This window comes from Malus domestica, chromosome 01 (assembly GCF_042453785.1).
Source record: "Malus domestica chromosome 01, GDT2T_hap1".
In the NCBI taxonomy this organism is placed as follows: Eukaryota; Viridiplantae; Streptophyta; class Magnoliopsida; order Rosales; family Rosaceae; genus Malus; species Malus domestica.
The window spans coordinates 17,613,592-17,683,128 of record NC_091661.1 but is presented as its reverse complement, the minus strand read 5'-3'; the positions used below and the strand labels follow the sequence as shown (position 1 = coordinate 17,683,128).

The 69,537-nt window shown below is 39.7% G+C and overlaps 7 protein-coding genes across 8 annotated transcripts; 5 read left to right on the top strand and 2 right to left on the bottom strand.

Moving 5' to 3' along the window:
- Positions 1–6,174: 6,174 nt before the first annotated feature.
- LOC103408321 (C-terminal binding protein AN-like) lies at positions 6,175–14,315 on the top strand. Its single transcript, XM_008347238.4, has 9 exons — positions 6,175–7,181; positions 8,171–8,391; positions 9,799–10,399; positions 11,167–11,335; positions 11,433–11,563; positions 12,264–13,055; positions 13,180–13,227; positions 13,360–13,473; positions 13,889–14,315. The coding sequence occupies exons 1-9, from the start codon at positions 6,501–6,503 to the stop codon at positions 13,958–13,960; spliced, it is 2,829 nt and encodes a 942-aa protein (XP_008345460.1). The 5' UTR covers positions 6,175–6,500; the 3' UTR covers positions 13,961–14,315.
- Positions 14,316–17,844: 3,529 nt separating this feature from the next.
- Positions 17,845–22,923, top strand: LOC103417618 (protein REVEILLE 3). Its single transcript, XM_008355789.4, has 9 exons — positions 17,845–18,398; positions 19,421–19,478; positions 20,126–20,249; positions 20,333–20,509; positions 20,632–20,760; positions 21,342–21,451; positions 21,606–21,665; positions 22,338–22,454; positions 22,532–22,923. The coding sequence occupies exons 1-8, from the start codon at positions 18,106–18,108 to the stop codon at positions 22,443–22,445; spliced, it is 1,059 nt and encodes a 352-aa protein (XP_008354011.2). The 5' UTR covers positions 17,845–18,105; the 3' UTR covers positions 22,446–22,454; positions 22,532–22,923.
- A 598-nt stretch (positions 22,924–23,521) lies between these two features.
- On the bottom strand, positions 23,522–30,746 carry LOC103408445 (uncharacterized). Its single transcript, XM_008347326.4, has 10 exons — positions 29,672–30,746; positions 29,443–29,541; positions 29,074–29,273; positions 28,061–28,254; positions 27,735–27,840; positions 27,303–27,607; positions 26,515–26,937; positions 25,946–26,027; positions 24,200–25,831; positions 23,522–23,852 (listed from the first exon to the last, which is right to left on the bottom strand). The coding sequence occupies exons 1-10, from the start codon at positions 29,737–29,739 to the stop codon at positions 23,689–23,691; spliced, it is 3,273 nt and encodes a 1,090-aa protein (XP_008345548.2). The 5' UTR covers positions 29,740–30,746; the 3' UTR covers positions 23,522–23,688.
- Positions 30,747–32,910: 2,164 nt separating this feature from the next.
- On the bottom strand, positions 32,911–33,635 carry LOC139198123 (uncharacterized). Its single transcript, XM_070826401.1, has 2 exons — positions 33,522–33,635; positions 32,911–33,378 (listed from the first exon to the last, which is right to left on the bottom strand). The coding sequence occupies exons 1-2, from the start codon at positions 33,633–33,635 to the stop codon at positions 32,911–32,913; spliced, it is 582 nt and encodes a 193-aa protein (XP_070682502.1).
- A 10,115-nt stretch (positions 33,636–43,750) lies between these two features.
- Positions 43,751–46,303, top strand: LOC103408635 (large ribosomal subunit protein uL5c). Its single transcript, XM_008347502.4, has 3 exons — positions 43,751–44,213; positions 44,783–44,983; positions 45,850–46,303. Exons 1-3 carry the CDS (start codon positions 43,965–43,967, stop codon positions 46,180–46,182), a joined length of 783 nt encoding a protein of 260 aa, XP_008345724.3. The 5' UTR covers positions 43,751–43,964; the 3' UTR covers positions 46,183–46,303.
- Positions 46,304–55,264: 8,961 nt separating this feature from the next.
- Positions 55,265–59,081, top strand: LOC103408918 (sphingoid long-chain bases kinase 2, mitochondrial-like). Of its 2 annotated transcripts, none has more exons than XM_008347823.4 (12): positions 55,265–55,632; positions 55,722–55,798; positions 56,340–56,393; positions 56,493–56,552; positions 56,872–56,949; positions 57,116–57,162; positions 57,256–57,296; positions 57,423–57,507; positions 57,605–57,719; positions 57,822–57,944; positions 58,065–58,165; positions 58,409–59,081. In XM_008347823.4, the coding sequence occupies exons 1-12, from the start codon at positions 55,434–55,436 to the stop codon at positions 58,536–58,538; spliced, it is 1,110 nt and encodes a 369-aa protein (XP_008346045.2). In that variant the 5' UTR covers positions 55,265–55,433; the 3' UTR covers positions 58,539–59,081. The 2 variants fall into 2 exon arrangements, with proteins under 2 accessions (XP_008346045.2, XP_008345985.2); XM_008347763.4 differs by having other exon boundaries at positions 58,062–58,165.
- Positions 59,082–59,265: 184 nt separating this feature from the next.
- On the top strand, positions 59,266–61,125 carry LOC103408736 (uncharacterized). Its single transcript, XM_008347593.4, has 5 exons — positions 59,266–59,750; positions 59,874–60,028; positions 60,225–60,291; positions 60,528–60,579; positions 60,661–61,125. Exons 1-5 carry the CDS (start codon positions 59,384–59,386, stop codon positions 60,752–60,754), a joined length of 735 nt encoding a protein of 244 aa, XP_008345815.2. The 5' UTR covers positions 59,266–59,383; the 3' UTR covers positions 60,755–61,125.
- Positions 61,126–69,537: the final 8,412 nt, after the last annotated feature.

Sequence of the window (69,537 nt, the reverse complement as noted above, 5' to 3'; positions counted from 1 at the left end):
CAAACAAATACCATTTCTTTTTTATCGTCCGATAACATCCCACTGACCAGGTTCATTGGTTGACCAGGTTGCATACAGAGCATAATATCAGAAAATTTATAAATCTTTCTGGGTTAGGAGAATCATTAGAGGGTTGGAAAGTCGGCTATTACCACTCCATTGTCTTATTTTCCCACACACCTTTTAATCAAAATATTAATCACATAATTATCCTTTTAGCAAAAGACTTTTAAATCCACATTTGTAAATTTGTTATAACTTTAATTAAATAAACTAAAAGAGAATAAAGAAAAACTAAAACTAACAAAAGTAAAAATAAATCTATCATCCTCCCAAATCATCCACGATGGACCAACGACTAGTTGAATATCAGAGTGCGCAACGAACAAGACTACAAACTAATAGAAATATTATTAGACAAACGAGAATGCCGGAATGGCTACAGAACCCTAAAAGGCTACATTGTGACTAACTTATTATCTCTGAATAACAAAATTCTCTATTTATAATAAACTAACCCTAGTCCCTAATAAGTAAGGAAACGAAAACATAATTCTAATGGGCTAAGCCCAAATCTAAACACTAAATAAATAACGATTTTCCAACACCCCCGTCAAACTCATGGCGGTACACGTCATGAGTTTGCCAACAAGCAGATGCGGATGCAAGCTTCGTTAGGCGGACAAGACAAAACAAGCTCTGTTAGGCAGACACGACAAGGCAAGTTCCGTTAGGTTGACACGACAAGGCAAGCACCATTAGGCGGACAAGACAAGGCAAGCGGACGAGCAACCAAGCGAGCAAACGAACAATCCATTCCAGCAATCAACAAATTCTAGAGGATCAGGCTAGAGACAGGTTATGGGGATGAAACTGATCTAGTACTGCTGCAAGAGTGGTCCAGGCAGGCCTAGATGCGGTGATGCAGCGGTGAGGTTATGGCAGATTCAACTTTTTTTTTCTTTTTCAAATAACAGAACCCTAACTAAAACAAAACTGATAGTCTGATACTGAACAAACAAACAAATCGATATCAACCCCAAAACAGATTAATTCCTGAAAGATTTAACCTGCTCTGATACCAAGTTGAATATCAGAGTGCGGAACAAACAAGACTACAAACTAATAGAAATATTATTAGACAAACGATAATGCCGAAACGGCTACAGAACCCTAAGAGACTACATTGTGACTAACTTATTATCTCTTAATAACAAAGTTCTCTATTTATAATAAAATAACCCTGTTCTCTAATAAGTAAGGAAACGAAAACCTAATTCTAATGGGCTAAGCCCAAATCTAAACACTAAATAAATAACTATTTTCCAACATGACTATCAAATCCCCAATCATCCATTACCGTCGCCAGCAACAAACACCACCCCACTCTCCCTTTCAATTATGGTACTACCACCTCCATCCTCTCCTCCTTTTCCTCATAAATCAACAACGACAACAACCCAGATTTTAAAATCAAAGAATACCCAATTCCAGTTGGAATAAATCGATTTGGAGCAGATTTGCTTTTGTATTGGAAAACTCCCCCTATGCTTTTGTCTTTCCTTTCCCCTTGGTTTCTCTCTCTTTCCAAAGGAGATGCCGCCAAGCAGGTGTCAAAGGTTTTGGTTTTTGATGGGGGTGGGAGGAGTTTCTAGTGCGGCTAGGGTAGTGGCAATTAAGGAAGCATGAAGTTTTTTTTTTCTTAAAAAAAATCGTGTTAATATTATTGTTTAAAAAATTAGACATTAGAGGTTATTTTAGGAATAATGGTGGGTGAAGAAATAATATTTTAATTTTTCTTAATTTTTATGGTGGGTGTAAAAATAGGATAATGGGGTGGGTCTATCATCACTCCTTAAAAAAGGCAGATCAAAATGGGCGATTCGTCAAAAAGACGAAAACAGCCTTGTGGAATCGCTCGAATATGTCATCCTCTTCGCTGATGAAGCAGAGGAGAACTAAATCCGTCAACATATTGGACCAAAAGGGCCAGGCAGTTCTGTTAACGATCAAAACAGGGAAATCAACCTTTGATGGGTGTGTGTTAACGCTCATCAATAGTAAAGTTAACTTAGAGAATATAATATGAATTAATTGTAGAATAAACTGATGTGTAACTATATATTCATCTATGTACCCACTTGTTGTCTACGGTTACATGGCTCCATCATATTGAGATTTGATTTGAGTATTGTTCATTTAAATGTGGAAAATAATTCCTATTTTTGAGGATTAATTGATGATTGAGTTGAATTTTTTGGACGAAAATATTGGTAAGTAATGATCCACATGCATTATTAACTTGATGACCGGTTTCACGCTTTTTTCTTATTTGTTTTAATTAGGAACAGTAACATTGGCATGAAAGCCAAAAAAATGCACCGAATAAAAATCGTTGGTTGGGGTGGCTAGACGTTGGACCAAATAATCTCATTATTACTGAATGACTACTTATATTGGCAGGTAAAAAGATGAAAATAAGAAGAAAAATGTTAAAGAAGATCATTTTTAGACTATATTTTGTGAATTACGTGATTTGGCAATTGATGGTTGAACTTTGTTTTTTTAAAGATTTTAAAAATGAATTCAATCATTAATTATCATATCATATGGTCTACAAAATATAGTTTAAAAATGATCTCTCTAGCATCACCTAAAGAAAAATCATAAGAAGGAAATAGATATTGGCTAAATTATGGCAGTTTACATATTATAATTTTACTTTTAAACATTAATTTGTGGATAGGATTGTCTTTATTATTTTTTTTTTTGTCAAACAATAAATTTTGTTAGATTAGATATCAGATTAGTCATTGACGGGATTTGAATGCCGTCATGCAAAAGCTCAACACCTTTCCACCACCATGGTAAAGGGTCACTTACGGGGTTGTTTTAACATGTACATTTGTTAGATTGTTATTTCTTTTTCTTCTCGTGTCCTTCCAACTATTCTTTACGCTTAACGATCATTACGGGGTGATCAATCATTGGGGACAAATTTCAAGTCTGTCTTCCATACAACATGTACTGGGTTCAATTTATAACGCTGGTGAATCACATGATGGTAGCCAAGAGCATACTGAAATGACTCTGTAAATCCTTCCGGTCCCCAAAAGGATGATTACAGTGACGAAACCACTACGTAGTCCTCTTTTATTTATATATAAAAAATTAAAAAAAAAAAACTATTCTTTTAACTTTAAGATTAAATAAAAGAGAGGATGATCGGAAAAAACACAATAATTAAGTCTATACATAGTAAATGTGAGTGAAATCGCTTACCTTTCTCTATGCATGTTATTTATATTTTTTACAAAAGAGGACAGATGTGTCACTCAAGTTGTAGGAGTGCAAATAATATTCCTTATGCTGTATTGACTCAAAATCAGAGTCCAGTGTGAGACTGTATGTCTTTATTTATTTTTATCAATGTGTGAGGTTGTATGTTGCTTGCATGTATAATGGAAGGATTTTGTAGTGACGGTGTTATTTCTAATAACCGCACTTGTCCGAAATATTTCTCAATTAATTATATACATATGATATGAGAACAAAACTTGGCTGCTGCTGAAAATTCAGCTGCCATTCCTTCTTTCACCCAATAAGATTTGAACACGAGTTCAAATCTAATTGGATAAAAACAGGAATTGCTGTTGAATTTTCAGTAGCCAAGTATTGTTCATGATATGAGGAGAAATGATAATCAAACACACATTGAAAAAAAAATATTAATTAAACACATGACCTCAAATGCATAAATCATGCGTGAATATTCTTATTCACCAGAATCACGAGTTCGAGTCACGAACTTAATGTTTGCATACATGTTGGTTAAGGCCTGAATCAAAATGAGAGTGAAGTATTAGGTTCAATCTAATCTATTGCTTACATCAAGGAATTGCCTTAAGGAGAGGCCTGGCAGGTCATGTTTGTCGTGTTCATGTCTACCAGTTATTTTAACACATCGTGTTGTGTCAAATTCGTTATCATAACGGATTCTTTAATATGTGACTGATAACAACATGATTCGTCAACGAGTTGTATCGTTTCGTATAGAGTTAATGGGTCATGCAAGACATTACCATGCCTAATATCTAGATCTGGCAAACGATATCTTATTGGATGACTTAATAACGACCTGATTCGTTAATGGATCGTGTCGTTTCATGTCAAGTTAACGGGTCAAGCAAGAAATTACCATACCTAATACATAGATCTGGTAAACGATATATTTTCGAGTTCTTAATAGGTAACTCAATAATTACCCGACTCATTAACATGTTAACTCGAAACCTGTTATTTTGATTTTGTTTCGTGTCAAATTAACAAGTAGTGCAAAAAATTGTTAGACCTATTTAAGAGGGCACAATAGGTAGCTAGATTCGGTAGCCGTAATCATATATAATTCGAAGGCCATTTGTGGTCACAAATTTAAAGGGAAAATTATTGCAAACATTAAGAGCCATGGATGCGACTTCACTCATTCTTTGTGTGCTATCATTTCGGTATTTTCATCTTTTCTGCGAGTTTTGATTAGGTGACATTGATAGTACGAATCTTTTGCTTTCTAATCCATCATGTAAGTTTGAAAATTGTAGACTAGGTTGAGCAGCCGCCCGCCTCCTTTGCATGGCTACGTACGTGGAACGAAAGATGAGGTCCACGATCGGATAACTTTGCAAGGCTCCAAATATTTTCACAAATATATGAGATGGGATTTAATTAAATTCCTCCACTTATCTACTTTTGATCCCTAAAAAGTTTGTAGCTAAGATTAAAAGTATTTACTGCTGCATTAGAAGTTTGGAGTTTGATTTAATTTCTTTTATTTTTTTTCCATTATCGCTTGGATAAAGAAAAAAACTAACTTTCATTGAGTGGTATTTGATTGAAAGCAAATCTCACGTTTGATTTTGTTGTGAGTTCAACAGTCAGTTGATGTGAAATGAACCATTTTTGTGAATAACTTTGTTGTGAGCGAACTTTGTTGTCTTCCATGTAATTTTCTTTTATCTCAAGTGAAAAATTGAAAGCTAAAATACAAAATGGTACCATATAAGGAAATAAGAGAAATAAATAAGTAAACCATAAATGAAAAGTGATGGTGATACTTACCACCTTATTGATTACTGTTAAATGAGTTTAATTCGATCTATCTACTACACTAATTTTAAACTTTATAGTAATTTAACGATAACTAAAAGGGTGATGAGAAAAAATGTACTTGAAATAAATGGGCTCTTCCTTCTCGGAGTTTGCCCACTGTTTTTATTTGTTGGGCTATTCCTTGTTTAGTTCCGCTTTCATGGGCTCTTCCTTCAATTCTTTGATTCCTTATTTATTAAGGGTAGCGTTTTAAACACACCATTTCTCACCTCATACACATTTTTCTTGTTTCGTAGCCATTAAATTGAAGAATTAAAATAAAATCAACGATCAGGATTAACAGGATGTGTTCACAAAGTAAAAAAAAGGAATCGCTATCCATTTGTTAAATGCTGTGTGCAACATACACTTACCTTGATTTATGAATGGATGTGGAGTGGGCATATAGGTTGGCAAGGAAGAAAAACTCATTGGTAGCATGGTTAGGCCACATGTGGGCTTCGTTCTACATGAATTCATACAAACATAGTCCAATGGGCCAGGCTGAAGGGGTAAAAGGTACCTCAAGACTGTTTGGTAGGTTGGATCGGATCGGATTGGATATGTCCACTTAAATTAAACAGTGATTACCACCACTTTTAAGTATGGTTAAGTTCATCGTAAACGAGATAAGGAATTGTGGCTGGGTACCAAAGCCAAACCAAAGAGTATCCAACACCACCGTCATCACTTGGACTTAATGCGTAGTTTTGGTTTGAGTCAGTTTGTAACCATCGATCGACACTGATTTCTCCCTCGAATAAGAAAACTATTTGTCACAATCGTCTGCCAATACAATTAAAACCGCAACATTAACTTGCGAATAAGAGAATTATTTTCCCATAACCATACCCAATTACCCATTTACGCATGGTGGTTCAGTTCAGGAAAAAAAACATAAACGACAAAGGTTGTTCATTTGTCTTCTAGCGCAAAACGACGCGTGTCGATCACAGTTGACTCCGTCTGCATGCACCCATCTTTAAACTGACGAGACAAAATATCTCCAACCAGGCACCTCACACCAACAAAAGTCCAAATCCTACCTTCATTTTTCCCACTCACCCAAAAATCCCAAAAAAAAAACACTGTCTCTCTCTCCTGGCTCTGTTTGTAAATTTCCTCCCTATTCAGAAAACCCTGTTTTCCGCAACGACCCTCTTCGTGTTCGCAGCCTCTACCCGAAACGTGGATCACCAGAGAGCTCTGGTCTTCCAATCTCTGAAAAAATAAATCACCGTAAAAAAATATTTAATTGAAAAAAAGGGGAGAAGTCGCTTCTGTGTATTTTGATTTTTCGAAAACCCTAGTTTTCCGCTTCCAGTTCTTCAATTTCGATTGTGAATTTGGGTTTTATGGGGCAGCATGACAAAAATTCGATCCAAATTCTAAACGGGCCGTCGTTGGCCCACTCCGCCTGGTTCGAAATCCGGTTGTTTTACGTCCGGGTTGCGCCCTGCGTGATTGGGAGCGTTCCCGACCACCTCACGCTCCGCCACCTCCGACGCGAGATTGGGGTATCGCTTGAAATCAACGGGACCCGGGTTCCCGCGTCGGACTCGGCCTCGCTCACGCTCCGCCGAGATCGGGTCGATAAGGAGTCGTCGGAGGTGACGTACGTCAGCACCGATAGCGTGAGGGTCACCGGTGGGGTTGAATTTGAGGTGTACGAGAACAATGACATGGTTCTGTGTGGGTCGCTGGAGCGGATGGAGGGTGTTTGGCTCAATGGAAATGCGGGGGGATTGGAGAACGATTCGAGAACCGGGTGGAGTGTGGATTGCTACATGGCCGCCTCGATCAATTCGGGTTCTTCCGCCTTTTTCCGGCCAAAACTCGGCGTCTCTGCACCGTCAATAGAGGTATATATCGCCGGGTGTTGCTCCGGGGTGCCCGTGATATTGACGAAAACCATACAGGTTAGTCCGAGGCGGAAGGGCCCGAGGCATGCAACGCTCGATGCCATTCCGGAGGATGAGGAGGTTGGGAAGGAGCACACCAAGGGCTGTAATGGGACGATTCGCCGGAAAGTTCAGGTATTGAAATGTTGCCATTGATTTTGTTGTTGAAAGTTTTGTTCTTCATTTGGTTTGTATTGAATATGGTATCGATAATTGTTGGTAGCTAGCTTGTGAATTTGTGAGAATTTTGGTGGTGTCGGTGGTAGAGAATTTGGATTTCTGATGAATTTATTTAGGTGGGAATAATTTATGTCAATGGATGCACAGTAGTCTGTGGCCTTCTAGCATAAATGGCTATTGTAGAAACATCAGTACGAGTCATTTAAACTACGCTTTTGATTGAAATACAGTATCTTGAGGCTCTTCAGAATGCTCCACGAGCCACTGTTCATTTGAACATATATATGTTAATTGAGGGAATGTTGCTGTTAAGTGGGATGATAGTATAATCCACTCTTCCGACAGGGGACTGAAACTTGGTAGGTAGTTGCTATGATCATGTTTTTAATTTATTGCACCCAAGTTTTGATCCAGTATTCGTCAAACCTGTGGGTTCATATCTCATACAAAATTTATAGCACTTAGAAAATAATCCATTTTGTGGTTTTCTAATGAACGGAGAAGGGGTTGCTTTAAGTTTTTTCCCCCTGGATTTGGTTGTTGAGGGCTATGTTAGTATGGAAATGTTTATTTTTCCCTTTAGTTTTTTCACTCTTCCGAAGGGGTTGCTTTAAGTTGAGCAAACTAAATGAAGGGCTCTGTAAGGTCAGTGACATACTAGCGAACAATTTAGGTTCCTTTGCTTTTACTTTTTGGTGCACATATAGACGCGAAACATATAGCTCACTGGGGCTTGAGGTATATATATGTTTTTTTTTCGTTGGTTTTTTTTTTTTCTTTTGAAATTTTGATTACTAAGCTTTTATTTGATACTTAAGTCTTCCCGTTTGTAATATCATTTTGGGTTGGATTACCCCCATTACTTCTGTACTGGAGGAAAGAAGCATATTTATCATCTGTAGTTTAAACTGACTTGGGAGTCCTTGATTGGCGGCTGTATGCAGATCACAGACTCTGAAATTGATGAGTATGAGGCAGAAGGGAAAATCGGACATCATTTCTACTCTGATGAAATGTACACCGGTGAAGACGGCCAACTTACATGGTTTAATGCTGGTGTTAGAGTTGGTGTTGGAATTGGCCTTGGGATGTGCCTTGGGATAGGGATTGGTGTTGGATTGCTCATGCGTTCGTATCAAGCGACTACCAGTAATTTCAGGAGGAGGTTTTTCTGAAGTGGATAATTGGAAACTTTTATGGGGAAGTCAAGGGAAAAGGAATAACGAAATAATAAAAAATTGTGAGGAAGTGAAAACGGCATAAATCGGTAACATAAATCTGTTGAGCATGAGTTTTTGAAGTTGGGTTGGAAGTTTTGTACAGTTTTTCTGTTTAATAGTTTTATGTTCAGATAAAAGCGCTTACAAAGGATGCCAAACTTGTTCATTTCACTCCAAAGGTTGGTTGGACACCATTGAAATGTTGTTTCAATGAAACATAGACACAGGTGCCAATGTGGATAACCCGGCTCAGCCTTCCGAGGCAGGAAAATATAATAAGCTTTGAAGATCTGATGGAGCTGTAGGTAATAGCAAGTACTTGTTCAGCGGCCAGCACAAGCTTGTATGAGGTTCGACTTTGCCTTCGTGGAAAATGTATGTATTTGGCTATGTTTTTTTCATATCTTGTAGAAAATTTTGCAGTCCTTGGAGTCTGTTGGGAAAGTTCATATCGTGGATGTTTGTTTTTGTAGATAGTGTACCGTTGCATTACTTGCATCGACATTTGATGTTTTTTTCTTCTCTCTCAGTCTCACACTCAGTTTAATAAAATTCGATGCGAGCGAGCAGTGTGCGTGCGGTTGATGAATAATTGTATTGTTTCTTCTTGCCATGTAGGTAGCGGATGCGCATATGTTGTTATTAGATTTTGGTCGTACATGAGTTATATGTTATTCGTGAGACTTCCTGAATACAACCGATGTATGAAACGCCTCTTTCACAAGGCGTTGTATACAACCGATGTACACAAGTGTTGTAGATAAAGATTTTGAGACATGTCAAATGCATATCATTCGAATGGGAAATTGTGCTACAGTTAGTCGCCAAACATCCACACTCGATATTAGTTGTTTTTTTCATTTTAGAAAAATGTTATTAACAAGATTTTTGGCACGCAAAGAGAGTGCAGGATAATTATTGTGGAGCGTTAATAACAACTTTCCTTCTTAAAATAGCTGATGATAAACAAAATAAATGTAGGAAAAAGTAAACCAAATTAGTCAAAGCCATAGGGGTATATTTTTATGGTGCTGCTGACCGTGGTACGTCAAAGATGCTAGATCCTCTTCCTAATTAAAGGGAACAAAAAAATACAAAACAAAAACTGGGGACATGAAGGTAATTATGTAAAATGAGAGGGGCAATGTGGTGAGTTGACAGAGCGGCAGAGCCGAAGAGGACTAGCTAGCTAGAGCCTAGAGGCGCGCACTGGATCTCATCAGCATGGACACTTGAAGCTCTCAACTCTCCGGCAAATCAATGGGAGCTCTCGCTCACCTTAACCCCCAGAAATGCCCAAAATTACAAGCGTAAAACCCTAACCCATCGCCGCCACAAACCATGAGCGCAAGCACCGGTCACAGATCCCCTGCAACAATGCCCCGCCGTAACAGCCCTGCGGCTTCACCCTCATCGCTCCCCTTGGTCGTCACTCTCAATTGCATCGATGACTTCGGCATGGAGCAGGACTCCTTGTCCGGCGTCGCCGCTGTCGAGCACGTGCCGCTTAGTCGCCTCGCCGAAGGCAAGATCGAGTCGGCCTCCGCCGTGCTCCTCCAGTCCCTCGCGTACCTCCCACGGGCCGCCCAGCGCCGCCTCCGCCCCTACCAGCTCATCCTCTGCCTGGGCTCCTCCGACCGCGCAGTCGATTCGGCCTTGGCCGCCGACCTCGGGATCCGGCTTGTCCACGTGGACGTATCCCGTGCCGAGGAAATTGCCGATACGGTTATGGCGCTCTTCCTCGGGTTGCTCCGCCGGACGCATATGCTCTCCCGCCACACGCTCTCCGCTTCGGGATGGCTCGGCTCGATCCAGCCGCTGTGCCGTGGGATGAGACGGTGTCGAGGCTTGGTTTTGGGGATTATCGGCAGATCTGCGTCGGCTAGGTCTCTGGCTACAAGGAGCTTGGCCTTCAAAATGAACGTTCTCTATTTCGATGTTCAAGACGTAGAGGTACCGATTCGATCATATTTAGTTCTCCGAAACTCATATTCAGCTAAATTGTACTAAAAGATCTGATGTTTAGTAGCTCGAAATGTGCATCATTTTGAAGTTAGTGAATTCATTTTTAAGTTCTAGCATTTGAGTAGCTGAAAGATTTGACCTTTAAATGTGCTTTTTATTGTTCATTTTGATATTGTTGAGACAATGCACTTTTTTTATGTTTACCGTAGCTTGTTATGATGGAAATGTGGTAAAGTTTGTGTTTTCGGTCCTAATCTATGTTCGGAGCCTAAAATGTAGTCTAGTTTATTATGAATCTGATAGCGGGAATAAAGAGAGTAGATTCAATTCATTTTGATGTTTGAAGTTAAGTTGTGGTTCGTTAATATTTTCTTTTGGGATTGGATATGGGTAGGTTTTATTGAAGCAGAATGCATTACTTGTCGAGAAATTGTGGACTTTCAGTTTTTTATATATCTAATTATCTATTGGGGTGGTAGGCACACGTTGATGTTTTAGTTGCGAAGTACTGCTTACAAGTATCCTAATGCTTATTTGAATTCTGAAAACTATTGTTTTTAGTTTCTTCAAATACTTTGCACTTGAAACTTCTTTTGGAAATAAACTTGTTTTTGCCACTTCTATTGATGGAAATTGACTCAATATTGCCATTGCATACTTTCTAGTTTGGAACTGCCTTTTGCGTCTCATATTTGATTCTTCTGGTTCTATTTATTGTGTGCTGTATGAACGTTTTGCATGGTACAATATCTCAGGTGAACGGAAAAGTGAGCATTTCTCCTGTAAGCTTTCCTTCTGCTGCGAGAAGAATGGATACACTTAATGATTTACTGGCTGCAAGTGACCTCATTTCATTGCACTGTGCTCTGACAAATGAAACAGTTCAGATTCTAAATGCTGAATGCTTACAGCATGTAAAGCCTGGTACATTAATCTTCATCTTGGTGCCTGTTTAAGGAAATTTTGGGATTCCTTGTATTTTATATTAGCATGGAATGATTTTATAAGTGTTGTTGTGTAGGAGCATTTCTGGTCAACACAGGGAGCTGTCAACTATTGGACGATTGTTCTGTGAAACAGCTTTTGATTGACGGAACCTTAGCTGGGTGTGCTTTAGATGGCGCTGAAGGGCCACAATGGATGGAAGCATGGGTATGCTAATTCTTTGTGGGCTATCGACTTGTTAACATAGGCTGTGTGACTGTGTCAATTTCTGGCAAATACTTGTGCTTGAGTGCTGCAGCATGCTTTGCAATATGCCCAGTTAGTCTAGTCCCCTTTTTGCTTCATTTCAGGACTTGTCTCCTGCTTTCTTGCTGTATTAATAGGTTTGGACTTGCTCATAAATAGCTTGGGAGCTTTAAACGATGTGTAGATCATTTTTTTCTTTCTTTTTTGGCAAACTGTATTCACTAATATGCAAAGTATGTGTTTTCATTCTAGCCTTGTACTATACCCATCTTCTCATTGACTCCCCCCTTGCCTAATTCAATTTTTTTTTCTTCATTTCTTATCAGTCTTACATCCTTAATATCTGAATTATTGGATGTAGATTGTGCTCTTTGGAGTAAAAAAATGCATCTGCATTGTTAACATTAATTATCTTTGTACTATCACATGGCTCTATAACCTTTGGTATGAAACCCCATGGTGTTTATGGTCCTGTTTACATGTGGTAATATAACTTACAGGCATGAAAGGCAGAAGGGAATGTAAATTTTACCTGCTTATGGATGATTGTATATTCTTAGTATTTTTCTCTTTATTTCTACCCACATATGAATGATGCACATCTGGAGCATTTAAATTTGATATACCAGGTTGATGCTAAGATATCATGGGTTTACTTCAGGTGAAGGAGATGCCCAACGTGTTGATACTTCCACACAGTGCAGATTATAGTGAAGAAGTATGGTTGGAGATAAGGGAGAAAGCTATCTCCATATTGCAGACATTCTTTTTTGACGGGATTGTTCCAAAAGATTCTGTCTCTGAAGAGGAGAATGAAAGTGAGTTAGGTGATGAAAATGAAGAGTCGGATAAGCTGGACAGAGAAAATAACTTGCAGCTATCCGTTATTGAGCAACCAACTGAAGTCATTCATGCAAGCCCGGAACGCTCTCAGAATAAAGAAGCTATTCAATCCAAGGAGTCTCCTAGCCAGCACCAAAGTTCAGGTTTATCTCAAAGTGCCACTCGACCTGATGGAAGACGAGTCAGATCAGGTAAGAAAGCCAAAAAGAGGCACGCACACCAAAAATCCCGGCAAAAGTCAGATGATCCTTCACGAGAAAAAGAAAGTACCTCGCAGCGGGAAGAAGATACAGCTATGAGTGGAACTGATCAAGCGTTAAGTTCCAGTTCTCGGTTTGCCTCCCCAGAGGACTCAAGAAGTAGGAAAACTCAAATAGAATCAATGCAAGAATTGCCTTCCCACCATCTTCAAAAATCTATTAAGAGGCTCAGTGGAAAGCCTGGTGAGCTGTTGAAGGATGGGTATGTTGTCGCTTTGTATGCAAGAGATCGTCCCGCCCTCCATGTCTCAAGGCAAAGAGTTAAAGGTGGCGGTTGGCTCCTAGATACCATGTCAAATGTAACAAAAAGAGATCCTGCAGCTCAGTTTCTCATTGTTATCAGAAGCAAGGTTAGTATGCAAGAACTTATTTCTTCTCTTGGACCTAAATTGTAGTCTATTATTCAATCTATGCTGGCTGCTGTGTTAATTATAATCTGGTTAGCTGATATGAAATTATCGGTACCTTATACAGGACACAATTGGTTTGCGATCCTTTGCTGCTGGTGGAAAGTTATTGCAGGTAATATTACTTTATCAATTGTCACTCTTGGAAGTCTAAATTTGGACGAGATTAAAAATTGATCTCAAAAGCTGACTATCTGACTATTTAAGTGCTTGGGGATTAAAATCAAGTTCTACCTTAACATTGCAGATAAATAGAAAAATGGAATTTGTATTTGCCAGTCACAGTTTCGATGTCTGGGAGAGTTGGATGTTGGAAGGTACTCTGGAGGAATGTAGGCTGGTTAACTGTAGAAATCCTTTGGTAAGTTCCTTTACTTTATGTAGTTGCATCTGCCTTCTTGTATTTTAAACTGAAAATTTGACTCTAGTGGACCGTGCAATGGTAGTTCAATAACCATAGGTGATTTAAGTTGCCTTGAACGAACATACCCCCTACCCCCGAGAAGAATTTAAGATAAAAACTCTCCTGTGTAAATCCGTGGTCTGCCGAGTCTACTAATTTGAATGATTATGTGCTTGCTTTATAATTTTTAAGGGTTATACATCAACGGCTGAGCAGGAAACAATATTATAAAAAGTTGCCTCTCCTTTCCCAGATGTAATTCTCAGCCGATATAGTCCTAGAAGTGCTAAATTGTGAATTTCATAAACTGTAAATATTGTTGCCAATTTAATCCTTCTCACCGTTCGAATGTCTGGTTGATACAAAACTGTAGGCTGTTTTGGATGTAAGCATCGAGATTCTGGCCACCATAGGGGAAGACGGGGTTACACGTTGGCTTGATTAGACTGCGACGAGAAAGAATACTAAGAATCCTAACATTTTTATTCTTATTTTTTCCTCTTTCTGAGGTTTGTATCATTTTAAAACAGCTTGAGAGTTGTAAAGCGTTCTTTTTGTTATTATTTTTTGTTCTTCTACACTTCTCTTTTTCGGGTTTTCCGTCGCATAATGTTATCATCTGGTAGAGGATTTGTGTTGTGGGTTATTCAGCCTCCAGATATTAGGTGCGTGTATTGTGTAATGTACAAGTGATATCCTTTGGTTTGTTCCAATGGATGGCGGTTGTATAACTCATCCATCGAGGAAGTTTCATTCGGAGTGTTATTTTACGAGTGATGAAGCTTATTGTTTCTCTATCATTCGGAGTGTTATTTTTATTCTGTTTGAATATGTGCTTGAATTCATTCGGGACGCGAGCAAAACTCGTATTTTGATCATGGATTAGAAATTTAAAGAGAAATTTCTGTTGTCCTTTCAGTCGACGAAAACCAATCAAACTTTGAGTACAGAGGGAGGAACTCATTGCTCTAGCGAGCTTAGGTTCGCGGTTCTATGTTACCAAACTCGAATTAAACACAAGTAATCCGTAATGTTGTTGTTACTGAATTTGGCTACCCAAATTGGTGGGGAGAAATGCAAACAACAGAATTTAAATGGATTTGCTTGCAAATATGGTAATCAATTGCCAACCACTAAACCACATTGCTTTTCCTTAATTAGTGTGGTTAACATTTGATTTGATAATTAAGTCATTAAACTAATCGGGTTTGCTGGTTTAGTACGGATTCTTGGACTTTAGTTTGCCAAAAGGAGTGGCAACGTCTTGATTAACATTTCTGTCAAGACAGTGCTAGAAAGAAACTCTAGAGCTTCCCCTCCATATCTTTTTCTTTTTCTTTTGGAGAATATTATATATTATATTTGAGGGGCACACATGTCATCATCTCAGCCCTAGCCGTTTGGTAATTTTAGGATCCGGATCCCCTCTTGATCATTAAAAACTGAGTCTACTAAGCAGATGATCGTGGTCGTTAAAATTTGATCCAACAGCTACAAATAAAAAGTCATCTAAAAGTTATAATAATTGTAACCGTTGAATTAAATTTCAACGATCACAATCGTCTGCTCACTTTTTCAAGGTCAGTAAGGGATCCGATTCGTATTTAGGAAGGAGAAGAGATCCTGTAGCGTTATGTGTAAATTTTCTTTTAAAATTCTTTGTTAACATGACACTGCATTCGTGACATGGAAATTCGACTCTACAAAAAGTGTGATGTTGCTCACGTCACTCCCCAAAGAAAAATACGAAAAACAAAGAAGGGGGATTTGGCCATGCCCCCTAAACTATGACCAATTACATCGTCCCGTGTAGCTCAAAAACCTGGGGAATTTTTCAAAGCGACAGCATTGGCACTTGCCACGTGCCAGTGCCGCTCCCCGCAAGCCCAGCACATAGTTTGATACCATATCCTTGTGTCGCCACGTGTGCGGTCATACCCAAGTAGCCAAGTAGGTAATATTTTTAAGGGTGTGTGGGGGTGTGCTATCCACACACCCCATTTTACTTTTCACACACCCCTTGATAATTTTTATCCGTTAATCTTCTTCAATTCATCCGATCTGACGCCCGAAAATTAAAAATGTGTGTGAGAAGTAAAATACGGTGTGTGGATATCACACCCCAATTTTTAATGTCCCTTACATCAACAAATACAATATTCATATGGCCTAATCGGATAAATGGTCCCCGTGGTCATAAGGTATTCGAATGATAGTCCTTGTGGTAAAAAAATTCGGATTTAAACCCAGTGGTCATAGTCTGTTAGGATTTAAACTCATGTGGTCTAAGTCTGTTAGGATTTATGCCCTTCTGTCATTCCTCCATTAGGTTTAGGTTGGCAAAATCGGATAAATGGTCCCCGTGGTCATAAGGTATTCGGAAGATAGTCTATGTGGTAAAAAAAAAATTCGGATTTAAACCCCTGTGGTCTAAGTTTGTTAGGATTTATGCTCGAAACTAGAGGTTTTGTCATTTCTCCGCTAAGCTTACAGGTGGAACTAATAAATCACATAATTCATTAAAATTCAAGATCTAATAAATCAAATAATTCAAAATGCCTTTATAAAATTAACGAGTTTTTGACTCCCGAATGTCCAACCGATTAATTAATTCTTTATACATATTCTATTTTTCTTTGACAAATAAGATAGTAATCGTTGGCGTTTTCCCAGAATTTTACGTAAACCTCTCTGAGATAAATAGTTTTTTTTGTGTAATTGTAAATGTGAAGTAAGTCTTCGTATCCTATTGGTGAAACTAACTATTTGAAATTCAATAGATCCTCTATTTTCGTCTTTTTCTTCTTGTGAAATAACTAAAATGAATGAATTTTTTTACCATAAATTGAAATCTTCTCTCCCCCCTCCATTTTTATTGTAAGATATTTTTTATTGATAGATACTCAGAGAAACTCTGCGCCACCTGTAAGCTTAACGAAAGAATGACATAACCTCTAATTTCAGGCATAAATCCTAATAGACTTAGACCACAAAGGTTTAAATCCGATTTTTTTCTACCACAGGGTTATCTTCCGAATTCCTTATGACCACGGGGACTATTTATCCGATTTGGCTAACCTAAACCTAATGGAGAAATGACATAAGGGCATAAATCCTAACAGACTTAGACCACATGGGTTTAAATCCTAACAGACTGTGACCACAGGGATTTAAATCCGAATTTTTTTTACCACAATGGCTATCATCCGAATACCTTATGACTACGGGAACCATTTATCCGATTAGGCCTATTCATATTCATATATATCATAACTCATTATTTTGGACAGAGATCATCTTCTAATCTCTCCCACCAAAGTCACTTAATTAAGTAATCCGGATCCTTAAAATTTGATTTACTGATTAAAATTATTATAATTTTTAAAGGGAACCCCTATTTTTAGCCGTTGGATCAAATTTCAAATGTCCAAATCACTTGGTTAGGTGGCTTTGGTAGGAGAAATTAGGAGAGGATCTCTTTCCTATTATTTTTTATCAAACAATAAATTTGTTAAATTAAATATTAAATTAAAGACTCGATCGAGTTTTAATTCATGCCGTAGTGTAAGGAACTACTTTTCTCAATAATTGTGATAGAGGACCAATTGTTATCATAACTCATTATTTCAATGGAGTTGTGTTTTTTTTTTCCAAATTTGAAGGTAGTGATTTTAGTACTTTGGTTTTATATTTTTTTATGTTAATTACTCAAAATTACTAAAAGAATGAAAAGTGCGCAAAAAAATTAATAAGAAAATTAATATCATTTAAAAAATAATTTTATTATAACACTTATATTAATAAAAAAAATATTTTACTTTATATTTAAAACAAACTTAAGAACGTTAATTGATAAATACTATTTATTTTTTAATATTTACATTTACAAACATAGAATAATTACACTTTTATTTATAAAAAAAATACGAGCGAAGGTTTTAAAGCGCGGTGTTCACTTCAACTTTGCTAAATCCATATTTGCTTAATCTTTTAGTTTTTAGTAAGTTATTGAGATAAAAAATCTCGAGGTGTATCTTACAAAAAGGGATGTGATATTCACACATCCCTTTTTACTTCTCGCACCTTATTAATTTTCAATCGTCGGATCTGATGAATTGAAAAAAATCAAATGACAAAAATTAATAAAAAGTGTGAGAGGAGTAACACACTCCTAAGGGTCGTACCCAGTGCACAAGGGCTCCCGCTTTACGCAGGGTCTGGGAGAGGTGAATGTCGACTAGCCTTAACCCCATTTATGGAGAGGCTGTTCCCAACACTCCTACAAAAATATTAAGTTCATACGTAAAGCGTTTGCTGAGAGATTAATAAGTGTATAAATAGAGGTATAAATATAGGAGCAAAATGGCCCAAAGGCGGCTACATTTCTAGGCCCCACCTCATTTCCTACCAAAAGCTAAAAACCCAAATCAAAGGGCAAAGCAAAGCAAAGCAAACCAACAAAAATCACCAGAAAATTCAAAGAAAATTTTCAATTTTCTGTGGTTTTTTTACAAACTTGATAGCTTTCAGTACTTGTATTTGATAATTTGAGCTTTCAGCTTTTAGCTTTTAGCTTTTAGCTTATAGCTTATGCTGTCTCTGAATCCAAACCCAGCTCAAGGTTTCTACTTATTTGATCCCATGAATACCAATATGGGCCTTCCGGGTCTCAATCCTATGCCGCCGCCGACAACTGGTGCTGCTTCAGCTACGGCGGCGACCAGTACGACTGCTGCCTGCACGTCTTCGTCCGCGCCTGCAAACGCCGCGTCGATGTCGGCGGATGATCAGAGCAAGAAAATCCGGAAACCGTATACGATTACCAAGTCGAGAGAGAGCTGGACGGAGCAGGAGCACGACAAGTTTCTCGAAGCTCTTCAGCTGTAAGGAGTTCAATTTTGTGTTATTAGTATTGTTTCTTTGGTTTCTGTTTGGTTGCTGGGAAAATTGGGGACAGGGTGTGGAAAATAGATGAAAGGGCTGCTTCTTTTTTAATTGTTTTTAAAATAAGAATTAATGGAAAAGCGTTGCTTTCAGTTTGCATAAACGAAGATTTGGAATTGAGATGGTGATTTTTGTTCTGTGATGGATTATTGCATTTCCTATTAACCAAGTAGAGAATTGGAGCTTATTGAAGGTCCTTCGGTTTACGGATTTTTCTACCAGTAATTTTAGATAATTTGATGGATTTTATTAGTGAATTTGTGCCAATTAGATTAATTTTACGAAGTTGGAGCTAAATTTTGTCCCAAGGATGAGCCTTTTCGGGCTTGTGTTAGTGGACATGATAACCGGCGTTCGAGTGTAAGCAAATGAGACTTTGTATTTTCAAAGAGTGTTGTTTTGGACACTAGGATGTATTCAAAATACAAATCTCGCCCAAGTTGATCCAGTTGTTTGGATTAGTTCATCCAAATGGTGGAATATTTATGTTATGCAAGTTGATAATCTCTGAATTTGATGATTTCTAAATCCCAATTTGGGATTTACTATTAGATTTTGTTCTCAATATCAAAATTTTGTTAATAGGTTTTTTTAGGTACTCATTACATAGTTTGGTATCCAATAAAAATATGATAAAGGAGAGGTATCAGGTTGTACTAATATAGGACAGACGTTTGTAATTTTTAATTCTTTTTTTCCTTCAGATTTGTTGAGTAGAAGGCCTTGCTTTAGTAGTTTTGATTGGAATGTCTTGATAAGCTGTTTTATCTATTTAGTTTCTCTTCTTTTCATGGTCAAGATGTATTAATGTTTCTTGAGACTACGTGAGGTATCTGGTATTTTTAACTCAATATATATGTTTGTGTTAGTGTATGTAGATGTAAGCCTTGCAGTTTTAATTCACATGAGTTGTTCCTCCACGTTTAAGCATTCTTATGTTTGTTCACTTGGGTTAACTCAGGTTTGATCGTGACTGGAAGAAGATTGAAGCATTTATTGGCTCAAAAACGGTTATCCAGGTGACTGCTTATCATAGTCAAATTTATCATGTATTTGCAGATAGCAAAAAACAAAAATGTAGGATGAATATAATATGCTTAATATTTTATTTTTTTGCTTTAATATTTATATAATTACTTGGAGAGTGATGTTAGATGGTTTTGGTTGTCTTTAAGTACATGGTGAAGGAATTGTAACTTGTAAGTAATTTCTTGTGGGTACTTAGAAGGATCTCTAACATTTTTGTAGGTTCTGTAAATTTCTTTTTGTTGCGTTTTTTGGTTGATTGAAGATAGAGAAACTGACTGTTCTTTGAATTTGTGGATAGTGAACTGATAAGGAGAATTTCTATGTTCACAAATTTTCAGATTACATATAAAACAACATCCTCTAGTCATGTGTATGTATTCCGATCTCACTTTTTCAAGCATAGTTTCATGTTATCGAAAAAATAATTAAAATGAAGTGAATATCTTGGACAAGGTGACAGAGAAATACATGCCCCTGCAAGTTTTATGCTTCTTTCCTTGTAGAATTTAAATACCATCTGAGAAATCTTGTCTTAGTAAGCACTATCTGCTTCGTCTTGTCGTATTTCTTTTTGCTCCATTTCAATGCGTATGTGTCATGTTTTCATTGTACTCATGGCAAATGATATTCCTTTCAGATACGAAGTCATGCACAGAAATACTTTTTGAAGGTTCAGAAGAAAGGGACAAGTGAACATGTACCTCCACCTCGGCCAAAGAGGAAAGCGACTCATCCATACCCACAAAAGGCTCCAAAAAGTGGTCAGTATAGTCAACCATTGTTTTCTTGTCAATGCTTCTTATGGTTATCATAGAATTCTTGTTCATAAGTTAATCTCTGGCAGCTGCAGTTGTATCTCAAGTAGCTGGGCCGTTTCAGTCCTCATCTGACTTGCTTGAACATGGATATGTTTACCAGCCAGATTCCTCAATTGTGCTTGGAACTCCAGTTAACGCTGCAACTTTATTATCTTGGAGTTATAACTCTGTGCCACCAGTCAACGTGTCGCAAACAATTAAAGGTTTCATATTTTTCTGCCTGCCTTAGTGATTTAATCTTGATCGATTTGGCCATAATAATAAGTTGTTTTCCCTATCTTGTTAAAATACAATTTTTTATATTTTTTATTATGCTTTTTCTTAGACGAAGGAAGGTTATCTGGGCCAACTGTTACACATAACTCTTGCTACAGTAGTAGCAATGAAAGCAACCCGACAAATTGGAAAGTGAGTGAGACAGTTGATCGAGTAGATCCTGGCCAGCCACACAGAGGTAAAATTCTCTCTCATATTTTTAATGCCTCCCTTCATATGCTTGAGTTATGATCTTCTTATCGTGTTAAAATCATAAGAGCTGCTTAAGGAGGTGATATTGAAGTCTAGCCTTTGAGTTCTACATTATCTCCTTGACCTTCTTCATATAGTTTGGCAAATTTTGGGTTTAATTGGTAACTTTATCGAAAAGCTCCTGGTACCGTTCATTTTAACAAAAAACCATATTTTTACACTAAAAAGTCAATCCTGGTACTATTCACCTTACCCTTTATTTTGTCCTTATTGTTAAAACTGAAAGTTTTCAAGCCCTTTTAATTAGTTTTCCTTTTTTTTTTCGTTTTTTTTTTCCTATAACACCAGAAAGGATGGAGGATAATCAATGTTCCATCACTGTAGTAGCTCTCTGTTGACCATGGGATGCTTTTAGATCCCCGGTACTGTATACTGGTCTATGATCTCCTCCTTAGGAGTTGAAGATGTTGCTTGCATGTAGATTCGCCTCGGTATTGCAATGTTTATATGCGTTTATGACATTTTTTTATGTTCTGTTGGTATTAACCGTAGTTCTTGTATTTGCAGTTTTGCCAGATTTTGCTCAGGTGTATAAATTTATCGGAAGTGTATTTGACCCCAGTGCAATTAGTCATTTGGAGAGACTGAGACAATTGGACCCCATAAATTTCGAAACAGTAAGTCAATTTTGACTGTTTGTAACCTTTTTTATTTATTTATTTGGCCACTCATATCATCAAAAGGGTTCAGAATTATACCCCCGTGAATTTACCGGAAGTGTCTTGCTCTTACTGGTAAGTTTACTGAAGGGTTCTATTTGGTTCTTCCCAGGCACTTTTGCTGATGCGGAACCTCTCCATTAATTTGACAAGTCCCGAGTTTCAGGATCATGTGAGTGTTCACCTTCTCAACTTCAGCATGTCTTTCTTGACTGCAGTATGGATGCCTTAGTCTAATTGTTTGCTCAAAGAATCAATATTATAAATTTCTATCTTGACGGTTCAAAACTTTGCCGACATCTTAGGAACATAATGTTCACACCTTGTGTTTGGCAGTTGATAAACTGAAATTTCATTTTTGAATTAAGACACCTAACAGTCTCTCTCATTAAGGTAATAATCGACTCTATTAGGTAATAATTGACTACTTATTAATGAAGCTCTGGAGTGTGAGGACCAGATGTCTCTGATGAGAGACGAAGCAGTTGTTGAAGAATGCCTTGTGCACAGAAGTTCTGTAGTTAGAAATTTGAAATTTATTGATTGCCGATCTAAAAATATGCTGGACTTCTTTTGTATCCCCTCTCATCATTGGCAGCGGTGACTGTTACATCCATTTTGTTGCACGAGAAGTTTTAAGAAAGCGTGCTCTTTCTATCTGAAAAGTTCTTTAGTTTTTAACTTGGAATGAATCTCTCTAAGCCTTGCTTGTGTCTGTGAGCTTCCTAGGACAGGTCGTGCCTTTCACTCTTCGGTATTTGTGTCGTTTCTAGCTTTGTGCTAGCTCTGACTAAATTATATGATAATGTTATTTGCATATTAACGGTTCTCTTTATATACACAGAGAAAGCTAATTACATCATATGCTGTCGGCTCCGACAAAACTAAATCAGACGGCAATTGCAACTTCTCTCGCATTGGTAAATCAGAGAATGCCATCCTATCTGCTTGAGAGACGAAGGTAAAATGGAACTTATCAACTCCTCAATATTTACGGCGAATATCTAGCCGTTGCTGACTCTTAACTGTGGATTTCAGGGCGGAGCGTTGAACGACCAAGTTCACCAATAGTTATTGTGCAGAGTGGCTTTGTACATATGTAGAATACGACGGTTTTGAATACACGTAGCTTGTGAGGACCAAACCCAGTTTTGTGTGCATACCATACCAAACCCAGTTTCGTCGGGAAGGAATGTGGGATGATACAGTCAACTCCAACGTCCGTTCGGAGGCCGTCTTGTATAGAATTTCTAGGAGATTGTCGTTGACTGTGGACTCTGTGCCGTTGTAATAGTTGTTTTTGGTTTTTACATAACTGGAATAAAAGTAGGACCTCAAAACGGTGACAAACAAGAGAAACCTGCTACTGTATGTGGTCTCCCCGTCTCCGTCTTAAACAGTAAACATTCTGCAGAAAGGTCTTACCTCTAGTCTGTTCGACGTCGAGCCTTCTCCGGTTAAGTCCGGCTGTTTACAGCTCACTAAAGGGCCATGTATATTGAATGAGGATCCTCTCCGGATCTTCTTTATGAGGATTTTGGGAATCCTCTAATAGCATCCGTTTATCATATACATCGTGTGGTCAGTCTTCATCAGGCATTGTTTATATTTAATTTTAAATAAAAAGATTTACAATGATTTCTGACCGCACGATATACGATGATCGAATGTGATTAGAAAATTTCGAGGATCCTCACAAAGAGGATCCGGAGAGGATCCTCGTTCATGTATATTTTGTGTATGTGCTATTGATGCAGTCTGAATTTAGATTATTTTGCTTTCTAACGAGATGAACGTTGTTTTGTGTAAGCAAGCAGCACTTCTGCTAGTATCATAACCGTGTTAGATAAATTTTCTTTTAAGTGCTTCTTGAAGTTGCTTTTCCGTAAAGCGCTTTTACAATCTACAACAATTTAGCCTGCCCAGAAATTTATTTATTTTCTTTATTCAATTCGTGTTGAGTGGCATATGTCACCCTCTGTGCTCTTCCTCGTGGCTTTCAGAAATCAAATAAGAACATGAGAAACGAAAGGTCAAGAAAAATCCATTAATTACACCACCTACCCTCAACACATCCATTTCAAGGAAGCAATATCAAACACATCGCCCGTCCGTCGAGTTGCACATATCATCCAAGAGGACTCTGAAATCTGAATACATTGAAAATACACCGAGTTTCGAGACATCCGAGTGACCTATCTATACCCGAAACCCATGTCCAGTTTGTGTCCGTACGTCCCTTGAGTGTGTCCGCTACCAGCAAACTGGTGAATCTGTTTCGGGTTTGACCTTAGTTCCATCTCAATGAGCCTTTGGAGTGCCTCTGGATGGTGGTTGCTTCCACCGGCAACATCAGCAGCTGAATTAAAAGGAAGTCAGTATACCACATGAAATTTCCAACATTACAACATAAAGCTCAGCCAAATTTATAAGGTAGAAGATGTCAATTCGATGTTAAGACTCGAAAATAAGAAAGAAAGAATGAAATCAAGCAATTTTTGGAAGTTCAAGAAAGTTGAATATCAAAGAGCTCCAAATATTGCAGGCAACAACTTTGGGAGATTTAATCACTCGAGTTATTGCTAGGAAAAAAAAAAGTAAAGGTGCGAGAAGCCACTACATGAACGCATTAAAAACAGAATATCATGCAGACACAATGAAATCAACCAAAGTCATTAACAACAGATGCACAGAGAAGTGCCTTACCGGGCGATGGCATTCCATGAACACCAAAGTTGGGCTGCCGGGGACCAAAAGGGAAACCTTGCATTGGGTTCAATTCTTGCATAAAAGCCTGACTGTTTGGATGAGCAGGTGGAGGTGCACCACGATTGGGATGAGGAGGCTGGGGTGGAGAACTGGATAATCCTTGTCGCAGGTGAGGCGGAGGAAAGTTGCCTTGCATATGCATCTGTTGCATCATAGGGTGATGCGTGTGAGCATCAAACCCAGATTGACCAGTGTTGGGATGATAGAAAGGTGGACGAAGCATATTTGATTGAAATTGATGATTTGGTGGAGGATCGCTTCGCATAATGCCTTCTGGCCCCATAAAATTAATCTGAGAGTTGATGTTGCCAGGACGAGAGTCTAAAGGGTGGAACGGGGGACCCACATGATTCAATGGAGGATGATGGAGCTGTTGAGAAGATGATTGCACATTAAGGTTCTGAAATGGAATATCAGGCTCTCTCACATCATAAGGACCACGAAGAAAAGGAGGAGGAACTTCTTGGCTTCCCATTCTTCTTTCATCTTTAAAGGCAGAATTCATAGCTGCCAACTTTTCAACAATGTCCACATGGGTGTTTGGGGAGGAGAACAATTTGCTTTTCATTTGACTTCGAGAAGACATAGAACTTTGTATGTTCAACGGTTCGCTGGCTGCAATCAAGCTATCCTCCTCAGGAAGTCGAAAATCAGGATGCCCCTCAAAGACCCCAATCTTAGAACCCAAGTCGGTTCCAACCTGTGATGAACCTACTTCAATATGAGGATTATTGAGACCTAGCCACCGCTCTTCGTTCATATCTGATTTTGTTTGCTTCCGCCTATTTGCTAAGTCACTACTACTATGACTAGTTGAGTTGGGTCCAATTTGAATTGCAGGAGGAATTAGACTGTTATCTGTCACAGGAAAAGGCACCCCATGAGGCTCCATAGGATCTACCCTTGCAGACCCAATTGGGCCCCTCTTAACAGAAACTGGCGCTCCAACTGTTTGCAACTCTTTCATAAAAGCAGTTCCAAACAGTGTTTCAAGGGTCAGGTTCTTCCCTGCAATAGAAACATTTTCAGCAATTTCCTTTTTTGAACTGTGACCTGCAGTGCCAATAGTCGCTCCTTCAGTGCCATGTAATATTTCAGAATATGTTGTTTCTTGATTATAGGATGGTTCCATATCACTCACGCTTGTTCCCTTCTGCAACAGTGAAAGTAGGTGATGGGATGCATTATTATCAACATTAGCTTTCAGCTGCTCAGGCTTTCCACCAGCCCCAGGAGGACTCCGCTTTTGAACAGGGGGCTGCAAGGTCGGAACATTTTCACTAATACCAGACAGAATCGATTGTTCAAGGTCTTCACATGTAAGGACTGTCGAAACTGCCTCTGGTTTAATACTTTTGGAAAAATCCTCAGAGTTACCAACTGTAGGAGATACTACATCTGATTTCATAACCCTGTCTGCAGGTTCAGAGGATTGAGAAGAAAAACTAAGAAAACTGTGATCAAGTATCTTCCCATCAGAAATGCCGGATCCACCTTTTTCACCACCAACGATCAATGAAAGTAAGTCATTTTGCCTTCCAGATGAGAAATCATCACTAGGTTTCCTTTCTGCAGTAAGATAGAACCATTTAAACTCGAATGTACAATTCCAGTTCCAAATACAAACAATTTAAGTTGGAAAGCACTTTAAACTTTAACTCCAAGATATCAACAGCTGCAGACCTTCTTCATGAAACCAACAAGCAAACTTGGAAGAATGGGCAGTGTCAGAGCTCTGTGTCTCATCATCTTTAATATCTTGATGCTGTAGAAGCACAAAAGAAATAAATGAGATTCATAATTCAAGCTAATGACTTTTTTTCATTTAAATAAGAAGAAAAACACACATTTGAAACATATAAACCATGAATTGCAGTTAAAAGTGATTTTAGGGGGAAATATGCAGATGGGTGCTTCAGATTAAAGCTGAAGCAAAGACATTTGTTTTCACACTGATATTGGACCACAAGATAGAACGCCAAAATGTAAAACTTATTTTGCTAAAGTGTAATTTTAATGGACCCTATCAGCAGGTCTTAGCATGGTAATAGCAAGCCATATGCTTGCACAGATGCAAGAAGCCAAGAAAGATTCTGGGACAGGGGAATTCGGTCACTTTATGACTGTATCATTATAAAATGTAGAATGAACCAAGACCTTGGGGAACTTGAACTGTCCTGAGTAATAACCTTTGCAAGAACTTATCGAAAATCTGTATATAGGAAAAGAAAGACATTGGACGCCACAGTTACCTCAGTGATATTAGAGGAGCCAACTACATTTAATGCTACAGCATTGGTAAAAAGCTTTTCCAGTATCGACGCAGAAGGACCTTGATTGGATTCACCAACAATCTTAGTCCCCATCACCTTCTCAGTATTGAGGCTAATTACTTCACTATTTCTGGAGGCTTCTAGAGCTTGTGATGTATTAGATATGTTATAGAGTTGACTCTCAATGCCAATTATCTTATTCAAGGCACCTTGAGGTGGTGACGGATTTCGATTCTTCTCACTCATGCTATCAACTAAGGCATGAGTACTTGCACTTCCATGTTGCTTGCTCAAGATCATTTGTTCAGTTGATTGTTTCTCCACTTGGTTATCCAAAGTCCCACTTAAAACAGGTTTACTTTTGGCATGCAAGATGTTTTCCTCAAGTTCAAAATTCCCAACCTATCAAAAAGCACAAAAGATATATTCTATTAATAGCAGAACACAAATGATAGAGCATGAAAAATGGGAAGATTCAAGCTTGGGTTGGCACTACTACATGGTACTTTAGTAGCAGCGTAAACTATATGGTGCACAGATCAGAAAAAACCGAATCACAAAACATTGACAAAGTTTCAATTATTAACCCAACATCACAAACAAGTGAATACAAATTTCACATGAAAAACCAGCCTTCTGCAAACATAATGTCTTAGCACTTCAAGCAAGATTGTTATCATTTTAATTCAATAAATTAGGAGTTCCAATAATTATAATCCTTGAATTCAGCATCTTCATCAACGATTAGCGAAATGAAATATGGTTACCTCAACTTCATGGGAATGGCTCAAGGATTTTGGTCCAAGATTTCTCTCCAAAACTGTGGTAGCAAAACCTGGGGGTACAAGAGGTCTGGGTGCAGCAGTTTGCAAGAGTAAACTAGATTTTTCAGAATCAGTACTTGAAGCTCGGGGTATGAGACGCTCCTCTACTTCACTGCTTCTATGTCTCCTCCCATCTTTGGAATCATCCACCAGTGTGGCAAAGTCAAAATCACCTTTATTCTTCTCTGGCTTCAGCTTCTGCTCTTGAAGTGCTTTGTGCTGTTCTTTCCTCATCAATTCAAAAGAAGCTGGGAGGAAATCCAACAAATTTCAAACTTGGATTTAACCGAGCAGAACTATACTGACCCAAACTAGATACAAATGAAAGACAAATAAATGATAGAAAGAAAAAGTAAAAATCACTTTCTCAAGTACCTCTTCTCTTTCTTTCCTCTTCTGCTCTTTCCTCACTTGTCAACTCAGAAGAACCAAACGTTTCATCATCAAATGATTCAGTATCCCTCCGCGAGTGAGGTGCTGCCTACAAGTTATAAGATAAGAGGAAAGATATTAGGATGCTTTATATTCACATTATACTATTCTTTGAGATACAGAAAATATCTTATCAAAAAGAAAAAGAGAATAAAATTATGCTGCTCCATGTAAAGGTGGTGGATACTTAAACCCACTACTGCAGGCATTGAGCTTCAGAAAATTGTTTAGACAAGCATGTCAATGCCACAACTAAGAACAAGGTATACCTTGTAAGGACGAGGAGGGTGATATGGCTCATTGGTTCTATTCAACTGGTACGGTTCGTTAGGTTGAACTTTTGGTGCTGATATCCCTGCAGTAAACCCAGCTGGTCTAGGAAAGGAACCACTTCCGAGGAGTCCATCATGCTCAGGAACCTGCCATGGCCGCCGAGACTGGTTCCCAAAATGCCTTCCTGAATCTGATATTGAACAGGACAGAAAGTACAATACGTCAGAGATTAGTTTATCTACAGAGACAGTACAGCAGGGTTGGAATTAAGATGATATTGTCACAGAAATGAGCCTAACACAGAATGAGGACAAAAAGTATTTCAATCAGAAATTAATTTCTTGATAGTTTCAAGAAAGGAAAAGAACAATGGTAGGATTCTAACAATCACCTACAAGGGCACCAGCCACCAATTCTAATTCTATATGCTAATCAATGCTTTTTAATAGTCGATCCTTCAATATCCTCACAACAAATATCAGCTTGTCCACAAAGTAAGTCTCGGATTAAACTTCAAGGGCTTTCCTAAACAGCATAATTTGGACATCCCTAAAAGCATAATCCAACATCCGCGAAAGCATAATCTGGACATCCCTCACAATCCCTAACTACTTTCATGTCACCCTGTCAAAATATATTTTCCTCCTGCTAATGTTAACTGTTAAGCATAACCAATCTTCGCCCAGTCCTTTGGAAAATTGAAATGTAATTTCCATTGTTTGGTCAACGATGAGAGAGTGGTTGGAGGTCTGGGTAAAGGCTAAATAATTCTTAAGTTTCTTCTGTCAAATAACTGCATATCCAATAGATGCAAAGAAGATGAAAGGTGAAAGTCCTACTTAGTACTTACTTATGGAAGACTCTACTGGAATCCCTATAAAGATCGCTGCCAAACTCTACCACAGGAACTAACAATCATATGAAACTTTTTTTCTGAAACATGCAGATTCAACTACATGTGCCGTTTGTACAGAGAAAACCATATCAATATGATTAACTAAAACCTCACCAGAATCCTTATCAGATTGCGAGTCACTATCCTTGTCACTCCGTCCAGTTGAACGACTTTCCCACCTTCCATGGATTGGCCGTGAATAACCAGCTACATCCCCTCTAGTAGGTGGAGATGGACCATACTCGTTTCGCCTGAAACTATGAGCTGACAAACCACTACTTCTCTGTCGATCTTTGAAAGCATCCTCGAATTCACTGATTTGAAAAGGGAAACAAGAAGGAAAGTATCAAACATAATGAACAAGGCCTAACATGGTAGATGAGTAAAAACAACCATCTAAATAGGGCATCTAAAGCACAAAACTACCTTCTGAGACAGAAGCTATAAATACAACAATCAGACCATTCAAAATGGGAATCTAACCTTAATATTGACTGGTCGAACCCACTTGGTAGTTTCTTGCAGGTATCTAATTCACTAAACGACAGTAGGAATTCTCTCGTATATGATATTTTCGACTTCCTGGATCATTGGAGGAAGAGATTTGTTACAGTTCACCAATAGCAAAGCAATGAAATATGCATGAATATATATACACAACAGAAACTGTATCTACTAGTAAAAGCAAAAATGCCAAAAACAAATCTATTACTTTTGCATTTCGTGATTCGTTTCAGTAAGATGATCTGGTGAGCGTGGTTCTTCGTTCTCTAAGCTCATTTTGCAAACGCTCGATGCAAACAGTATATCTGAACTACGTCCTAATCAACGTAACCTCTCAACCATAAAAAAACAACCACTCTTCAATTCAATAGTCACTACACCAAGCTCAAAAGGCAAAGCCCAGAAACCATATCAGCATTCCAAATCAACACAAGAACTTCCTACCTCCACAGAAAGCTTTAATTCAATAATCCATTATTCGCCGAACTGGTACACCGATTCTAACCCGAAAAGCCAATTCGATACAGAAAGTTATACAAATCAGTGCAAGAAAATCAGTAACCCCAGCTCACCCATCATATACTACCATACCCAAAATCGAATTTCGCAACTCCCCAGCAATACAAAATCAGCAAAAAAAGTCTAACCCACTACGGTACTACCACTAGAACCCTAAAAACAAAGAAATTCCGTTCTCTGGTCCATCCAGCTCAATCTACAACAAAATACCCAATACACCAAATATTTCAAAAACCCACCCAAAACTCTCCCTAATCAAATTTTGTCCAATCCAAACACCAAAGCACACATACATACAAGTATGATCAACCTTTTCTGCAAATCAAAACTCGAGTATCGTGTAAATTTCAAGAAAAATCCATCAAAACATCCTAAAAGGTTGGATGAAACTGCTCCGGAATAAGCATCGAACGGGACGACAGGCCTAGGGTTCTATTTTTAAATATTTTTATCTAGATCTTCCAAAAACTAAGGTATTCTCGAACGGAAGAGCTACGGGGATCCAAATGAAAAGAGAGAGAGAGAGAGAGAGATTGACTGGAATTTGGGGGTTTGATCTTCTCAGCCGTGTACTCCTTTCAATCGGGATGCTTAGAGAGGAGAATTAGCGAGAGGATTTGCGGAGCGCGAGAGAGTTGTTTAGAGAGAGAAAGCTAGAGAGAGAGAGAGAGGGACAAAGACAAACTTCACATCGCTGAAGGAGAAATAATTCATTTTCAAAAATTATGAGCGACGCCTCACGCGCTTCTTTGGCTCGTGGCCGCGGTCTCTCCTTTGATGTGACTGAATAATTTGTAACCGATTGATATGTAGACAAGTTGCTTAGAGCAGCTTCAGCGGTAGCAATTGCTCGATGGACAGGCTTCAGCACAGAGTCTGGTTGCCCGAGGGAGGAAGTCCAGCGTTGGCTGGTGAGCCTTAGCGTCAGGCTCGTGGATTCGCGTCGGCCTGAGCGTCTGTGAGTTTGATGTCAAACGTCTGTTTTAATTTTTTTTCTGTCAGGAGCGTGGCGTTCAAGCGAGCGTGGGCGCGTGTTAGGAGACATAAAGTCAAAAAAGGGGCCCGCGGAGCACTAATTGTTTGTTACCATTGGGAAGCCACTTGGCTTCCCCACACCCTTTGGATTTCAACGGCTACAAATTGTGGACCGTTGGATTTCCAACGGTAATAAAAATTAAAAAACCTTATTTAATATCAGTCGTTGGATCTGAGATCAACGGTCCACGTTATTTGACTTTAAAAATTAAAAAAAATAAAAAACAGTTAAAAATCATAAATGTTACCGTTGTGCCACGTGGCACAATCTAGAGTGTTGGAATAACAATTTGTTTAAATCCAACGGTATAGATTAATTAGGTGAATAAAAAATAAAAACAATGTAAAAAATTATTAAAAATCCGAAAAAAAAATTGAAAAAAAAAAGTGATATTACTTTTCTATAAATACCTTCTCATTATCTTCTACCTTATACCACAATTTCATATCTTGTCAAAGTTTCAATCCAATTTTTTTCCAACAAAATGATTACTGATGCAGGTACGAATTGGACCCTTATTGAAAATGTTGCGTTGTGTACTAGATGAGTTGAACTTATGATCTGATTACGGGTAATGAGATGTAGTTGCGAGAAATGTGGAGTCTTATTCATACCAATTTTCTTGAGAAAAATGGTGGGAAAAGAACCAAAGAATCGATGTCCAGTCGTTGGAAATTACTTAGCCAATCGTTTAGTACGTGGAGAGACGCCTTGGCACAAGCTAGTGGTAATATTCGAAGTGGGGAAAATTTAGCGGATCAGGTAACAATATATTATTTATTTGTTTGTACTATACCCAAATTCACATTATAATTATTTGTTTGTATTATTTATTTGTTAGCTACTTTGATTATAATTATTTCTTTGTATTATTTATTTGTTACCTACTTTCATTATAATTATTTCTTTGTATTATTTATTTGTTACCTACTTTCATTGCTGATCGATTTCTTCTCCCGCATTGTGTAGGAACTTCAAGCACAAGCTTGGTATAATGCCAAAACCAAGAGTAAAAACAAATCATTCAACCAGTGGGAATGTTGGAATATAGTCAAAGATTGTTCTAAATTCAAAGTTGTGCACGTTGGTCCCAAAGTTTTCATGAAGAGCACCCCTCTACACTCTATGCCCGATCATTCGTCGTATGTTCAAGAAGATGACGCATAAGAAGTGCCTGAAACGCCCCCCTGAACAAGCATCGGGGTCAACCCATTATCCAATTAGGTCTCAAGGTAAGAAGGCTTCAAAGAGAAAAGGGAGTGCTTCCAAGAATGATTATGCAAAGTATATGGAAGAACTTGCTCGCCAAGGTGAATTGAGTTTGGCGCGAGAAATGGTTAAATTTGAGGCTGATAAGGCTAGAGAAAAGGCAAAAGTTGTAGCTGTTGAGAGAGAATTTCAAGCTAATAAGAGAGAAAGAGAGCTACATAGGCAAGAAAGGGAACAAGTTAGAGAAAAAAGAATGGCTCAATGAGATCGTCACATTATGAACACACCTTTAGAAGGGAAGTCTCCAAATTCTAAATATTTTTAGAAGTCAGAGAAAGCGGGCGTGGTGCGAAAGAGGCGTGCAAAAGAAGCAAAAGCAAGAGGAGATGGTCCTAGCACGACAAAAGAAGATCATCCTAGCACCACAAATTGGTTAAGTGATGATGAATAGAGTACTTTTTGTAATCGAAGCCCATAATTTTCCAATCCATTTGAGTTGTAATTTATTATTTATTGAATAGAGTATTTTATGATGTTTCCAATTTATTGAATTTAGTACATTATTTAAAGTAAGAGTAAATTTATTGAATTTAGTACTTTATTGAAAGTGAGAGTAAATTTATTTAATTTGGCCTGTCATACATATGTCTGTTGACCCAATACGTGATGTTTAGTGCCTTTCCTTATAGGACATCATTGAACACTGGGGATTGGGCAAGGACATTGAGGTCATTTTGAGCACCCGGAACCCCGAAAAAGGCGAGCAAAATCCATGTATCAAAAGATGTCACCGCCTTCAAAATGATACTTTTTTCTCCTTTTATGTCCCCATAAGCGTCTTGCCATGCACTTGAACAGTTTTTCCAGGTCCAGTGCATACAATCGATGCTTCCAATCATCCTAGGAAAAACTCGCATCTCACCCTTCTTCAGAAGCCTTTGTAAGTCCATGTCAATAGGTTTCCGGATGTACTCTACTGTGTATATAGATTTGATTGATCCACAAAACCTCATCAGGGATTCAAAAATGGTTGGTTTCCCCATCCTCGCTATCTCGTCCACTTGGTCTGCAGATGCTCTATATGCAAACATCCGCAAGGCAGCAGTAATTTTTTGCTGAGGAATAAGACTCATAGCACCAAAAGCATCATTCTTTTGCACAAAGTAAGAATCATGGTTGTAAACAACAATCATGATTTTGTTGAATAAATGTCGTTCCATTTTATAACGACGTCTAAAGTACATATCAGGGGATGCACTGTTACGGACAAAATAATCGTCCAAGAGTTCCGTACCTCATCATTGCCTGCTTTTATCAAGGTTTGTGAAATGGCTGGGGCTGCAGATCTGAACCACAGCTTGGATGACTTGACGGGAATGTGAGGTTCTGGCCACTTTTGCTTCGTCATCTCTCATTCTACGTTCCTCATCATCTTCTATCTCATTTTGGGCCACCTGGAGATTGAACATTCCTTCTGATTGGTTAAACAATTTTTCCTCTTACTGATCAATTTCCCACATCATCCTTGAGGAAGAAGAAGACATTGTAAGAAGGAAGCAGAAACTATGAATAATGATACAGATTTTGATTTTGGTGAAGAATGAAGCAGAAACTATGAATAATGATAGAGATCTTGAGAAAATTGGTGTGAGATTTGTGAGGATGGATGGTGGATTATATGGAGGATTCATAAAGGATTAGGTTGTAGATAATGCCACGTGGCATGTTGTCATTCGTTAAAAATCTGACCGAAATCTATCCTCAAAGATTGTGACACGTGGCGCAACGTGATTGGTTAAAAATCTTATCGGAAATCCATCACCAATAATTGTATTTTCGGATAATGACACGTGGCGCAACGAGAACGATTAAAAATCTTATCGGAAATCCATCACCAATAATTGTATTTTCGGATAATGACACGTAGCGCAACGAGAACGATTAAAAATCTTATCGGAAATCCATCATCAATAATTGTCTTTTCGAATAATGACACGTAGCACAACGAGAACGATTAAAAATCTTATTCGAAATTACAAATAAAATTATTTTGTATTATTTTATAAATAAAAAATAGTAATATTTTATTACCAATAACTAGGGTAATTCAGTGTAAGGGTGGAGATGCAAAAGACACTTACTGTTCACTGGGAGAATATCATAGTGGATAGCCTTAAAGGGCCTCCACCACGCCTGAACTGCTCTTAGAACAAGTCCAGCAGGAGGGCTTAGGCCGGCTCCCAACACCCTTTTTTGACTTGGCACCCAGTTGATTCACTCCAGCCCACTTTAATAGGCCAACTGATAGCCCAAGCTAGTCTCCAGGCCAGCCTAAAATGTGCTAAGCTATGGGACGACCCATCTGACGTCAAGGGCCACTGAATTTTTTTTTTGAATCAGGCGCATGCGAAACACGCCCGTGTAGGGGCGCGTCTCCGACAAGAAAAAGCAGGTGGGGCCCACATGCGCAGGTGCACTCAAGCAGCTGAAGAGGAGGCCACGTGGCTCGTTATGGGCCGTTGGATTTCCAACGGTAAAAAAAATTTTGAATTTAAAATCCAACGGCTAGTGACGTGGCCTGATATGGGTTGTTCGATTTTCAGATCAACGGTCCAGATTTTTCAGCAAAAAAATTAATAGAATGTCATAAATTAATAATATTTTTTTTATTTTATAAAAAAATTGACTAGGCTATTTTTTTAGAGGTAGAGATGCATTTGGCCTATTACTGTTCACTGAGGTCTATCATTGTTCACTGAGTGGATTAAATGGGCTGAGTGCTGGTGCATTTTTTTAGGGGTAGACTTGCTCTTAACAAAATAACATACTCGATGAAGGATAACTGCTGACTTTTGTGGTGGTGACGACGGCGAATGCGGCTTTCTGTGGTACGAGATTAGGGATATGAGTTTTAGCTTTTGTTTATTTAATTGGGCTGGGCCTTTATGTATATGTTTCTCCTCAATGTATTTGGATTATTTTGTCTTTCTATGTGTTGGCCTGTAACATTCTTTTAGAGTAATGAAATTTGCTTTTCGGACCCAAAAAAAAAAAAAAAAACCATAGTTGAAGCATTATAATTGTAAAAAACAAAATAGAGATACTAAAATGTCTCTGTGAGTTTTTTTTTACCCCTAAAAATGTGAACTCGTGACAAAATTACCAACTCATCTCTCCTTTTTTTTTTATAAATAAAACATTGTAATTGTAAAAAACAAAAGTACTTGTAGTAAAAAACAGGTGACCTATTTAAACTCTAATAACAAGTCATAACATATTTTAAATAAAAAAATACGATCATCAAATTTCCTCAAAGCTCAAGATTGGCTCGTTCAGGAAAACAAGCCTAACATTTTGTTTAAGCTCACCTCACCTCATTTCACTTATAAAAAGGGTCCGAACGAGCTCAAATTGAGTCAAATTCAAACTATATCAGCTAAAAGTGAGCCGTTCAAATTAAAGTTGGGCAAAAAAAATGGCCGAATCGTTTAATTGGGCAAAAAACTGACCGAATCATTTAAATTAACAAACCAAAGTCGATCAATTTTGGTTTGGTTTTAGATCAGACTGCAATTAGTTTAATTTAGATCAGTCTATCCTCTATGGACAATTGTACCTTTGTGGTTTTCACCAATATCCTTAAAATCCTTGAGAAAAAAATATTTAAATATTTTACACATGCCTTAGTCTAAGTGACACCATTGTCCATTCAAACCAAAAATCGAATGAATTAAATAATGTATTTCACTAAATTAATAATCCTATTAACTTTTGAAACAGACTTTTGTGCTAGTCTTGTTTGATACCTGTAAAAAGTTTAGCAACCAATTTTGATATATAATGCTAAACTTTGTAATTTTATCTTTGTGAAATAGGTTTGACTAACCCGAAATCTTATAGAGCATGTGGATGTCTAATTAAGCCCCAAGGGCAGATCGTCCTTTTTCTCTACCATTTTCACCATTTGGCTTCATTATTTTTCCATAGGGTAAAAGACTGTTTACTACCCTCAAGTTTAGTGGTTTTCAACATTTAGTACATCAAGTTTTTTTCGTCTCAGAGTCATACCTAAAGTGTAAATTTTGGGACAGTCTCATACATCCATTAGTCAAACTATTAAGTCTTCAGTTAAATGTGACGTGGCGCCCATGTGGCCAATGACTGGGCGCCAGGTGGGTCGCCACGTGTGTCCACGTGTTTTTTTTGTAAGAGAGGGGTTTCAGATAAAAAAAAAATTCAAAATTCAAAAATAAAAAATCACGACCCCCCATCTTCCCAGAAAAGTGAAATAGTGAAAAAGTGAAAAGTGAAACCGCTTTTCACTCCCCCAGAAAATCGCGACCCCCCATCTCCGTCCGAAACCCTACCGTCACTCGACCTCGCAGTCGCTCCACCTCGCCGTTCGCTCCACCTCGCACTTCGTCGCTCCACCTCAAAATTCAAAAATCGCGACCCCCCATCTCACCCAGAAAAAGTGAAAAAGTGAAAAAGTGAAAAGTGAAACCACTTTTCACTCCCCAGAAAATCGCTACCCCCTATCTCGGTCCGAAACCCTACCCACGGGCTGTCACTCGACCTCGGCGTCGCTCCACGTCGCCGTCGCTGGACCTCGCACGCCATCGCTGGACCTCGCACGCCATCGCTGGACCTCTCACGCCGTCGCTCGAGCTCGCACGCCGTCGTACGTTGCGCACACGTTTCTGGGAAAGATTGTCGTGAAGCCATCGCTGCCGATGGGGTGGGATAAAAGGACGATCGAAGTGGGTGAAACACCACTTTATCGTAAGTAACCTACTTTTTTCGATTTTTCAATTTTGAATTTTAGGGATTAGGGATCTGTGAGTTCCATTGGTTTTGTTTTCAATCGTGGTCTTCGTGGTTTGGTTTCAATTTTTCAATTGTTTGTCTTCAATCGTGGTCCCCGTGGTTTTGCTTTCAATTTTTCAATTGTTTGTCTTCAATCGTGGTCCCAATTGGTTTTGTTTTCACGTTTTTTTCTATGGTTTCAAGAAAAAGGTGGAACTGTAACCATGGTCCCCATGGTTTTGTTTTCACCTTTTTTCCTCATGGTCCTACTAGTGTTTTCACCTTTTTCCCCGTGTGCTCCAGGATTTTATGTTGTTTTCACCTTTCTCCTTGACTTTGCAGGAATGCCCGAATTATTTAGCCTTAAAATTAACCACGGTGGGAAGTGGTCTGAAAGTGCATATACGGGAGGGTTTGAGGCTTGGTTTGATTATGTAGACAAAGACTTCATGTCTTTTTTCGAGATTGATGAAATGGTTAAGGAGTTAGGATATGATGGGTTTATGTTGTATCACTATAGGATTCCTGGGATGTCTTATTGTGAGGGATTAAGGCTTATTGAACAGGACCAAGATGTGAGTGAAATGTGCAAGCATGTTCCAGGGGTTAGGGAAATAGAAATGTACCTAGAACATCTAAGTCCGAAAGAAGCTGCCTTGAAACATAAGCTTTTGATGAATTTAGATGAGAGTGCCATATTAAAAAAAGGTGTCATTATAGAAGATATTGAGGAATCGAGTGTGGCAATTTCGATTACAAAGGGAAGTGGATCAAAACTGAAGAAGGGTAGAGCAAAAGGGGGTGCGGATGACTTAGAAAAACGGCTATGTCTTTTGAATGACATAGCCTACAATGGTGATGATGAACATGAGGCTGAAGCAACTGAGGGAGGACAAGGAAGTGGAGATGAGGCTGAAGATGGTCCTCTCAATGCTGATGATGAAGGTGATGAAGGTGATGAAACTGAAGAAGGTCACGAAGCTGAAGAAGTTAATGAAGGGACTGAAGTAGAAGCTAATGAAGGTAAAATTTTTGAAACATTTATTTTTACAATTTTAATTTCAATATTCAATTATTTTTGCAAAGTTTAGGTTTTTAACAAATATGCATTGTTTGTGGCAGTAAATGCAGAAGATGACACTACAGATAGTGAGTTTGTGGACAGTGACTACAGTTTGGAAGATGATGATCATCGTCCAGTAGATGATACGGCTGTAGAAAATGTCGTTGGAGATGCTGAAAGGGGTGAAGAGGTTGCTGAAAAGGGTGAAGGGGTTAGGAACCAACATCCAGAAGACATTATTGATGCAAGGGATGTAGAAGACGTTCCCTTTGATGATAAGAGACAAGACTCAGATGGCCTGCACAGTGTTGACGATTCAGGTTCAGAATGTGATGAGAAGGTCATCTACCATGAGTTTAATGAAGAAGCCGACATGGATGATCCAAAGTTTGAAAAGGGATTAAAGTTCAGAGATGCTGCACAATTGAGAGAGGCAGTGTGGTCTCACTCCATTAAGCACGGTGCACCTTTTATTAAGCTAAAAAGGAATGAGAAATGGAAGATTAGTGCAAGGTGTGAGAAAAACTATCCATGAAGATTGTATGCTTCCAGGATGTACAATGAAGATTCAATCCAAGTGAAAACCTATGTTGGGAAACATGAATGTCCGAGGATTTGGAGGGAAAATCCTAACTGCAAAGTGGCATGGCTTGTGAAGAGGTATGTGGACAAGTTCAGACTCAACCCAAGCATGCCCATCACTACATTTGTGGAAACAGTGAAAAAGGAAAGAATGGTTGAGATCCACATCAAGACAGCATACAGAGTGAGAGCACAATGTTTGAAAATCATTGAGGGGAGTCACTTGGATCAGTACACAAAGTTGTGGGAGTACTGTGATGAGCTTAGGAGGACAAACCCGGGTAGTACAGTTCAGATGAAGGTGCTGCCCTATGATGATGCTCATGTGATATTCCAGCGGATTTATATTTGTTTGGGGGCTTGCAAAAATGGATTTAAGAATGGATGTAGGCAGCTTGTAGGGTTGGATGGTTGTCACTTGAAGGGAGTGTTCAAGGGCCAGTTACTGTCTGCAGTGGGAATGGATGCAAATAACCAAACTTGGGTTATTGCATATGCTATAATAGAGCTCGAGAACAAGGACAGTTGGGTTTGGTTTCTGGAACTGCTAGCTGCTGACTTGGGAATTGTGAACCAACGTGCTTGGACTATCATTTCTGATAAACAAAAGGGTTTAATACCAACTTTTGAAAAGGTGCTGCCTAATTGTAATCATCGGTTCTGTGTTAGGCACTTATACACTAACTACAAGGCAGATAGGTTTCAAGGGAAAGGATTAAAAGATGTCTTGTGGAATGCTGCCAAGGCAACAACCATCGCTGATTTTAGGGAGAGTATGGCTGAGGTGAATAGGCTAAATGAAAAAGCTTATAAATGGTTGGAGAAGAGACCAGCCTTGCATTGGAGTAGGTCACACTTTGACACACACACTCAGTGTGACATTCTGTTAAACAACCTCTGTGAGAGCTTCAATTCTTTTATCCTAAGGTCTAGGGACAAGCCTATTATTACCATGCTGGAAACTATAAGAGTTTTATTGATGAAGAGGATATGGTTGAGAAGAGATGCAATGAGGAAGGATAAATGAGCTATCTGCCCAAAAATCCAGAAGAAGTTGGAGGAGTACAAACTGAAAAGCTCACACACTGTAGCTACATGGTCTGGAGGAGAAAAATTTGAAGTGGATGAAGGCAGAGGCAATGTATTTGTGGTGGATTTGAATGGGTGCACTTGCTCATGCAGAAGATGGGATTTGACAGGCTTTCCTTGCATTCATGGTTGCTCGGCCATCTATTACGCAAGGAGACAGCCTGAGGAATTTATTTCCTCTTGGTACAAGAAGGAGAAGTACTTTGAAGTTTACGAAAACTTGATTCAACCCGTCCAAGGCATGAAATTTTGGGAGCCATCTGAAAACAAATGCATTCTGCCTCCAACTTTTAAAAGGCAGTCGGGGAGACCAAAAAAGAGGAGACATAGGGAGGCTGATGAAAATGAATTCAAGTTAAGCAAGAGAGGGCAAAAAAGTGTGAAATGTAGTGTTTGCAAGGCCTCGGGACACAACAATGCCATATGGGCTCATCCTCCTCCAGCTGCTAGAAAAGGAAGAAAAAGCAAGAAAAATAAGGTATAATTTTGATATTTTTTGTTGATTTTTCATTTCTTAAGTGAATTTGTTATTTGTGAAGTGTACTATCTGTCAGTGCTAATGCTATATGGGTTAATTACTTAGGCCTCAACATCTAAGGCATCACAACCCTCTCAGTCATCTCAGCCATGCACTCAGGAAGCTCCACAACCTTCATCTCAGCCAACTCAAGCCTCTCAAACCATTTCAAAGTCTACTGCAAGAGGTCAGAAAAGGAGGAGGAATGTTCCATGATGCTGCTTTAATGCTTTAGGTTGTTTAAGGGTTCATTTTGTTATAGTTGAATATGCCCTTAGTGTTTTGGACAGTTTTTTGGACAGATCTTTAGTGTTTTTGGAAGAACACCTTGACTTTGCAGATTTGGAACTTTGTTGTGAATTGGATGGTGTATATTGAACTTTGTTGTGAATTGAAAGTTGTTGAGAATTCAACTTTGTTGGTAGTTTAAATGATGAATTTGCATATTTAGAATTCAAAGTTTGTTTGGAATTGAATTTGCAGATTTGGAACAGAAAGTTGTGGTATTTTGCAGGGTGGTATTCAACTTTGTTGATTTTTTTTTTCAAAAAATTTTGGCGGGAAAAAAGTGTAAGGTGCATGGTTGTGGGAAAAAAAAATTTGGCGGGAATTTTTTTTTTTTTTATCTGAAACCCCTCTCTTACAAAAAAAAAACACGTGGACACACGTGGCGACCCACCTGGCACCCAGTCATTGGCCACATGGGCGCCACGTCACATTTAACTGAAGACTTAACAGTTTGACTAACGGATGTATGAGACTGTCCCAAAATTTACACTTTAGGTATGACTCTGAGACGAAAAAAACTTGATGTACTAAATGTTGAAAACCACTAAACTTGAGGGTAGTAAATAGTCTTTTACCCTTTTCCATAAATTCTCAATCTGATTCACCTACCTTTTCCTACAATTTTTTTTTTAGGAAAACTAATGAAAAGGGCTTAAAAACTTTGAGTTTTAACGATAAGGACAACATAAGGGGTGAAGTGAATAGTACCAGGATTGACTTTTTAGTGTAAAAATGTGGTTTTTCATTAAAATGAACAGTACCGGGAGCTTTTCGTTAAAATTCCCTCTTTTTTTTTTGCATTTAAACAGGAGGGAGTGTAGAGTTTTGGCTCGGGTCTTCACACTACCACCCTTGTTGACCTTTGTTGGTTCTTTCCAGTGTGCGCCTTTGTTGCGATGTTGCTCATCGGATCTCTTTTTTGACAACTTCCTTTGTTTCTTGGTGGCGTTCGTGTTGGTGGTCTGTGGAGGGAGGTGAAGAGGTTAATGAAGGTAGCCAATTTGGCGATACCAACCATCGATTCAATGGAGTAAGATGTGTCGAGGGTTGAAGCAAGTTCTTAGCAGTGTAGGTCTGAGGCGATGACGAATCGAGAACGACTGCAAAGGAAGGGGCCTGAATGACTGCAATCATAGATGGCTTCATATCCAGGTGAGACTTTATCCCTTATTTACCTTCCGTGGTCGGAGTTTGCATCATGTGTTGGCAAACACGCAAAGAAGAAACGAAATCCGTATCACTCGTAACATGATTGTCGAATCCTTCATAGTGGAGAACAAGCGTGAGTGCTATCTTTGTCAACTCCAAAATAGCAGGTGTGGATTTCGTCGTCCCCAGTAAGTTCGGATCTAGAATGTTCATGGTTTAATTTGAAGGGACCCTCACCATTCGAAGCAACCGAAGTTCCTCCATAAAGGCTTCTTGTAAGGCAACTTGTTGGTTATTAAGTGATGTCATCGTCTTCCGGAATTCAACCATGCGGAACTAAAATTCCTTTTGCTTGCGAGTGATTTTGAAGTCATCCACCACGGTAATGGAATTTGCCGATGCCCTTCATGGAGTAGCAGCTAACGACGAAATCAAGCGATTTCGGCATCGTCGTCGGTAAATGCTCCCAAACGGAAGCTTCCTCTTCATCTTCACGAGGGAAACTACTGCAAGATTTTGTTGTGCTCGCACCGATTTAAGCAACGTTTTCGTATAAGTGTGGGGAAAATCTCTAACAGTGTTGAAGCCATTGTCAGGGGCAAGAGGTGCAACGATAGTGTCGAAATTGGAAACCCACGAATGTTGTTCAGATGACGATGATGGAGAGTAAATATAGGGATCATGAAAATTTGGGTTTGTGGCATAGGAATTAGGGATTTGAGAGATGTCGATGGAGTCAGAATACGTAACGGAATGTAGCGTGTGTGCGGGAGGAAAATGAGACTATTATATGTAAGAGCTATGAGAAGCGCATGCATATACGAGGCTGGGTAATCTGGCAGTCGATAAGCACAATTGGAGTAGGGAAATGTGGGCCTATACTCGTATGAAATTCGGTAGTGATCGTGAAGAGGATGAGGTGGTGGAGGCGGAGCCGAATTTAGATGTTCATACCGAGAAACATTGGTTTCTGGATTCCAATAGAACACCAGACTCATCCATCACACTTCTCCACGGTGCTGAAAGTGTGGGATCGACGGAGGCAAACCACAGATCCACGGTGGATCTCTGGCTCTGGTACCAATTGATAGGATCAGACATGATAAAAAGGGAAATTTCAAGAAAGTAAATGTAGAAATGGAAAAGAAATTAAAGTAAATTCATATATTCATATCTCCATATTAGAAAAGGGTTTAAGTACATCCAAAGATAAGCAGGGTTTGAAATCTAAATAGGCCTAATAGATAATAACAACAATAAATAATCCGCTTGATCTTATAGAAGCCCAATAGCTTAGAGTCACATTAGAAGGTTTCTGTGCGTCGTTCTGGGGGAACTATGGTTGCTGGGAAAGCAGCTACAGTAGCTGTGGATACTTAGGGTTTTTTATTTTTTATTTTTTATTTTGATATTTGTATGTGCTGGGCTCCAAAGTAGATTTTGGACTTGTGTGTTTTTGGGTCCATGTTTCTTTGTAATTAGTTTGTTTTTGGGCCTTTTGTGTGTATTGTTTTGGTGTTGGTAATAAAATTACCTTTTGATCCAAAAAAATAAAAAATAAAAAAGCTATGGCTTTTTAGCTAAATTGGTAACTTAGATTGTTATAACTCCTTAATTTTGTCCCTAACAATTAAAATCAATAGAATTGGTTCCGGAGTTTGTCTACCGCATATAAAAATCCGTTAAGCTTTCAGTTAGTTTGTTAATGTGGAACATGAGTGCTCCTACCAACTTAGTTCTTATAGAGCATGTCAGTGTCTGATTAAGCTAAATAAGTCTTTTTAGAATACAATACATACATTATACTTTTAATAATAATTATCGTTTTAATAAACTATCTTAAAATTTTGATTAAATACATTTTAAATTTCAGAAATTACTCAAAATTCTGGCTAAATACCTCTAAATTTATTAAAAGAATTAAAAATTTTCAAAATCTCAATTGAATACAGGCTCTAAATTCGGAGAACACAATGTTATTTTACCCTTGGCTAGAAAGATAATCCCTATATCCTTTTCTTCCTAAAGAACCTTACCTTATCCTATTTCATTCACAGAATGCCATGTCCACTAACCGCCCCTATATTACTCAAATTTACAAAAAAAACCATCCCATGCGACCTTGTCTTACAGCCATTTTCGTAAATAAGTTCAAATGCGAGCCCCTTTCATGACCACGCCTCCTAAACCCCATCGCTCCCAGCTCGAAAAACACACGGATACTGGAAAACTAAGAGACAACAATGGCCTGCCCTTCGCTCTTACGCTCCGCCACGTCGTCGTTTCACGGCCAATTCCCCGTTGCCGTTTCACCTCCGCCTTTACGACTTTCGTACGGAAACCCTAGGAATGTGGTGGTGCAGGTGAAGGCCGCGGAGGTGGTGCTGGTAGAGAAGTCGGAGGCAGAAAAGGTCAGCCGGCTCAAAACCACTTACCTCGAAAGAATCATCCCTAAGCTCAAAGAAGAGTTCTCTTACACCAACATCCACGAGGTGAATAAAACCCACATTTTTAATTTTTAATTTTTTTACATTAATTTTGTCAATTTTTGTTGTTCTGGATATTGTTATTTTGATAATTAAATGGGTTATTTTTGTGGGAAAATGGATCAATGTGTTGCTTTTTTACCTCTAATTTTAGCAGAAGTTGTTTTGTTCTGGGTAAGCAATCGAATTTTTGATTTAGCTTCATTAAATTTCCATTTACTGACAGTACATTTAAGAACGAGTAGTGACAATGTGGTTCAGTTTTGATGTTATGATACAATTTTCTCAGTCGTGTGATACAATTTTCTCAATCATAACGACTCGGTTTTTCGTGTTAATACCTTCCGGGAGTGAGAATTTCCGTGTTATTGTGGTGATGAATTATCTATATTGATGAATTGGTTTGAGTGTAAAATAAAATCTTCTTTACCTTGAACTAAGGTTTCCGGGATGCATTATCCTTGTAAGCAATGGAAAGGCTGTTTCCTTGATATTCATATTGCTTTTGGTAGTTTTGTTATTCCGCCATGGGGTTCAGCGACTTAATAGTGTTATGCAATGTGGAACTTGGGTAGGTTCCGAAGATTGAGAAGATTGTGGTGAACTGTGGAATTGGAGATGCTCAACAGAATGCTAAGGGATTGGAAGCGGCAATGAATGACTTGGCACTCATTACAGGGCAGAGGCCCATCAAGACACGAGCAAAGGTTTCCCTTGCTACCTTCAAGATCAGGGAAGGCCAGCCACTTGGGATTGCTGTCACACTCAGAGGAAATGTGAGTTTGCTTTTCAACCCTAAAAGTGAATCTTATCTTCAGCATAGATACTTACAAGACTGTTTCTTTTTATTGCTCGTGAGCATGTCTATTAAGTTTGCTCTTCATGTTTCTTATCATTTCCAAGTTAATACTTGAAATTACGTTAATCACGACCCAAGATAACGCTTTAAATCACTTGGTGGCCCTTCTTGAAGTTCTCTATATTATGATGGTGACACAAGGCGCATATCCATTTTTATTCGTCTTTGTTTGGTATCATATTAAAATGCTCAATCGCAATTTAGTCTGTAAAACATATTGTTAAAGATGTGGTAGTATGGTCTATAAGGTGAGGTCTGATCATAGGCGAAGAGTGCCATTATTAACAGCGTGGAATTAATATTCTGAGGAGGTAGTATGATCAAGTTAGATGTGTTGGTGCATATAGTTGTTAGAGGCCACAGTCGTGGTGGCAAGTTGTGAACAGCAACTGCATTTGTAAGTTGTGCAGTAAATTGATGTTGCAATGGTGGGTGAAGGTGTTTACTGAAAGAGCATCCATGGTTTGTGTGCTGAGTCAATTTGGTGTTTGTAGCAACTCTGCATCGGTGATGGTGATGATGAGAAATAATTAAGTTGTTGCAATAAAAAAAAAATAGTTTGACGAGAAGCAAAATGTAGGTGAATCTTTTCTTTTTTCCTTCTATCCAAACATTTGGCATTGTTAGCATGTGCTTGAAGACCCATGCACTATAGTGGTCTTATATGTGCTTAAAGGATTTAACCAGTATTTCCTGCGTCAAACTCTTGAAAATGCGTATGTTTCTCTTATAAACCCAAATGCATCCAGTCTCATGCACTAAGCTTACTATTTGATTTTGTAGGTGATGTATGCATTCCTTGATCGTCTGATTAACCTGGGACTTCCTAGGACAAGGGATTTCCAAGGTCTAAACCCAAATAGTTTTGATGGAAATGGGAATTACGCCCTTGGAATCAAGGAACAGAGTGTGTTCCCGGAGATTCGGTTTGATCTTGGTAAGGGCAGGGGAATGGATGTTTGCATCAGAACAACTGCTAAAACAGACAAAGAAGCACAGACGCTTTTGGCTCAGATGGGGATGCCGTTCAGAGAGACCGGCCCAGCATCGGCGGTGCGCAAGAAGAAGCTCAAGTCTCACCATTTCAGTTCGAAGGGTGGAAGAGGACGAAGGTGAAAGTTTGGTGTCCGGAGAGGATGACATTTTGATGCTGTTTTGTAATTTTGCCGTGTTAAAACCACCACCAACAGTTGTTCTGTATGTTCAATGAAATTAATGTCAATTCTTGTTGTGTAAATTTTGCAGCTGTAAATCAGTTGCTCATTGGCTTAAAACAAATTAATTGTTTGATAATTTGTGTTTAATAAAGGAAAAATTAAATGGTGAAAAAGTATAATTCATGTCATTATCAAATAATAAAATAATTAGAATTAAGTATCTAAAACTCTCAATCATTTAATGCTATTTCAAATTGGCCTTAATTTTTTTAAATATTCGAAATAAGTACCCAATCTATTGAAATGCCACATTCGTTAATGTTGAGCCATATATTTTCATAGAGAAAATATATTAGCAAGTTTTATAAAAGATGGGGACACTTTATTAAAAAAAAAAAATAGTAGTCCAAAACGTGGACCGACTAGAAATAAGGTTCACATTATATATATCTTATATATATTATATATAAGGAGAGAAAAAATCTCAACAGCCCACAAACTGAAAAATAGAGTTATTGTCTATCCAGAATTCTCCTAAGCTCCCACGTTCTCAACACAATAAAGTGATGGCCTTCCTCAACTTCCCCACACCCTAAGAAAGTAGAACACGTTAAATGGAAGAAGTTAATAAAACATCTCCTTGCGTCTATAAAAAGGGGAGGGCACATGGAGAGCCGGTTGGGGGGGGGGTGGGGTGGAGGTAGGAGAGTGACAAGAAAACGGTGCATAAATTGAGAAGCACACGGAGAAGAAATCGACCAAAAAAAAAAAAAAAGACAAGCAGCAAAAGAAAGCGAAAAGGAACAGCAACAAGAAGCCAAAGAAAGAGAGAAAAAAGCTTAAAAAGGTATTACATTTTCATAATGGATTCTTGATTTTTTATTGGGAAGTTCCTGTCGTCTTTTGCAGAAAAAAAGGGAGGTTTCCTCTTCTTCTTGTTTGACCGAAGCAAAGAAGATGGTGGTGGAAACATGCACCACTAGTTCACACCGACCCCCCAAACCTGTCCTTGGGTTTCCTCCTTCTTCTTCTCCACCAATGGAGACATTTTCCCTATCCTTGTTGCTGTCAACTCTTCCAGCCACAGAGTGCTCCATCTTCTTCTCCACCATTGGAGACATTTGCCGTCTTTTCCGCCGATAGTAGCAAAGAAACCATCGTCTCTGCCACCAACAACGACCATGCTGTGACTTCTATGCCCAGCAAGTTCGTCTGTGCCGCTGCTGTCAATCCCATGAATTCGGCGGTCAATCCCATGAATTTATTCGGGGTGGTCTAAACCACCTCGTGAAGTTCCAATCAAATCTAATCCTATAAAGTCAAATGACAATTGGAAGACTAAGCTCAAGCTCAAGGTGCACCAAAATTGGTGCAGCTATTGTCCATGTTCCACCTGCTCAATAGAACACTCATCAAGTCTCCTACGAGCACTAAGATGAAGCAAAGAAGAAACAATAGTCAACACTGTCATCTCAATCTCTTGCGGCAACTACTCTACGACACCAAGGATTGAAAAAATCATTATTTCATGAAGAAATAATGTGGAGATGACTCACGGAATTTGCATGCAAAAAGAAGATTGTGTTAGTCTCACATGAAAACAAAGACATGCAACAACTCCCATTGACTTCATAAAATTCTAAAAGCTTTGCCACATCCTCAGATAGCAGAAGATAGTTATCTTCCTGATTCCATGAAAAAGTCCTTTTTGGACTTGGAAATATCAAGAAGAAAAAAAGCTTGCTGTTAAATTTCCCAAGTCCATGAATTTTTTACTTTATCAAATAACTTGGGCCAAAATAAATGGGCAAAAGCCCAACGGTATGCTGGAGACACATTGAGTCTAACCAATACGAAGATAACGTGGACGGTGCCAAATTCATGCACGAAAATTATTCAAATACCGTGGATGTGAACCATCTCAAAGTACCAAACTCAATGGACTCACCACCTCAAATTGGTGAAACTCATGCCATGTATCAAATACCAAGTGGCATGAAACCGTATCAAATCCTAAATGGCACGAAGCCGTATCGAATCCTAAATGGCACGAAGCCGAAGAAAAGTCTCAAATGGCATGAAGCCATGTCAAAATTCAAATGGCACAAAGTCACGTCAAATCAAATGGCACAAAGCCGCTACAAATGGTACGAAGCAGTATCGAATATCAAATGGCATGAAGCTGCATTCTGCTCCTATGGCTTAAAGTCCTTGCCCACATGAGTTAAATCTGCACAAGGTTTCAAACGCTCCAATAGCTCAAAGTCCTCGTCCGCATGAGCTACAACTGCACAAGGCATCAAATGCTCAAATGGCTTAAAATCCTCACCCGCACGAGCTAAAATTGCATAAGGCGTCAAACGCTCCAATGGCTCAAAGTCCTCGCATGTACGAGCTTAAACTGCACAAGGCATCAAATGCTCCTTATTTGCACAAGCTGAAACTGCATAAGGCATCAAACCCCAACAAATACATAAGAAACTATGAGTGACTTGATCTCTCAACGAGGGTACGTAGGCAATCTAGGGTTCGACCTAGGTGTAGTTGCAAGATCAAACAAACACCCAAATCCCCAAGTTACGATTTATTCATATTGGAATAAAAGGTATTCCTTTCCTAAAAGAAGGGTTGTAATTAATAGGCGAATAGCCTAGAATGGGTCGAACTCAATTTAATAAAACCCTCTTCGAAAAAATGAACGAGTGTGAAATTGCGTCAAGTGAATTATTTGTTTGCATATTGTGTACAATTTTTGCTCAACAATTAAGTACTAATCATATCTGTTAAATTAAGCAGGGCTCACTTTGTCTCCAAAATTAACCTCCACCAACTAACAATCACGACCACCCCCATGATGCCATCAACTCTAATCCCACCATCTTATATAATCTATGTTTGAAAATCATATTTGAGACAACTAATATTAATGTTGACCACTCCCATGATGCCATCACATCATTAACTTCCATGACCTTCTTCTCCATGATGTGGGCGATGAAGGGTTCCGTATTATATAATCTATGTTTGAAAATCATATTTGAGACAACTAATATTAATGTTGACCATTATATACCTAATTAGTGGGGTTTGAATATAATCTATGTTTGAAAAAATAATTGTGGCTTAACGGATAAGACATTTTCAACCTGTTAGGTACTCGTTTGAAATGTTTAAAAAGATTACTCCGTATTCAATTATGATTTTGAGTGATTTTAATGAATCTAGGGGTATTCAATCAGGAATTTAAGTGATTATCTGAAATTCAATGTGTATTCAATCAGGATTTTAAGATAGTTTATGAAAATCCTTAGAAATCTAGGTGTATTCAATTAGGATTTTAAAGAAGTTCATAACATTCCAGGTGTATTTAATTAGAATTTGATTTTAAAGAGTTTGAAAAAGTTGAGGAATTATAGGGAATTTGAGAGATTTCGTAGTGTATTTTGAGTATCCACAAATCTCACATCTTCTTAAGAGATTTTGTAGGAATTGAATCAAAATTGTATAAAAATCCATTAAAATATCTCAAATTCTCAATTGAATACTCTTTTAAGATTAATTTATGGGGGTGTATTCAATTGAGAAATTAAGAGACTTTAATGGATTTATAAATCCATGGATTTTTATGGAGTTTAATTGATTTGAAGAGATTCCATATAAAATTTTGATTCAATTCCCTTGAAATCTCATAGGAAGAGGCGAGATTTCTAATTGAATACACCTAGAATGTTATAAACTTATTTAAAATCCTAATTGAATACATCCGGATTTCTAAGGATTTTAGTAAACCATCTTAAAATTCTAATTGAATACACCTTAAATTTCAGAGAATCACTTAAAATCCTGATTGAATACCCCTAGATTCATTAAAAGAATTAAAATCCCTCAAAATCTCAATTGAATACACCCCCTTAGAATGACAAAAAATTGGAGAGTTTAGGGACTTAATCCGAATAATTATTATTGATGCACAAAACCGGAGGGATCTTGGAACAACGTAAATCCGACCGTGAATTTGCAAGAAGTAAAGAACACAAGATGTATCGTGGTTCACCCCAATGTTTGGGCTACGTCTACACTGATGTTGATTGTATTTCTCTGTATGAATGTATGGATTACAAGCGTGAGGGGGAGTCCCCCAGAGAAAGAGAGGGTTTGAGAGAGCTCATCTGTGAGGATGAGAGCCTCTGTTTGGGGATGTAAGGCTTGAGGATTGTGAGAATGAGGGTGAGGAGTCCCTTTTATAGACTAAGGGCTCCTTACTTATTACATATTTGCCCCTTCATTTATTACATAATTACACTTGAGTCCCCGAGTATTTATACGAGGTCTAAATACGAAGGCCCTAAGTATGGTACAAACAGTAGTTCCCCAAGTTTTCAGTCAAGAGAGTCTTTTGGCTAGAGACTTGAAATTCAGTCCATGTGTGGGCCGAAGTAACTAGATGTTGTCTAGAACTGAATACTCGATATAAGGCGGTGCTCAATGTGAAATAATGCTCAACTAGAAGTAGCACATGTTACAAGGCTGCTCGGTTTGTGGCTTATGTTGCCTTGGTTGGCTTGGCTTGTGGCGTTGAAGGTGAGAGAGTCCATTTTATAGAGTAAGGGCTTGCTCCTCAATACATAAATGATGGGCTAGAGTTAATGCTCACGGCGAGGCGGTTGCTCAGCAGGCAGTGATACCATCTAATGATGGTGAGGGAGTCCCTTTTATAGAATAAGGGCTCGCTCCTCAATACATAAGTCATGGGCTAAGAGTTGATATTCGTGGCGAGGCGGTTGCTCAGCAAGCGGCGATGCTCTCTAATGATGGTGAAGGAGTCCCTTTTATAGAATAAGAGCTCATTCCTCAATACATAAGTGATGAGTTAGGAGTGATGCTCGCGACAAGGCGGTTGCTCAGCCGGCGGCGATGCTCTCTAATGAAGGTGAGAGAGTCCCTTTTATAAAATAAGGGCTCGCTCCTCAGTACATGAATAATGGGCTAGAAGTGATGCTTGTGGTGAGGCGGTTGCTCAGCTGGCGGCGATGCTCTCTAATGAAGGTGAGAGAGTCCCTTTTATAAAATAAGGGATAGCTCCTCAGTACATGAATAATGGGTGCTCTCTAATGAAAGTGAGGGAGTCCCTTTTATAGAATAATGGCTCGCTCCTCAATACATAAATAATGGGTTAAGTCCCCCAAGTATATTTCATGAGGCTCAGTTGTGGAAACCCAATATATGGTACATAGTGTAGTCCTCCAAGTCTTCAGTCAATAGAGTCTGTTGGCTGGAGACTTCAAATTCAATCCATGTATGGACTGAAGTGGAGGTTGTTCGGATGCAGTCTTTGTATACTCTACACTGAAGCTTTGTAGGTGAAGCTTTACAAGTGAAGCATTTGAAGCTGGAACTTTTGTAAATGAAGCATTTGAAGCTAATTGACATAAGTGGTGCTCATGAATGTTTATGTTGATTAACATGAGTGATGCTCATGGATGTTGACATGAGTGATGCTCATGGATGTTAACATGAGTGATTCTCATAAATGTTGACATGAATGATGGTCATAAATGTTTATGTATGATTGACATGAGTGATGCTCATGAATGTTTATGTATGATTGACATGAGTGATGCTCATGTATTAATTTTGAAGTACTGGACGTACTTTTGATCACCTAGTGGTTGATAATAGCAGTAGACTGTCGAATAATTTTGGAGTACTGGACGTACTTTTGATCACCTGGTTGGTGATAATAGCAGCAGGCTGCTGAATAATTTTGGAGTACTAGGTATACTTTTGATCACCTGGTTGGTGATAATAGCGGCAGACTGCCGAATAATTTTTTAGAGTATTGGATGTACTTTTGATCACCTGGTTGGTGATAAGAGAGGGCCTGACTCTTTTAGGCATATGGGCCTTCGCCCTCCATATAACATTCCAGCCCACTATTTTGGGCTTATGGGCTTGCCTTTTTTTTTTTTTGCCTTCTTTACACATCAGTATAACTATACAATAATTGCTCCAGTTTGTAGAAGACAACTTAATAAAATATTCATCAATGATAGTGGGTATGGGCTGTAAAGATAAGAATCTTTATCTTTATGGTTGTTTTCCATGAGTGCGGATGGATGATTGAGTGTGGCAGATTTGATAGTGGTGGAGTTTGGCCTCCCCTATAACAAACCTCATCATTTTCTCCAATTGTAGGAAATTATGGTCTGCTTTCTTTATTCCTTGTTTTTGCAGTGTCACCCATGTGCTACTCATCATCGAAAACAAGGTTTATGTCTTGAGACTTCCCTTTATTCCTTGCTTTTGCAGTGTTAGCCATGTGCTTTTTCTCTGTTTTTCTGCTTTGCTTTTGCTTTCTGTTGGTAGTGTTCGTTGAAGGTCCTGACTGCTGCGATCTGTGACTCTTCGCTCCTTTGTTTGCAGAAGGTCGAGGTCGGTGTGATTCAAAGCGAAGAATTTTAGGTCCCAAACATGCACATTTGTATCATTGCTTGCAGAGAAAAGAAGTTGTTTAGTAGGATCAGGATGGAAGAGAACACTAGAAACAACCCCTTTGTGGCCTTTAAAGTAATGAGTGCAAAAGATGCCATCAACATCCCAAACAATGACCTTCCTATCAGCTTCGGCAGTCGCAAGCAATCCACCAGACGGGTGACAAGACATTCCCATCACTGGCCCCTCATGACCCTTCCAAGAACGCACACACTTTAAGGTGAAGAGGTCCTCAATCTTAATTTGGCGACTGTGACCGGTGGAGAAGAACAGCCGGTTGTCGGGGCTGAAGGCCAAAGCGGTAATCTTATCTGAGTCGCCTTCAATGGTAGACCTAATCGAGGCGTTCGATGAATCTACGATCTTACTAGATTCATCGCATTTGCAGGTGATGAATGAGCCGTCGGATGAGACAGCGAAGAGACCGCCGGAGTAGAACTGCTGCAGAGATGGCACGCATCGGTAGTTCTTCTTCAAAGGTAGAGACTGGGGGCTGCGGCTGTTGGAACATGAGGATGATGTGGCAGTTTGTGGGAGTGATGGGTTTTCGCCACGTAGAGACTGGAGAGCCTCCAGGGTCCGACGGCTGGAGTTTGTTGTAGCCCATTTCTCTTTAAGTGCAGAACTTGCTTTTCGATTCTGAAACCATACTTCCACTTGGTGTGGGCGAAGATTCAACTGTTTAGCCAAAACAAGTTTTTGCTTAGGATTAAGAGTGTTGTGCTCTTTGAAGCTCTCTTCAAGAAAAGCCGATTGACTTTTAGAGAGCCTGAGTTTCTTCCGAGCTGACCCGTTCTCCTCGTCATCACTTGCTTTGTCGACGTCAACATCAAAATCTCTCTTGCTCAATCTTCCTCCATTTCTCATTCCAAAATCCATCTGAAACGATGAAACCGTGCTATTCAAAGATGACAGCTGAGCCGCCACATCTTCGGCCTCCTTAGCCGAGGCCAACACTCCCGGCATACGGTTCACATCCAAACCTATTCCCGGTCCATCTGATGAACCGGCCGGATCAGACACATCCAGATTATTAGTAAGCCATGGAAAGCGAAGCTGAGAAGAAAAGTGGCTACGAGGAACTGGAGCAGAAGGCAAAAGATTAAGCTGAAGAGGTGGATCTGATGAAATCCTACTTCTTCTTCTCTCCTCCTGATCATAAACTTCATAGGTGCTCTTTCTATTACTCTCATCCGATCTTACAGCACCGAAAGCAGCAGTCCCCATGCCCATGCAAAACCTTATATCCATGTTGCCGCCCATCTTTTAAGTTTTGTCGAGAAAAAGAGACGGCTTTGAAGCATCCCCTAAGCTCAGAGCTAGCTCCATTTTTAGTTGTGGCTGAATAATATTTGGTGGAAAGGGAAACGATGAGAGGGGCATAAAAAGAAGCCAAAGGGTAAAACACTAGCGGTAGTCTTCCAATCTAAAATCTTCTGTTTTTATTGTGTAAACTGTAAACACAGGGGGAGAGAGAGGAGTGAGAGAGAAGGAAGGAGAGAGAGATTGTGTCTCTGTGTGGGTTTTGCAGATCCACGGTAGAGCGTGGTGAGGTTTCACGGTGGGGAGATGAAAAAATGAAAGAGAACCGACATAGCTTTTCGTGTCGTTTCCCACAGACGACACTAAATGTTGATGCACAAAATCGGAGGGGTCTTGGAACAACGTAAATCCGATCGTGAATCTGCAAGAAGTAAAGAACACAAGATGTATCGTGGTTCACCCCGATGTTTGGGCTACGTCCACACTGATGTTGATTGTATTTCTCTGTATGAATGTATGGATTACAAGCGTGAGGGGGAGTCCCCCAAGAGAAAGAGAGGGTTTGAGAGAGCTCATATGTGAGGATGAGAGCTTTGAATATGAGAGCTTCTGTTTGGGGATGTGAGGCTTGAGGATTGTGAGGGTGAAGAGTCTCTTTTATGGACTAAGGGCTCCTCACTTATTACATATTTGCTCATTCATTTATTACATAATTACACTTGAGTCCCCCGAGTATTTATACGAGGTCTAAATACGGAGGCCCTAAGTATGGTACAAACAATTATTATCAAAGATTAAAAGTTTAAAATATCCCTAAATCCTAATCAAATTTATCGATGAAGAAATAAACAGGTGTCATCTACCAACAAACTAGATAATGACGTTGATTCCCATCAGAATAATTTTGTCACATGTTTTGTATCATTGCCAACCCTCGACGAAGCTTCACTTTAATCGTCAGGCCATTGATACGATTGCTTAAAAATCAAGCTACAGAAAGGAGTATTTTTTATAAAAAAAAATTCAACATTCTATCTGCTGGAATAATTGATTAAATTATTACATTGATTATGCTCAATTAGTTTTGAATGATGTGGGGTTCCAACTTCCGTATATGTTTAGGTAAACGACTTATAAATTTCAAGAAAAAAAAAGTTCACGAGCCAAAGTAGAATCAACTTTAAATGAAATAAAATACCGAATTTTGAGTTAGAAAAAACAAAATAAAATTAAAATGAAATTTTAAGGAGCGTAATTAAGAATAAGCATAATAAATAATTCCGTTTGGTTGGAAGAGATTCGAGAAACGCATTGTTCTAAATTCTAATCGGCTTGATTATAAAGCGTAGCACAAACTACAATTTTCCCACCATAAATTAAAACCCTGATCTTCTCTGCAGAGTTAGGCAAATCAGGATAAACCACAAAACCAAAACCAAAGCTTTGAAAGAAAAGATGGGCACTAATCTGATAGCATTCGGAGGCGGTGGAGGAATAGCAGTAGGCGGAGGAGTGAGAGTTTCAATGGCGACACCGTGGGCTGTGAGAGCAGAACTCCCCAAAGCTCCTGACCTGTGCGTTGACCGCTCCATTCTGGGAAGTGGGTCTTCCTCGTCTGGCCGTCATGACCTCGTTTTCGTCGTCAATCCTAGCAGTCTCTCTCTCTCTCTCTCTCTCTCTCTCTCTCTCTCTCTCTGTGTTTTTATGAGATTTGTGGATTATTGAAATGGGAAATCGGAGCAGGTGCGAATGGGAGGACAGGGAAGGAGTGGAAGAAGCTGCTTCCATATCTAAGGTCTCGCCTTGGTGCTGATTGCAACGTGAGTTTCTTACCAATTTTCCTTTCTTTGGTTTCCTACCATTTGTTTATTTTTTCCAATTTTCCTTCTAACTAATTCCATGGAGGTTGATGATTCGTACCCATTAATTTTATGTTAATTTTGGGTTTACATGCATTGCTTGTATTAATTTGCATTAATTTATCTTGCTTGGCAAGAAAAATGGAAATCCTATGTTATCTTAGATCATAGGTTTTTTTGGGTCAAAATCTTAGATCATATGTGTATATCCATGAAACTCATGCCCTGGGAATCATTTTCAATGTTTGTCCCAAGTGCTGTGCGGTTTGAAATTTCTTCGCTTTTTGCTTCAATCTTTGGGTCTTGCTGGTACACCACAAGTTTTAACCAATCACTTTACCAATACTATTCACCACACTTGTGTGTATTTTGTAAATTTGTAGAACTGCTAAATGCATCTTAACTTTAGAGGCTTGCAGCGGATTTGGTGATCGTATGTGTGTGTTTGTGTTTCGCTCGTTTATTTGAGCTTATCTAATTCACTTGTTTATGTTATGGGCAGATATGTGAATCTTTAACATCAGGCCCGTCTCATGCAATTGACATAACGAGGGAGGTGGGATTTGGTGCTTCTATTATTTGAGCCTGACATGAATCCAGTTTCTCTAATGGAAGATTGATTTAATATGGCTTCTACAATTCTTATGGTTTGCAGGCTATACGTGAGGGAGCTGATGCTGTAATCGCAGTGGGAGGAGATGGAACTCTGCATGAGGTGAAATTTTCTCTAAGATCATAATTTCCATTGAAAGATGGTGTCATTTAGAGTCAATCACATTTTACCTCCTTCCCTGGGTCCTTCATATTCTGCAATTGACTTTTGCTGATAAGGTTTTTTTACCGTTTACCTTCTTTATGATGAGGCATTTTGTCTGTTGCGGAGATAGTTAAATAAATTACAATTATTAACCCTTGTATTTAAAAAGTTTATATGAAAGTGTCTGATATTAATAACCTGCAATATTGAGCAGTGTTGCTAATTTAATAGTAATTGATAATAGTCTCACTCGTCTGCATTGGCTTATGATAAACAGGTTGTTAATGGATTCTTTTGGGCAGGAAAAACTGTTACTAATTATGATAGGGATGCCACCCATTCAACTGCACTTGGTGTAAGTGATTACTATGAGAGTCTAATAATCTCAGTTTCAAATTGGTTATTGTTCTATATAAAGCTAACTTCAGTGATTGCGTATGACGAGTTGATCCCTTAACTGCCTGGTTTGGATGTTTTGGATTTTTGAAGGGAAGATATAATTTATTTTGTGCTTTTTACAGCTCATTCCTTTGGGGACTGGATCCGATTTTGCCAGAACATTTGGCTGGTTAGCTCATGTGTTTCCAGTCAGTGATCATTTTATGTCAGTTTTCTATGTATACACTTGTTTTAGATTGTTGACTGTCTGTTGTTTTATCAGGAAAAATGATCCCCATGAAGCCATTGACCGTATAGCCAAAGGTTATCTCTCTCTCTCTCTTGATTGCTTAGGTAGTTAGGCGTAGTTAATTTGTTCTTTTTATTGTAAATTTTTGTTCGCTTTCTGTTTTGCACTTAGTTGGTCATTTATAATATTGTCTTCTGCAGGGCAGAGATCACAGATTGATGTTGGTGTTATTAGTGGAGAAGATGGAGAACCTCATTACTTTGCTAATGTTGCTGACATTCATTTGTAAGGTTAACTTAGAAATTTTGACAAATTAACATCAAGAAAGGCAGATGTCGATCTTAGTAAGTCATATTGCCATTTTTTTGGGGATATGTTGCAGGAGTGCAAAAGCAGGATTCTATGCTTCTAGTTATAAGAGATTTGGAAACTTGTGCTACGTTATTGGTTCATTAAAAGCTTTTGTTGGGCACTGTAATCAGGACCTTAAAATTAAGGTCAATATTTGTAATATTGAGCACTAATAGTCTGTACGTCACACGCATGCAATTTCCCCTCTTGTACCTTTTGTTTTGCTTAATAGAATGTTTTTTGTTTAGGTCAATGAAGGGGAGTGGGAAGTATACTCTCAAGTAACTGCCGTTTGTGTTGGAAATGCAAAATACTTTGGTGGTGGTATGAAAATTACACCAAATGCTGACCCTCGCAGCGGCAATTTTGAGGTTTCTGCACTTAACCTTCCTAACTATTTGCAATAATTTTTTTTTGCTTTAAAAAGAAACTTTATACATTGCAGTGTCTTTGCCAGTACATTTGATCTTTGTTATAAACTTTCTTAGCAGGTTGTGATCCTTCAAGACTTCAAGTGGTATGACTTTATTCTGAAGCTACATAAGCTCTACAATGGGATGCATCTAACAATGAAAAATGTATCTTCAAGAAGGTAGGCCTTACTAGGTCGAGTTGCATTACATTACACAATAACTTACTCCTCCTGTTTATGTCTCTCTCTCTCTCTCTCTCTCTCTCTCTCTCTCTCTCTCACTGCTTGTTTCATCACATCAGCATGCATAACGTGAGGAATCAAATGCTTTGAATTGGTTGCCCAAGAGTTAATTCATCTGCAGCTATTACATGTAGCAATTTGTCTTTGGATCCCATTTATGTATGTTTGTTCTTTTTGCAGCGTGCATTCTATTGAGGTGGAAGACATTTCAGGCAGTGGCAGCATTTATGTTCAATCTGACGGCGAACGTATAGGATTCCTGCCTAGGAAGTTTTGTATATTACCTTCTGCAATCGAAATGATATGCTGAAGTGAACTGTGGAACTTGTACCAGGTGCCTTATCGAAGAAATTGAAGAGTGTGCAGATGAAGCAAGCTATGCATCAGTTCAGCTGCTGGAAAGAAAATGAACCGGAAGGTTTTTTCTCATCAAATAATCAATCAGACAGAGAGTACAGCTTTATTTATACATACAAGCGACTAACATAACTGAAGCTCGCAAATTGTAATAGAATCGCAGCTCGTAAACTGATCACGCACTTCTAACTATTCTTGCAATCTCCAGCATAGTCAAACCGAAGCAGCTGAATCCGATCCAGTGTATGCTGGTGTGTTGTATAATCTTCCGTTTTCCAGCTTTGCTAGTTTTCCTGTATGTTTTCCAGCTTTGATTGCATCGACTTGTTTGGTAATTGTAAAATAGCAAAGCCTCAAAGGAGACTGAATCTTAGGTGCTGCCACCTTTTGTGCCTATCTCTCTCGTCATCTGATGTGTCACATGAGGAGAAAGATGGGCACGATGGAGTATACACCCGGTGCTAAGTTTTGTTTCAAGTACAGTAAATTTTCAGAAGTGGTGTTGCTTTGAAATTTTAATTATTAAATCGAATTAAGATATTAAGCAGACAATAAGCCGTTTAAAAAGTTATAACCAATTATTATGGGTTCATTAACTTCATTTTCTCTCTTATTCTGATTTAATAAAAAATTTATAACCGGCTTTATTTGTTCGTATTTCTTTTTTTCTAAATTATTTATGGCCGCCATTCACTGAGGTCTTTAGATAATAAGCGACTTCTGTACAAACTTCACAGAACTCAAATATAAACCACCAATTCTTTCTCTCTCTCTCTCTCCTCTCTCTCTCTCTCTAAAATGGCGCATAGTTTCTCCTACGCTTCCATTCCTCAGGGCCTCACCGCCCAACCCCAACACCAACACCACCTCAGTTTCCCGCCAAACCCTCCTCACAACGTCTACAGATTTCGTTGCAGAGCAGAAAACCGAACAACTAACTCCCCAACCGACAAAGAATCTCAACCTCAAAACGCACTGCTTAAGGTGGCCTGGTACAGCTCCGAGCTTCTTGGAATTGCCACGTCGTTTTTTCGGCCACCGTCTGCTTCCGAACCTCCTCCTGGTCCCGCCCTCGAGCTTGGAAGAGACGGGTCGGGAGCGGTTGATCGTGCGGTGGTAGTTAAATCCATCAAAGAAGACTTTGAGAGATCATACTTTGTCACAGGTTTTCTCAGAGCCCAGTTGGATTTCATTGGCCTCTCTCTTTCTTTCTCTTGTGTGTTTCTTAATGTTGGGTTCGTTGATCCGAATCCGATAACCCGCTAACTTAACAACGTTTGGTTGCCAGGGAACCTTAGGCTTGATGCATATGAGGAGGATTGTGAGTTTGCTGATCCAGCAACTTCGTTCAGAGGCCTGCAGCGTTTCAAGAGGAACTGCACAAATTTTGGATCACTTTTAGTCAAGTCAAATATGAAGCTCATGAAGTGGGAAGATTTTGAGGTAATTCACATCACCGTATACAAATTCCGCGTTAAAACGCTTTGTATGTTAGAAAAACTTGTAAGTGTTTTTGAATTATAAAATCATATTCAGTAATATCGAGGAAGTCCTTGATGCTTTCAGTAAAAACGTTTACGAGCACAAGTGTTTTCTATAAATCTATGATTAAATTTTAATTAATTATTTGGTCACACAGAATAAAGGAATTGGTCACTGGAGATTTAGTTGTATCTTGACATTCCCTTGGAGGCCCATTCTATCTGGTATGCTTTTAGCTTCAAGCCTATTGAGCTCTAAAATCCTCATAACTTGTCCACATAACAAAACCTTTCGTTTAACTAGTTTCTCCTTCTTTTTCATTAAGTTAGTTTCAATTAGCTGCATCATCACCTGGAGACACCAATCCACTCACGTTATGAATTTGTCTCCCGCTCGTATTATAACACGTGAAACAGTAACACCACCTCTATTAGTATTTGACTGTTGAGCAATGTTGCAGCGAGTGGATACACAGAGTATTACTTTGATGAAGTGTCAGGAAAAGTGTGCAGGTAACTTAAACAATGTAACTTTTTTCTATCTTTCCAACATTGTGACAGATAATTGAAGTGAATGTTTATGGAAATTTTCAGGCATGTAGAGCACTGGAATGTTCCTAAAATGGTTCTACTGAAGCAAATTCTAAAGCCGAGTCGTAGGTTTTGGCCTAAGAAATCAGGTGGTTGAAGGTGATTAGTATTGCTAATTGTGGAAAATTACGATTACATTGAATCATACTCCAAACATGGAAAGGGAGGTCATGACTGACAAGCTATGGCCAATTTCTCAAAATTATGATCAGCACTTTGATGGTTTATGTGCTGGTAACTTAATTTTAAGGATAACTGCACGCATATTAAAAAATCGATAGCTGTATCCTTGGTTCGACAGCCTTCATCGAACTACAAGCATGTGAGTGGGAGCGAAATCTATCTGAGATTGCATGACAAGAGTGTACTTTGTATGATTCACTCATTTAATAAAGTTATACACAATTATGTTTGTATTCGTCAACAATATCATAAATTACTTGTATGAAATGAGTTCATTACTATTAATGTGGCGTCTATTTAATACTCATTGTTTTAAAAATCCTCACCTAGCGCCGCCTAGGAGCTAGGTGGCTGGCAACCTCCTAAGCATTCACCCATATCCATCTAGGCATCCATTTTGATCGTGACTCTCACTTAACAAAAAAATATACTTTCATTTTGCATTTTTTTAACTAAATTGTAAGAGACTTGTTGAATACTTAGATAAACACACATTATAGGCTTATTCCTCATGTTTTCATTATGTTCTAATATTTTATACTCAATATGCCATTCTATTTTGCAATTATGTATTTTTTTACTATTAGCACACTTATTTATACGATATATAATATATTTACTTAAATCCACCTAGCCCCCGCCTAAGTGTTAGACCTCAACCCACCATTCGACTAGCGCCCAACGTCTTTTAGAACCTTACTAATACTATAATGTCATGTGTAAGTTTCACTCTAGATGTGTTGACCCTAAAAACTACCAAGCCTACGTGGCGTGCAGGCCGAGTAATCTAAGCTAACTACGTCCTTCGATGAATGCAGGGCGTGCCAACTCGTCGGCCGAGGAGTAAATTTGTTGATGTTGCGTTGGGTGCGCGGCTGACTTCTGCATCTTACGATTGCGACCGAGGAAGGAACACGTCTCGGCCTCTTGGGTTCTCAAACTTGAAGACAAGGCTACTATTCTTACGAATTTCACGAATCGTCGTCGTCGGATTCGGTCACAGTGATGTTATTCGTCAAAGTAAACTCACGCCGAATCGACACCAAAGTGTAAGGGCACAAATACTTAAAGCGAATATAAGTCTTAATAGTGAATGTGGTTCGGTTGTCTGAATGCCGAACTCCAAATCCCACTTGAGAGTATCCAATCATAAAATAACTCAGCGTGCAATGCGCCGAGCTCAGTAAACTGTAACACCTCACTTCGCCGAGAAGGCTAATGAGATGACCTCAATCAATAAGGATTCGAAAATCCTTCTCGACCGAGACTTGGATAGGTAACCAACCATCATCGCCGCAGTGCTGTTGATGCCAACGGAAGATGCTGCGAGACCGGCTGATTCTACGGCGACAAAGCTATCTATGCCGACTTAAGATATCACTGGTTGCTTTCACAATGCTGTTGGTGCCAACGAAAGATGTGTCAGCGAAAAGAGAAAATAAAAATCTCAAAGTTGTTGAGAGAGTTTGCGCAGGGCAGTTGTGTGTTGAATTGGAGGAGCATTGAATGATGTACAGCTTCCTCTATTTATAGCACCGGATACCTTCAAGGTCGAGTTAAAACTTTACCCGGATTAGGATTTCTTCTCCTGATCAAACACCAACTCGACCAGTCCTATTTTCACTATAATTGTGAACCTAGTCTTTTATTAAGCCGGATTCACTTCCGGGTTATTAATCTTACCGAGACTCCTCATTGCACCAGGATTCGACTCGTCTTGTAGCATGACTTAACCGACCCAGGTTTGGAAGCCCACGACCTAACCGATCCAGAACTAAACGATCCCTGATAACCCTGTCGTAAGGCCTTTTGGGCCGAGAATAATTCTATACTCGGCCCAAACTGATATTTTGGGCCCAAACATTGCCCCCTCGCTTTTGAGGTTCTCGGCCTGAATCCTCTGGTCGTGCTCTGACCTTGAAGAAGCGAAATTAACGCGCAAAATCCAAATACTCTATTTCCAAGGCACATTTATTGAGGACGATTGCACGATCTTCATCCTGCTAACCAATACACCACGTGGCATCCTTTTATACGGCTAATCCCTAATAATGACGTTTAAAGTGTGCGGTTCCCTGAACCGTCATACCATCATGACCTTGTTCCTGAACACAACCATGCCACCTCGATCTGTGAACCATTCAGCATCGTGCAGACGCCCAAAACGTCTTTCACCATAAATCTCACTGCCATACGCCATCGTTCATCCCCCGAAACACGAAACCCTCGGTCTTCTCAACTGGATTTTCTAAATGTTCATAATGATTAGCGAATTTCTCGGTCAATTTTGCCCTTCATTTTGAATTTCGAACGATTGCCCTTCCTTCCATCGTTCTATAAATACCGAAATTCTCTCATTTGTATTTTACGCTTTCAAATTTTCTGAAATTCTTGCCATCGCTCTCTGGTGCACTCTTTCCTTCCGGATCTTCGTCTTCAAATCTCCCAACCTAGAAAAACTCATTTCGTCTCGCATTCTTTTAATCCCCTTACAATGGCTTCCTTTATCTCCAAGCTTTCCAAGGATTGCGACCAATGTCAGAAAATTATTGATCAAAGTTCGATCAAAACCATACGGTTCGAAAGTGACATGAGCACCCCTTATCAAATCTTGGGTCATCTATTTAAAGCGGCAGTACCATCAACCATCACTGGGCTTCTCCAGAAGCACTGCTTGTCACCCTTGCTACAAGGGTTTGAATGGCCGAAGTGGGATGTGGCAAGGCCTCAAGGCTCTTGGCCCTTGACCATTACAACCTGGGCAGCCTGGGTCGTACGAATGAAAAAGCTCTTCGGCGAGCAATGGAAAGTCATCGGCATTTACGACGCCATTCACCTCTCGTCCATGGAGGTCAACCTGGATAAGGAGCTCCTCCTAGCGGCCTTATGCTTCTGGTGTTCGGCCACCAACACCATGGTCCTCCCTCTCGGCCCCATTGGCCCAACCATCCTTGATCTCACTGCCATCTTGGGGACTTCCCCGACTGGAATCCCAATTGACGCTGCCCTCTCTAGGTACCCGTCGAACCTTAACTTGAAGGCGCTCTTCGACAAACGGGCCATTGAGACGCTAAGCGGTGAAGGCCAAATACCCTCGAAAGAAGAGGTTCACAAGCTTCACAAGAACTTCTTCAACTATAACACCCTCTATCTCCATTTTGCCGGCCGAGGAGAAGAGGCTATGCGAGAAGGAGAACACGAGGCTTTCCTCTTCTATTGGTACAACAAATTTATCTGTTGTACCAAATCTAATAAGTGTCTGGTCGAGAATATGCCAGTGGTCGAAGCCCTAGCTAGTGGTCACACTCTAGCACTCAACCCGGCCATTCTTGCCCATCTCCTACGCTGCTTGGCCAAAACGACCCTAGATAAGGTCGATCCGTAGAAGAATGGTCCCCTTTGGGTCTTCCAACTCTGGCTGTAGGTTTACTTTGCTCATCTTCGGCCAACGATTGCCAATTTCTCGCCTAAGGAAACGCTCAACCCTCAGCTGGCTTTTCGGCCAATCCCCCCTCACCAAGCCGAAGAAGTGTTCAGATACTTTTTCACTCTTGATGACCTTTCTGATGATGAGTTCTTGATCTGTCGTCGTCGAGAATACCCTTCGTCGATCAGACTTCCTACATCAACGTGGGGTGCGAACGAAGATGCTGACCTTCGTCAATCCTGTGGGTCTTTCGTGCTTGCCCGCGACCTGCCTCTCGGCTGTGAGGGTCGCCGAGCGAGTTGGGAAGTGTATCATCTGAACTTCCTCGCTCGGCAGCTTGGCTACCTTCAAGGTTGCCCACCCCCCCTTCTCTCCTCACGGTCCGTCCTAAGCCGCGGACGCGAACCTGGCTCTTCAGAGAAGGAATGCAACGACGCCAAAAGAGAGTTCCAGGAGTGGTGCCAAAAATTTCATTTTCGCCCGGTCACGCCAGAACCTCTTTGCACTGACACTTTCGGTGATTGGTAGGAAAAGTATACTCAACAGTTTTTGGTGTTCCGGTCGAAACCGTTCTGAACAAAATCTTCGGTGATCGACATAAGAAGGCTCCTGCCCCCCAACCCCAAGGTAACAGTTTATTTCTACCTTTTTCCTTCAATTTTGAACTACTGATCGGCTTTGCTGATTTGCTTTTACTTTTCTAGGCAGTCGCCCATTGAAAAAGGTGGACGTGGTCGCTGCGGCTGCGACCGAGAAAAAATCGGTCGTTTCCAAAAGGGCTAAGACCGCTGTGCAGGCCGTGTTGAGCAAACGGCCTCGTCAAGAGGTCGAGCCGACCATCGAAGCTCCTCGGCCTGCCAAACAGGTCAAAAAGCTGGCGAAGAAAAAGGAACGGGAGATTCACGTTATCTCCAATCAAACTACGGGGGCGATGACTCCCAGTGTTTCCCCTTCTCCCCCCATCACCCAAGCTTTGGTTGAGAAACGGTCAATTCCAGCCGAAGAAACAGTCCAAGTAAGGCCTGTTTCTAAAGTCGGTAAACCAGTTGTTGTTCCACCGGTCGAGGCTGCACCCGTCCTGGAAGAGGGAGTTCTTGTGACCGAGGGAACTTATCCTGAAAATCCAAAACCCTCGACCTTCGTTCTGGAAGAGAGCGACGGGAGCGACGAGGTTCCACTGGCGAGTCGCTTTCGACCCCGCCGTCAACCTCCTCCTGTGTCCGAGGCGGTTGTCCAAGTCAGCCCTTCTACAGCTTACCGTGGCAAACAACCTGCCGGAGAGCCAGAAGTGGCGGTAGAAACGCCCGTTCATCCGCAGGACCAGGACCTCAATATTCCTCTGTATGAAGCCACTTCGGCCTTTGTAAGTACCCCCTACCGCCTTTCCTTGGTTATTTCTCTGCCATAGAACTCTAAACCAGGAAAATACTAAATGTCAAGTGCCTGTACACTCTTTTCATCGAACATTATATGCGCCGAAGGGTGTTATCTATATTTCTTGGCCGCCTCAGTGGCTGTCGAACGTAGATAACCTCTATCGGCCGCGTGAACTGAGAAGCAATCTAAGATATTGGGCTCGGCCATTAAGTTCTTTAGGTTCGAGCAACGATCCTGAAGACATGGCCGAAGTCTCCTCTCGGCAAGTTTAAAAAAAAACAAAACCTTCTTTCTACCTTTTTCGTGATTTCCTTGAGCTTAAACTGATTTTTGTGTGCAGGCTTCATGGGAAGTCAAGTTTAAAGCCCTTTTGTCCAGCACTACTGGAATGGTTGGTCCTTCGGCCACCACAACTGCAGCCGCTGATTCAACTGCTCTAGCTCGGTTGTAAGAGGTCTTATCTCTCTCGACGTCGCAAGTCCTTGAGCGCAAAGGTCTTGATTTGTTGGGTGCATGTCTAAACGACCTCGGAGCTGACGGTCAACTGAGCGCCGAGGCCATTGTTCAGGCATCATCCGCCTTGGAACGAGTTCGAGAAACCTTTAGTGTTTTCGAGAACGCTTTGAGGGCTGAACAAAATATGCAAGCTGCTACGGCTGTCCAAGAAACTCTCTGTCCGAAGATTGATGATTTAAAGGCAAAAATGGAGGCTTTGGCCGACCTCGACCGTCAAATGGCCAAATTGGCAAAATGAAGGTCGGTTATTGCTTTCGAGCTTGCGAAGGACTTCGAGTCGGGTGGCAAAGCTTGTTTAACCGAATATGCGACGAGCACAAAACGGGCCGAGCAGTTGAAAATGGACAAGAAGAACTGGCAGGCCGAGGTCATAATGGGTGAGGTGCAGTGGTTGGAGCTGAGGGCCCTTCTCGGCACTCTTTTTCCTTCTTCACCCTGAATTTATTTAAATATAAACTGATCGACCTACTCAATTTGTGTATTCTCTTATCAATCTTAATGAACTGAATTTCTATTCCTGCATTTCCCATGTGACCGGATAGTACTTCTTTAAAAACTTCCCATTGATGGGCAATTTGTGAACTAAACCAGTCCGGTCTCTAAGATGATATGCGCCTTTGCCGAGAACCTTATGTATGACGAAAGGCCCTTCCCAAGTTGGCGACCATTTGCCGAACCTAGGGTCTTTAATTCCTACGGGCAACACCATTTGCCAAATTAATTCTCCTTCGCCAAATGTTTTCTGTCGGACATTTTGATTGTACGCTCGCTCGACAATTAGTTTTTGTGCCACCAGCAAGTTATAAGCATCGAGTCGTGCTTCTTCTAAGTCTTCTAACTCCTGTCTCATGGACTGATTATATTTGGCGCTGAACAAACTACTTTGTTCAATTATTCGTAACGAATTTATGCTTAGCTCGACTGGTAACATTGCGTCGTGTCCGTAGGTTAGTGCATACGGGGTTATCCCAGTCGCCGATCGGAGCGATGTTCGATATGCCCATAAAGCCTCGTTTAACTTTAAATGCCACATGCCAGGCCTCTCTTTTATTATTTTCTCGAGAATGCCGATCAACACTTTGTTACTTGCCTCGGCCTGCACATTTGCTTGTGGATAATATGGTGTAGACTGTTCAAGCCGAATTTTCAAACTTGCCGTGTATTCTTTAAACCTCTCGATTGTAAAGATTGTGCCATTATCAGTTATAATCGTTTCTGGTACGCCGAATCTGGTCACAATGTGTTCTTCCACAAAGTCGTAAACTTCTTTAGACGTTAGCTCGGCATACGATTTTGCTTCGACCCACTTAGTGAAGTAATCGGTTGCTAACAGTATCCATGCGTGCTTGGCAGCCCCGGAAGATGGTGTGATTTTGCCGATTACGTCCATGACCCATCTTTTAAACGGCCATGGTTTAGTGACCGAATGTAATGACTCGGCCGGGACCCGTTGTATAGGACCATGAATCTGACACTGTATGCACCCTCGTGCGAACTCGATACAATCCTTTAATATTTTTGGCCAAAAATAACCGTGTCGTCGAAGCAATCACCGCATTTTACGTCCGGACTGATAAGCTCCGCAACCCCTTCATGGACTTCTGTGATTGCTTGAGCACTTTCTTAGGGGCCGAGGCATAGCAGTAATAGACCATCATCACCCTTTCGGTATAAATCGTTTTGGTACGTGACATAGTTTGTGGCGTGAACTCTTGTCTTGCGACTGTGTTTGCCATTGGGATTGTCAAGATACTGCATAATGGGCTTTCTCCAATCATCTAGTATTGCCTCGACGGCGCAAACATCTATAAGGTCTTGTCGGTCTAACAACGAAGGTAAGGACATGACTCTGGTGCGTATCACGTTGTCGCGTCGGAGGACTTACTGGTTAACCAGAGCCGGGTATAGCTGTCGTAACATGGGTATTTCTCGGCCTAGCTTGCCCCCCAAAAGTTGTGCACCGGAGGCGATTTGAGCCAATTCGTCTGCGTCGGTATTATGGACCTGAGAAATATGTTCAAATGTAATACCGTCGAAGGATTCGGCCAAATAGTTGGCGGCCATGTGGTAGGGTGCCAGGGTACAACTCATGCATCGAAAAGACCCATTAAGTTGGTTAATCACGAGTTCGGAGTCGTCGAGGATGAGGGCACGGGTTGCCCGCAAGTCATGAAGGATGCCAAGGCCGATAATAAGGGCTTCGTATTCGGCCTGATTATTTGTGCATTCAAAATCCAGCTTAAGCGAAAAATACTAACGATCGTGGTTTGGGCATTGAATGACAATTCCAACGCCAGCCGAGGATGAAGTACTTGAGCCGTCAAAGTACATCGTCCAGTAGTTATCGTGCGTTTCAACCATGCTGATTTCGACGTCGGTGCCCCCAAAACCATAGGGGGAAGGGTGTTAGCGAGGAAATCAGCCAGTGTCTGGCCTTTGACAGCTTTCTGGGGCACGTATTGCAAGCTAAACTCGGACAACGCCATTGTCCACTTCCCAATTCGGCCTTTTACGATTGGTCGGGTGAGCATGTAACGGATGACGTCGGTCTGGCAATGACTTGTGTGACCGATGGGAGCATGTAATGCCGAAGCTTGGAGGCGACGGAAAATACGGCGAGACAGAGTTTCTCGACGGCGGAATAATTGATCTCTGGTTGATTGAGATTTCGACTGAGGTAGAAAATAGCCTGATCTCGTCCGGCATCGTTGTCTTGCGCGAGGAGGCAGCCGATAGACTCTTTGGCCGCTGAGATATATATCTTGAGAGGCTTACCGCGCCAAGGTGGGACAAGGACAGGTGGTGTCGTGAGGGAGACTTTGATTTGCGTAAACGCCGCCTGATGCTCGTCTTTCCACTCAAATTTATCTGAGTCCTTAAGTTTCAAAAGCGTAGAGAATGCTTTCATTTTACCCGTCGAGTTAGCTATAAATCGACGGAGAAAATTTATCTTACCGAGTAAGGACTGTAGTTGTTTCTTCGTTGTCGGGGGTGGAGCATTGATGATTACGCATGCTTTATTTTCATCCACTTCAATCCCACAGTGATGCACGAGGAAGCCGAGAAAATTACCGGCCGACACACCGAAGGCATATTTGGCAGGATTCATTTTGAGGTTGTGTTGACGCATATGGAGGAAAGCCTGTCGGAGATCATCCAGATGTGTCTGCTGGCGTTTAGATTTAATGACAACATCGTCGATGTAGATTTCGACGATGGTTCCAATTAAATCATGAAATATGGTGTTCATTGCTCGTTGGTATGTGACGTCGGCGTTCTTGAGGCCGAATGGCATGACAACCCATTCGTAAATGCCGAGTGCCCTCGGGCAGCGAAAAGCAGTCTTGTGCACATCGGCTTCGGTAATGAAAATTTGG

Excerpts from the sequence above, each read along its gene's own strand:
- LOC103408736 (XM_008347593.4), top strand. The coding sequence starts at position 59,384 with ATGGCGCATAGTTTCTCCTACGCTTCCATTCCTCAGGGCCTCACCGCC. Across the intron at positions 60,292-60,527 it reads TTGGAGGCCCATTCTATCTG|CGAGTGGATACACAGAGTAT; the intron begins GTATGCTTTTAG and ends GCAATGTTGCAG. Across the intron at positions 60,580-60,660 it reads GTGTCAGGAAAAGTGTGCAG|GCATGTAGAGCACTGGAATG; the intron begins GTAACTTAAACA and ends GGAAATTTTCAG.
- LOC103408321 (XM_008347238.4), top strand. The coding sequence starts at position 6,501 with ATGGGGCAGCATGACAAAAATTCGATCCAAATTCTAAACGGGCCGTCG. Across the intron at positions 11,336-11,432 it reads CTTACAGCATGTAAAGCCTG|GAGCATTTCTGGTCAACACA; the intron begins GTACATTAATCT and ends GTTGTTGTGTAG. Across the intron at positions 11,564-12,263 it reads CACAATGGATGGAAGCATGG|GTGAAGGAGATGCCCAACGT; the intron begins GTATGCTAATTC and ends GGTTTACTTCAG.
- LOC103408918 (XM_008347763.4), top strand. The coding sequence starts at position 55,434 with ATGGGCACTAATCTGATAGCATTCGGAGGCGGTGGAGGAATAGCAGTA. Across the intron at positions 55,633-55,721 it reads TTTCGTCGTCAATCCTAGCA|GTGCGAATGGGAGGACAGGG; the intron begins GTCTCTCTCTCT and ends AAATCGGAGCAG. Across the intron at positions 57,297-57,422 it reads CATTGACCGTATAGCCAAAG|GGCAGAGATCACAGATTGAT; the intron begins GTTATCTCTCTC and ends TGTCTTCTGCAG.
- LOC103417618 (XM_008355789.4), top strand. The coding sequence starts at position 18,106 with ATGCTGTCTCTGAATCCAAACCCAGCTCAAGGTTTCTACTTATTTGAT. Across the intron at positions 19,479-20,125 it reads GCTCAAAAACGGTTATCCAG|ATACGAAGTCATGCACAGAA; the intron begins GTGACTGCTTAT and ends TATTCCTTTCAG. Across the intron at positions 20,510-20,631 it reads CGTGTCGCAAACAATTAAAG|ACGAAGGAAGGTTATCTGGG; the intron begins GTTTCATATTTT and ends GCTTTTTCTTAG.
- LOC139198123 (XM_070826401.1), bottom strand. The coding sequence starts at position 33,635 with ATGACGAAGCAAAAGTGGCCAGAACCTCACATTCCCGTCAAGTCATCC. Across the intron at positions 33,379-33,521 it reads TAAAAGCAGGCAATGATGAG|AATGATGCTTTTGGTGCTAT; the intron begins GTACGGAACTCT and ends TTTGTGCAAAAG.
- LOC103408445 (XM_008347326.4), bottom strand. The coding sequence starts at position 29,739 with ATGAGCTTAGAGAACGAAGAACCACGCTCACCAGATCATCTTACTGAA. Across the intron at positions 29,274-29,442 it reads TTCGACCAGTCAATATTAAG|TGAATTCGAGGATGCTTTCA; the intron begins GTTAGATTCCCA and ends TTTTCAAATCAG. Across the intron at positions 25,832-25,945 it reads TTGTTGGTTTCATGAAGAAG|AAAGGAAACCTAGTGATGAT; the intron begins GTCTGCAGCTGT and ends ATCTTACTGCAG.
- LOC103408635 (XM_008347502.4), top strand. The coding sequence starts at position 43,965 with ATGGCCTGCCCTTCGCTCTTACGCTCCGCCACGTCGTCGTTTCACGGC. Across the intron at positions 44,214-44,782 it reads CTTACACCAACATCCACGAG|GTTCCGAAGATTGAGAAGAT; the intron begins GTGAATAAAACC and ends GAACTTGGGTAG. Across the intron at positions 44,984-45,849 it reads CTGTCACACTCAGAGGAAAT|GTGATGTATGCATTCCTTGA; the intron begins GTGAGTTTGCTT and ends TTGATTTTGTAG.